Raw genomic sequence first — 71339 nt, forward strand, 5'->3', positions numbered from 1 at the left:
TGCAGTGACCCCAAATCCTCCATGTGCTATATATGCACAACACGTATGCACGTAGCCTCAAAAAAGACAATTTCTTGGGGATTATCTGTTTGTGTGGTGTCTGATTCCACACAGGGGCTAACAGTGTGATTACCCCACACCCCTCCCCCTTGAAAAATACTCAATGTGGACCCCGTGCCAGCTTCCACTCGACTAGGTGGTTATGCAAGGAGGGTCGAGGCAAAACCTGAGAGCCAGAGGTCAAGGCCTGGTGCGATGCGGATAGAGAGGCAAGCTGCAGATATTCCACACAAACTCGATGAAAGCAGGCGAGAGGACTGAAGCGAGTGCTTCAAGTCGGCATTCTTGCAAGAGGAGTGAAGCGAATGCTTCAAGTCAGCAGTCTTGCGGGGCTCGGTGGCAAAACAACGGTGACCAGAGAAGAAAAGAACAAGAAGTCATTTTTAGTCAACGGTCATGGCGTTTGGGAAGGCAACTTCTGCAGTGGCCTTTATTCCACTGACCTCACCCTGACCTTGACAGGGTTCAATCCTGTTTCGAGCCATTCGAGAAACACAAGCAGCTCACATGCAGCCCCGAATCAGACCCGCAGAATCAAAGCCGACGAGTTGGCTGCGGCGCGAGGAGAAGACCTGTGTCATCGTGCATGTCTGTGCGAGCTCATTTGCGTGTTTTGGTGATGTTATGTCGAAAAATAGGGAAGAGGTGACCTTTCATCTGCGCCAACCATCTGTGTGGTTAGCCTACTTGAAAGGTCACCACCACAGAGGAGGCGAGCAACAGCCGGAGGCTTTGGGTCGTCATTGTTGATAAGGCGCAGATTAGCTTAATAGTTTTGGTTGAGCTCATTTGTCTCGGAGTAAGAACAGAAGGTTCAACCAAGAATTTTCTCATGACAAATGACCAATATTCACTTACACACTGCTTGCCACTTGATGTTGTCATGAGAAGAACTCTCCTGTGCTAATGATGGCTTGCTCGCTATTGGACGGACGGACAGATGGATGGATCCATAGCTAGAAAGAAAAAAAGAAAGAAATCCTCTGAACATCAAATTTTAATTTCAAACTGAACAGGATACAGCTGGAACATGTCATGTGCTATGCTCATGATTGACATCCTACTTTAGCGAGAGCTAACTACAATTTATGATGGGTGTTAAGTCTCGCGTGAGTTATATCAGCTTATCGCGATTGTTGCAGCCCGCGCGCAGTGGTAAATTACAGACGGCGGGAGTTAAAGTGGCAGGTATCGACTGAGCGTGTGCGTATTTGCCAAAAATATGGCGGAACCATTAGGCCACGGATGACAAGGAGACACTCACAACACAGGAAGAGGAAGAGCGATCCCGCCGAGGAAGAGTGATCACGTCGAGGAAGAGCGATCACGTCGAAAAGCGATCACGCCGAGGCTTCTTCTTTGTCAGGAAGTCGTCAAGCCAGCAAACGTCGGAGCTTTCCAGCGCCATCGGCTCCGCGGCCGACGTCGGATTTCGCTCCAGCAACGCCAGACCCGCGGCCGCCATTGGGGTTCCTCCAGGCGTCATCAGACTCGCGGCCACATTAGGGTCCCACCTCAGCGTCCCCGGACCCGCGGCCGTCGCCGAACCTCGAGCCAGCAACGCCGGACCCGCGTCTGTCGCCGGACTTCGTCCCAGCAACGCCGGACCTGCGGCCGTCGCCGGACTTTGTGCCAGCAACGCCGAACCCGTGGCCTTCACCGGACCTCTAGCCACCTGCGCCGGACCAGCGATCATCCCCCCAGGAGCCAGCCAACACCAGGTACCAGGAGGCCAGCTACCACCAGGCCCAGTAGGCCAACAACATCAGCCCCACGAGGACAGCCACCACCAGGCCTAGTAGGCTAGCACCACCACCCCCAGGAGGAGAGCTACTATCAGGCCCAGTGTGCTAGCACCACCAGCCCCTGGAAGAGAGCTAACATCAGGCTCAGTAGCCTAGCACCACCAGCCCCAGGAGGACAGCCACCACCAGGCCCAGTAGACTACCATCACCAGGCCCAGGAGGACAGCCACCACCAGGCCCAGTGGGCTAGCACCACTAGCCGACCCAGGAGGAGAGCTGTCACCAGGCTGAGTGGGATAGCACCACCAGCCCCAGGAGGAGAGCTACCATCAGGTCTAGATTGGCAGACCTGATGGCCATGAAAGTGCTTCAGAAGGACATGGAGGAGCTGAAGTTATCAGTGGAAGTGATGTCTTCAAATGTGGAAACCATAATGAAGCAACAGGCAATTATTACAGAGCTGATGGGAGAGGTGAAGCAGCTCAAACAATTAAACATTGAACAAAATAAGAAAATTGTCAGCCTGGAAAATAGATTAGGCAGTTTGGAGCAGTATTCAAGAATGAAGGATGTCATCATCACAGGTTTAAAGATCAAACCACGGACCTACCAGCAGGCTGTGAAAGGCCTTGCTACTGAGGACAATCCTGAACATGAGGAGACAACCGAGGAGCAGGTAAAAACTTTCCTCCAGAGTAAAGACATCGTTATTGACATTGTCAATATTGAGGCATGCCACACTCTGCCAACCAAGAGTCTAAATGGCAAGCCTGTCATACCATCTATAATTGTCCGATTTACAAACAGGAAAAATAAGATAAATCTGCTCAAACAAGGTAGAAAACTACAAGGCACGAATGTATACATAAATGAACACCTCACCAAGAAAAATGGTGAAATAGCTAAGAAAGCAAGAGCTCTTAAGAAAAATGGTAAAATATAGTCCACTTGGACTGCTGGTTGTAAGGTGTTCATCAAAACTGTTGGGGCAGCAGAAAGTTCTCATGGTTTCTGCATCAGTGTCAATGAGCAACTTAAGAGGTACGAAGAAGACCAGTAATCTGTACATCATTCTGTTGAACCTAAGGTTGTGGTACTCTTAGATCACGAAAGGTAAAAACTTGGTGAAATGATCAACCCACCATGAACAGTATTGACAAATGCCTTTCTTCTCCAACTGGTGTGTTTAATAAACAAGCACTGATAACTGAAAATGAAGAATTTGGTTTGAAAACATTTGATTTCACTGAACATAAGGGATATGGTCTGTTATTTATTCATCGCTCGTTTTATTTTATTTATTATTTATGGGTTTGTGCCTTCTTGTTTTTGTTTTGTGTCGCCTACTTGTATGTCTCGTCACCGTGGGATGGAGAAAACGGAATTTCGGTTTCTTTGTGTGTCTTGACATATGAAGGGATTGACAATAAAGCTGACTTTGACTTTGACTTGACTTTGACTTTGATATGACATAGAGAACAATATTGATCCTGTGAATAAGGAATTGTAAATACTATACTGTAGCGCAATTTAACAAGAATGTAACAACAAATAGAGCAATATCAATTACCATATTTTTCGGACTATAAGTCGCGTTTTTTTTCATAGTTTGGGAGGGGGGGCGACTTATATGTGAATTCTTTCATAAATTTAAAAAAAAAAAAAAAAAGAAGTGAAACCGCGATAAACGAACCGCGATGTAGCAAGGGATTAGTGTAATTTGAATTTCAAGTGACGTCAGCAGCACGGCGTGGCGGGGCGGTTGTTTACAAAAAGGACAAAGATTCGATCACGGGATGACGAAGATGGCGAAAGGGCCCCAGGTACTACCGGCATCATTAGCGGCTTTGTTTGTAAGTGACACGGAGGACGAAGAGTTTGAAGGATTTAATGATTTGGAGTGACACAGAAGGTTTAAAAAACTATTATGGCTTTTACGCACGCCCGGTGCTACTCTACGGAGCTCTCTTTCACCTCCGTGGATGAAAGTTGGGGGCCGGCGCTCGGCCGGGTGGCTGTCCGGTGACCGTGGATGGGGCTCGGACATGGCTTTTACGCACGCCCGGTCCGACTCTACGGAGCTCTCTTTCACCTCCGTGGATAGAAGTCGGGGGCCGGTGCTCGGCCGGGTGGCTGTCCGGGGACGGTGGATGGGGCTCGGACTTGGCTTTTACGCATGCCCGGCCCTATTCTATGGAGCTCTCTTCCACCTCCGTGGCTGGAAGTGCCACCTCTGTGGATGGAAGTCCACGCCGCCACACGCCTGGAAGTCGACGCCGGTGCTTGGGGCCGTGTGGTGGTGAACTATTTATGTTATAGTTATTTGATATATTTTATTTCGTGTAGCAACAATATGTTTTTATCGTTACAGTTCAGTAGTTGTTGGCTCGGACGTGCTACCCAGTGCGTTATTTGATATATAATTTATATATCGTTATATGGGCCTGTGGAAAATTTTGAAGTGCAAGTGCTGTTAGCGGCGCGCACCCATTGTTGACATAAAGGACGATCGATGGATTTAATGAATTGGAGTGACACAGATGGTTTTATAAACGTGTTATTTATGTAATAGTTATTTGAATAACTCTGAATGTTACGTCAGGCCCGTTCTCAGCTCTTCGTTTGTGTTTATGTCACGTTAGCATACCTATCGTTTAGCCTGTTGTTGCTCGTTCATGTCTGTTCTTGGTGTTGGATTTTGTCGAATAAATTTCCCCCAAAATGCGACCTATACTCCGGAGCGACTTATATTTGTTTTTTTCACGTTATTGTGCATATTATGGCTCATGCGACCTATATTCCGGAGCGACTTTTAGCCCGAAAAATACGGTACTTTGTTTTACTTAAATTTAGTGTAAGTTTATTCGTGTCAAACCAACGCTGTAATTTTTTCATTTCAATACCCACAGTATCCAGTAGTTGATCCAGGTCATCCCCACTGCAAAGCAGGTTTGTGTCATCTGCAAAAACTCCGGCCTTGAGTAACCTGGAGACCTTGCACATATCATTGACATACAAAATAAATAACAAGGGGCCTAATATTGAGCCCTGAGGGACCCCACACTTTACCTGCTTTAGTTTTGATTTACAGTCCATAAGTTGCACATATTGGTTCCTGTTGGGTAAATAACTGTTTAACCAAGTGAGTGACATACCTCGTATCCCATATCTTTCAAGTTTTGTTAACAATATTTCATAATTTACAGTATCAAAAGCTTTCTTAAGATCCAAAAGAACACCTACAACATATTGTTTATTTTCAATAGCTGGTGTTATTTCAGCTACAAAATCTAACAAAGCTAGTGTGGTGGTCCTATTTTTTCGAAATCCGTACTGTTGGTCACACAGAATATTTAGTTTTGTAATAAAATCATCAAGCCTTTTATAAAATATTTTTTCTAATATTTTGGAGAATTGTGGGAGTGGAGATATTGGCCTGTAATTTGAGAATGTGTGTTTGTCCCCAGCTTTATATATCGGAATAATTTTAGCAGTTTTCATTTCACTCGGAAAAACACCAGTTGTCAAAGATTGGTTGCAGATATGTGTAAGGGGTTTCACCGCACATTCAATAATATTTTTAACAAGTGACATATCTACCCCATTACAGTCAGTTGACTTTTTACCTATAGATTCTCTAACAATTTCTATTATTTCCTTCTCATTCGTTTCCCTTAGAACCATACTTTCGGCTATGGGTACATCCTTAATTAGGTCACTTGTACTACCTCTTTTTGCTACTTCCTCTGCCAAAGTGTACATACTGCAATTGTGTTGGCACTCCCTGCCTTCTGCTGGCGTGTGGGCAACTTTTGTGCCATAATTCCTCAATTTAGAAGTTTTATTTTGAATTTGAATTTTTTTTTAATTTGGAAAATAAATCTGCGATGTAGTGAAACAGCGATAAACGAACCGCGATGTAGCGAGGGATTACTGTATATGGCATTGGCCTTCTCACATATGATCGTTTTAGTGATCGTTTTGCCAGCAATGTCCTTGTCCTCTATCCATACAAGCAAAAGGCATTCCATCTCTTCCAGGGTAGGGCTGCGACGTTTAGAGATGATGGTGTTCCACTTGGATGGCTTGACCACTTTGAGGGCTTCCTTCTGCTTATTGATTGTCGAAATTGTTGATATGTTTTACGACCATATTGTTTCGCAAGATCATTCACGCACGTTTTCTTAAGATTTCGTGTTTTAATTGTAAGGAAATCCTTCTTCCTTTTTTCACCATTTCTACCATTTGCCTTAGCCTTCGTGGGACACTAACTGACGTCATCCCGACGTGCTGCCGTCTAGCGGGCTAACCATGATGACGTCGTATGTTGGGAATTACTTCGGATGTTGAGTCAAATATTTGATCAAATGTTGAAAAATTCGTATGTTTAAGCAATTGTTTGACTATAACGTGAGAGAAGACTGTGGCAGACAGTCTTTACTGCAATTGAAACTAATGAAGAGTGGAACGGGAAGCAGGGTGAGACTACAAAAGATGTGAATAAAACAGTAGACAGGGAACAATCAATGCAACTCGCTCCTTCTGTGTTTTTTGCAGCCCAAATGCACCGACAGCTCGCAACACTCTTTGCTTGGGGAAATAAGTACTGTAGCGCTCATTTGCACCTTTGGCGGGAAAGAATATGCTTTGCCTAAATTGGGGTGATTTCTCCTGGGGCCTACAACCTGCCCCCACTGCTGTTACAGCTGGTCATAGCATAATGACTGGACTCATGATTGAAGCTTTGGCCAGAACCCCATAGTTGTAGCGCTCTGATTATAGAACACAGATTTTGAAGCGGTTTTGTCATACCATGTGGGGTTATAGGTTACTTTGTATTTGATTTTGTCTTTTTTTTAAATCAGTTTCAATGAGTTTTAACAGTGCATTTGTTAGTCCTTGTTAGTTTTTTAATGGTTTTATTTCAGTTGAGGTTTTATCAATTTTACTATAATTTGTATTTTTATTACAAGAGAATCTGTATTTGCAAGATGAAAAAACATGACTCACTACTGCGTATGAGTATTTCACTTTTCTTGTTCTGTACAGCCATACAGAAATAAATACATTTAAAATTTACCATCAACGCTATCTGAAAGAATAGATAAAGGCTACAAGTGTTACGACTCTGTATTTTAGAATATAGAATAGAATAGAATGCCCTTTATTGTCATTTTACAACTTAGTTGTACAACGAAATTGGAGAGCTACTCCCTTTCCAGTGCAAAACATGACAAAAATTTAAAAAAGTATAAAGGAAGTCTAAGAATAAAGTGAAAGATCTTATTTACAGTATGTACAATGTGGGTGTTTATATTAACATGAATGAGGTATGTACAGAAAGTAAATAATAAATAGTTATTGCACGTAGTTTTAACCTATTGCACGTAGTGTTAACAGCAGCAGTGACAGTGTGTGTATAAAGGTGCATTGGTGTTGTATTATAGCTGGTGTTGTTTCCTCTCAGAGTTTAGTGTGGTGATGGCTCTTGGGAAGAAACTGTTTTTCAGTCTGGTAGTCCTTGTATGAATGTATCTGTGGCGCCTCCCAGAAGGAAGCAACTCAAACAGCTGGGAGGCGGGATGTGTGTTGTCTTTGATGATGTGAGCTCTGCTGACGCACCGGGTGTTGTATATGTCCGTTGTGGTAGATTGGATCGAGCACTCAGTGCTCGACTGTGTTTGTCTGTCAGTATTGGAGGTTCAGTGATCGTGTGGTGAGGTCTGTGTGTAGTCGTGACGGAGCACCCAGTAAAGATCGGCTCGTACTGCATCCTTGCCTCCGTGTGTTATTGTTAGAGCAACCAATAAGCAACCCACTATAAGTGACAACACTACAATAGTTCATCAGAGCATAAAGCCACAACATCCGTCAGGGAGGGGAGAGGGCAGCCAACGATCCTCTGCGCTGCTTTGACTGTCCTCTGGAGCCTCCCTCTATCTGCAGCAGTGCAGCTCCCATACCAGGTGGTCAGGCAGTACGTCAGCAGGCTCTCAATGGAGGAGCGGTAGAAGGCCAGCAGAAGCTTCTGATCCATGCTGTTCTTCCTGAGGACTCTTAGGAAGTGTAGACGCTGCTGAGCCTTCTTGATGACAGCTGAGGTGTTGCGTGTCCAGGAGAGGTCATCAGAAATCTGGACTCCCAGGAATCTGATGTCGTGGACCCTCTCCACACTCTCGCTGTTGATGTAGAGGGGAGGGGGATCTCTTTTTTTCCTTCTGAAGTCCACGATGATCTCCTTTGTTTTCTTGGTGTTCAGAGCCAGGTTATTTGCGGAGCACCAGTTCGTGAGCTTCTGGACCTCCTCCCTATAGGCTGTCTTGTCACCATTTGAGATCAGCCCAACCACTGTAGTGTCATCAGCAAATTTAACAATCATGTTGTTGCCGTGGGCCGGACTGCAGTCATGGGTATAGAGACAGTAGAGGGGGCTCAGCACGCAGCCCTGTGGTGAACCAGTGCTCAGTGTGCGTGTAGAGGAAAGGTTGGGGCCAAGTCTCACAGTCTGGGGCCTGTTGGTCAAGAAGTCTTTAAAGGGTACCTTTGGTCAACCTGTATAATGCAGGCACTGATTTAGTATAAAGTAAATGTACAATATCAAAAAAGAAATAACACAACACCTCTTAGGGACAAGAGATATATAGCCTGAAACATTGCCGTTTGACTGGCACTTTTGCTGCCTGGGGAAGAAATATGGCACCCCGGATATGACGTCACCAAGTTGATTCCGTTGTCAATGCATTCCGTTGCTGGCTTGTCAACACTGAAACCTGACTCGTAAAAAAGCATTATGTCGTCCAGTGAGGAAGAGATTGGGGCTAGAGGATATATATACGAGCCAGATAAGGCAACATATTCTTCATTATTACTAAGTGATCAGATAATTACTCTAGTGACAGCTCGGAGGACGATATTTCGTACCAAGTGCGTGATGGGAGATCAAAAATGTCGTCTGCTGCTTGATGCAAATGTGGAAACTGTGTGCAGGAAAAAAACAGATGAAGAGTGTTTTTGTGACCAGAACGTCTGGGATGATCGTATTGAAAGCCGAGCTGTAGTCCACAAAGAGCATTCTCGCATAGCTCTGCTGCTGTTCCAGGTGACTCAACACAGTTTGTTCGTCTACACTTGCATAGTAGGAGCTTGACAGCAAACATCTCTAAGATCGAACAATGTTTAAAAGATGTGAATAACCAGTTTACTGTAATTGCAATATCTGAAACCTGGTTAAAGGATGATCAGTCTGAAAAGATTGACATAGTGGGGTATGAGAGTTATACATTAAATAGGAAGGTAAAAAGATGTGGAGGAGTTGTTCTATTAATAGATAAAAACTATAAGTGTAAGATAGTAAGAAGTATGTCTCAAGCAATATCATGGAATGTATTACTGTTGAAATAGAAATGGAATCATCTAAAAACATTCTGGTAAGCTGTGTATACAGATGTCCAGGTTCAAGTATTGAGACATTTAGTGAACTATTATCAGGAATGTATGAAAGAAAAATCAATCCGAAAATGGTCTTTGTCTGTGGCGATTATAATATAGATCTCTTGAACCCACTTCAGCTGACTCCAGTAACAGAATTTATAAACTTAATGTACAGTATGAGTCTCTACCCCGCAATAACCCGTCTGACTAGAATCACATCTCACAGTGCCACAATAATTGATAGTATATTTACAAATGTAATTGAAAAGAAAGTAAAAACTGGACTGATAAACGATTCAAGCGACCACCTGCCAGTGTTTGCAGTGATCCAGAACTGTACAAAGAAAAAAAAGGATGCTATAACTTTTAAAATGTGTAGAATGAACTCTGGTAATTCAGTTAACTCATTTAAAAATTATCTTTTAAAACAAGACTGGAAAAGGTATATGTGGGTGATGTAAATGAAGCTTATATCACATTCATGGCCATCGTATCCGAACTTTACGATAAAAACTGTCCTCTTGTAAAGAAAGCAGTTAAACAAAGTTCAGTGGAAAAACTATGGTTGGAATCTTAAATGCTTGCAAGAAGAAAAAACTATTTTACAAAGATTTCTTAAAGATAACAACAAAGGAAGCTGAATTAAAATATAAGACTTACAAAAATAAATTGATTAAAATAATGAGAAACAGTAAAAGGAACTATTGTAGCAAAATACTGGAGGAAAACAAGAATAACATAATAATTACATGGAAAGTGTTAAATGAGATTATTAAAAACAGAACTGGAAAGCCAGGATATCCTTCTTATTTTCTAAACAGTAATAACATAACTATAAATGATCTTACTATGATTGCAGAGGAGTTTAATGACTACTATGTTGGTATTGGGCCTCCTTTGGCAGCGGAAGTAGCAAAAAAAGGTAGTACAAGTGACCTAATTAAGGATGTACCCATAGCCGAAAGTATGGTTCTAAGGCAGGGGTGGGCAAACTTTTTGACTCGCGGGCCGAACTGGGTTCTAAATTTGGACCGGAGGGCCGAACCAGGAGCAGATGGACGTAGTGTTTGTGTGAAGTAATATAAGCGACCTGTAAAGGTCATTGCATAAAAGATTTTGGCCTTTAGTAGGTAGTAAAGCATGGATATTCCAAACAAGTTTTTTGAAAACAAATGCATTTATTAACAGCATTAAAAAAAAAAAAAGAATTCACTAAAAAATTGCTATCAGTGATTCTCATAAAATACGACACTGTTATTATGAATAACAGTCTCCATCACTTCAGTGCCTGCAGGTCAGATTAATGAAAGATGTTTATCTTATGAGATCACATCAAACGGCAAACATTCTGACCAAATATATCATCTTGAAGAATCGGTGAAAGCATACATCCAAATAAAGTAATCAAAACGGCAACACGGTGAGGGGTATCTGAAAATCAGAGCAGAGTTTTAACTCACAAACACCTGGTAACAGAGGTGAGGAAACGGGAAACACTTCCTTAAAGTAAGCCTTAAGAACTTTACAGGTTAAGATTAGTCGCAAACAGGTGGTGCATCAATGTCCTTGAGCATCCTGCATTGTTTGAAAATGAGAATGGTCGCTAGTTTCAATCCCTGCTATGTGTACAAATCATATTCAAAATGCATTTTTTTACAACAAACTTGAGAGCCTCCCCTTCATTTTCAGTGGAACAGTGTTGTTGGTCTCCCTTTTTTGCTAGTGCGTCATAGTCTGGAGTAAAATTTGTTGTGGCAATTCTTAGGAGAGATCCGAGGTGTTGGTCCGTTTACCTCGATCTGTGACGGGTTGATGTTGATGTGGCTGAACGTCACGTCGCGTACGTCGAGCCAAATTGGCCACTCTTTTTTAAACACTCGGCACTGTGTCCACCTTGCTTTTCCTTGAACAACTCATTTTAATAGAAGGATTCCAGGGGAAGGTTTGTGGGTGGCTTTAGCGTAAAACTGTATCTGAAAACTCAGCGCGCGAATTACAAGAATGCTGTCGTCACAGCCCACGCTCTAAATTCGGGACTGATACAAATAGAGCGCGAGTGCGCCATGTCCGTACTACTGAGTACGTACACGCACTTGTGAGTGTGCACCGAGCTTTCTGACACAGCTTCCGGTAGTAAATGCGCAGGCGAGCGGTTCCCCATCTACTGGGGAAACGCAGTCATTGCAGGCAAAATGACCCAAAGAAATGTTTAATAATAGAATTTGTTCAGGGTTGGCGGGCCGGATTAAACGGTCCCGTGGGCCGGATGTGGCCCGCGGGCCGTAGTTTGCCCACCCCTGTTCTAAGGGGAACGAATGAGAAGGAAATAATAGAAATTGTTAGAGAATTTAAAGGTAAAAAGTCAACTGACTGTAATGGGATAGATATGTCACTTGTTAAGAATATTATTGAATGTGCGGGGAAACCCCTTACACATATCTGCAACCAATCTTTGACAACAGGTGTTTTTCCGAGTGAAATGAAAACTGCTAAAATTATTCCGATATATAAAACTGGGGACAAACACACATTCTCAAATTACAGGCCAATATCTCCACTCCCACAATTCTCCAAAATATTAGAAAAAATATTTTATAAAAGGCTTGATGATTTTATTACAAAACAAAATATTCTGTGTGACCAACAGTATGGATTTCGAAAAAAAAAGGACCACCATACTAGTTTTGTTAGATTTCGTAGCTGAAATAACAACAGCTATTGAAAATAAACAATATGTTGTAGGTGTTTTTTTGGATCTTAAGAAAGCTTTTGATACTGTAAATTATGAAATATTGTTAACAAAACTTGAAAGATATGGGATACGAGGTATTTCACTCACTTGGTTAAACAGTTATTTACCCAACAGGAACCAATATGTGCAACTTATGGACTGCAAATCAAAACAAAAGCAGGTAAAGTGTGTAGGCCCCTTGTTATTTATTTTGTATGTCAATGATATGTGCAAGGTCTCCAGGTTACTCAAGGCCGGAGTTTTTGCAGATGACACAAACCTGCTTTGCAGTGGGGATGACCTGGATCAACTACTGGATACTGTGAGTATTGAAATGAAAAAATTACAGAGTTGTTACAATTAACTTACACTAAATTTAAGTAAAACAAAGTACCGTATTTTTCGGACTAAAAGTCACTCCGGAATATAGGTCGCATTAGCCATAAAATGCACAATAACGTGAAAAAAAAACATATATAAGTTGCTCCGGAGTATAAGTCGCATTTTGGGGGAAATTTATTCGACAAAATCCAACACCAAGAACAGACATGAATGAGCAACAACAGGCTAAACGATAGGTATGCTAACGTGATATAAACACAAACGAAGAGCTGAGAACGGGCCTGACGTAACATTCAGAGTTATTCAAATAACTATTACATAAATAACATGTTTATAAAACCATCTGTGTCACTCCAATTCATTAAATCCATCGATCGTCCTTTATGTCAACAATGGGTGCGCGCCGCTGACAGCACTTGCATTTCAAAATATTCCACAGGCCCATATAACGATATATAAATTATATATCAAATAACTATTACATAAGCAATAATACTATCAAACCATCTGTGTCACTCCAAATCATTAAATCCATCGATCAAATTCCTCGTCCTTTGTCAACAACGCCGCGCGTGCGCCCTGACGTCAGCCTCGTCGTTATTCCACAGATCTAGTATTTAACTATATTGTAGCTTTAACAAAGTACAAGGAAAGACGTGGGTTTGGTAAACAGCTCTTTATTTAACAAAACAAGAGTTCAACAAGCCAACAACTGCTGAACTGTAACGATAAGAACATATACAAGTTGCTACACAAAATAAAATATATCAAATAACTATAACATAAATAGTTCACCACCACACGGCGTGGACTTCCAGGCGTGTGGCGGCGTGGACTTCCATCCCCGAAGGTGGCACTTCCAGCCACGGAGGTGGAAGAGAGCTCCATAGAATAGGACCGGGCGTGCGTAAATGCCATGTCCGAGCCCCATCCACCGTCCCCGGACAGCCACCCGGCCGAGCACCGGCCCCCGACTTCCATCCACGGAGGTGAAAGAGAGCTCTGTTGAGTAGCACCGGGCGTGCGTAAAAGCCATAATAGTTTTTCAAACCTTCTGTGTCACTCCAAATCATTAAATCCTTCAAACTCTTCGTCCTCCGTGTCACTTACAAACAAAGATGCCGGTAGTACGTGGGGCCCTTCGTCATCTTCGTCATCCCGTGATCGAATCTTTGTCCTTTTTGTAAACAACCGCCACGCCGCGCCGCGCTGCTGACGTCACTTGAAATTCAAATTACAGTAATCCCTTGCTACATCGCGGTTCCACTTTTTTTTTTTTTTTTTGAAAATTTATGAAAAACTTCACATATAAGTCGCTCCTCAGTATAAGTCACCCCCCCACCCAAACTATGAAAAAAAACGCGATTTATAGTCCGAAAAATACGGTATATTTGGAAACCGTCCGACTAACACAGATAAAATTCTTACAATAGATAATATAGAAATAGAAAGAGTAAATGAAATAAAATTTCTTGGAGTGCTTATAGATAATAAATAAAATTGGAAACCACATATAATGTAAATCAAATCAAAAATTTCAAAATCATTAGCAGTATTATATAAAGTAAAAGACCTTATAAATCAGTCATTATATTCCTTGTACTGCTCCTTCATACTCCCATACATTATTTACTGTGTGGAGGTGTGGGGCAATACATATAAAACAAACACAGATCAAATGTTTATTCTTCAAAAAAAAGCAATACGACTTGTAAATAATGCTGATTATAGAGAACCATCTAACCCTCTCTTTATTAAACTGAACTCACTGAAATACAACGACCTGGTCGACTTTAAAACCATCCAACTCATGTATAAAATAAAAAATGATCAATTGCCAAACAGTATCCAGAGGTTGTTTGAGTGGAGGGAAAGTACCTATTATTTAAGAGGAACACTTATGTTTAAAAGAGATTTGGTGAGAACAAACTTAAAGTTACATTGTATAACAGTTAAAGGTGTGGAATTATGGAACACCAGCAGTGAAGAACTAAAGAACGGTAGTACCTTACCTAAGTTTAAAAAAATGTATAAGGACAAAATATTGACGGGATACCGTAATATGCTGTGAAATTGTTTAAGTTGCTTTTGTATTTATTTTAATTTTTTTAAATATATTTGACTATGGTCAAATCTTGACAGAATTAAAGAGAAACATATGTAGTTACAAGGGGTAGAGTCAGATAAGCTTAGGCTTCCTTCTACTCCTTTTTGAACAAATATGAATTTACTATAAAGGGAAAATTATAATGCAATATCATTTTTTTATGCTCTATTGTACTATGGAGTTATAATTTTCTGTATTTTTACTGTTTTCTTGTATTTCTTTTAATGTTCGAAATAAAAAACAAACAAACAAACAAACATGATGGGCGAGTGCTGTAAATTTCTAGTTTGGTACGTTGAAAATAAATTCCTCAATTAATTTCCTGAGCTAGCGAGCAGAGTTGCTGTGAAATCTGTTCACAACTGCATCAGGTTTGCACGTTGCTTGGCAGACTTCATTGGGCACATTTGACAACAAAACACAAAAATAGTTATCATTGGCAACTCAGAACAGAGGCCTCGCGCTTCCCAACAAATCAGAAAAAGTACAGTGATAACTGCCAGGAAGCTCAACAAATGAAACACAATCATTGCCCTGTAAGAGAAGAGCCTGTTTGAAAGTGTCTGGAAACTAAGTTTGTGTGTTTGCGTGTGTATGTATGTGTGTGTGCGTTTCAGGGCCGGTTCTAGGAATGCACATAAGAGGGGGCAGTCAGAAATGTGAAGGGGCATGTTCTTTATTACCGTTTTTTTCCGTGTATAATACGCCCCCATGTATAATACGCACCCTAACAATGGCATGTTGATGCTGGAAAAAAGCCTGTACCCATGTATAATACGCACCCAATTTTTTTTTTTTTTTTTTTTAAGTCCCAATGATCGTCACACACGCAGGGAGGCAATGGGTCCCATTTTTATAGTCTTTGGTATGGTCCTAACTAGGCTGGATGTATTTTTTTTGTTGGCGTTGATTTCTCCGACTGCCCGTAAAGGCACCACCGCGATCAGATGAAAAGAGAGGAAAGTGACGTGCGGACATGTGAAAAAGGCGGCTCTGTATGGGAGAGACGTTGAAGAGGAATAAAAACACCCTTGGAAACCAAAACTTGCCCCTCGTCGTGACTCGGAGCCGCAACAAATGTTTCGGATTTGTGTAGGGTACATTGTGACAGCAAACGAGCAGGTGATCGAGCAAGCGTCTGATACAAGAGCATTGCGTTCGTATGGAGCGTGTTTGAAGTGAACAGCAGAGACGAAAGGAACAAGGCAAAGTGTTGTGAAATAAAATATTACCTGTAATACGCATTTTGTTATTTGCTGATTGTATTAAACTATCACATTCATTGTCAGTCAAGAAGAGAAGAGGACTATTATCCCTTCTTTGACGAAATGACCAGAGCACAGTACAAACACACTATTGTTCTTTCGGTATTTATTCAACCCACATTCTTTCACAACATGACAAGAAGAGAACAATACATAAATCAATACTCGTACCAGTACCATGATTTTCTTAAAAAAAAAAAAAAAAAAATTAAATTAAAAAAAAGAAATTAAAAAAAAATTGTACCCATGTATAATGCGCACCCCAGATTTTAGGACAATAAATTAGTTAAATTTTGCGTATTATACACGGAAAAAAACGGTATTTTATTTTTTTACACATTTTTAACACTTAGTGTTTTCTTCACGGCAATTGTTAGCTGTGTGTCCAGATCTCAACCTGGAGAAGTGGATTGCACTCTGTCAGGCCTCTACACTAAGACCTGTCCAGCTTGGGTGTCCCACCTGAAGATTAAAGTTCTGCTGGTATTGCTCTTAGGGTCACTGAGGCACGCAAACCCCCTGACCACAATAAGGTGGCAATCTTAAGTTGCTTTTGTATTTATCTAAAGAAAATATATAGTATATATACTATATATAAAATATATATATATATATATTTCTCTTTAATATATTGACTATGGTCAAATTCTTGACAGAATCAAACAGAAACATGTAGTTACATGGGGTAGAGTCAAATAAGCTTAGGCTTCCTTCTACTCCCTTTTGAACAAATATGATTTTACGATAAAGGAAAAATTATAATGCAATATCTTTTTCTCTTTCTTTTATGTTCTATTGTACTATGGAGTTATCATTTTTCTTTATTTTTGGTTTTTTTCTTGTATTTCTTTAATGTTCGAAATAAACAAAACAAACAAAACAAATCTCTCAGGGGGGGGAACATATAATATGAATGTTATATTAACTATTATTTGAGTTGTCGTTAATCATTAGTTATATCACGGGTCATCACGACGGGTTTGGTGGAGTTTTTACTGCTTCTTCCAACTCCTACCACGCTGACTGTAACTTGACACTATCTGGCTGCGTCTTGCCTCATTTGCATACTCACAGTGATTGGATGTTTACGGAGGGGCGCGGAGTCCTGACAGCAGGCTGTGTGAGGACACACACTGCACCGACATGAGAGAAGAGAGGGGGCTGATTAACGTGTGTTTCTATCAGCGGATTTTTCACTTCTAAAAGTTTGATTCGAGGGGGCAGGACATCTGCTTGAGGGGTTGCCCCCTCTTGCCCCTGCGTAGAGCCGGCACTGGTGCGTTTAGAATTACACTCTCGTCCTGCTAATTTTGGACACCTGCGTCCTGTCATAGTGAAAACATCCTGGCTTGGAAACCCAAACTATTGTTACTAAGATCCTAAATCGGCTTCACAGTCAACAGCTGAGTGGGTCACATGAGTGCAGAATGGAGCCCAAGTCTCTCACTGGGTTGTCGTAGGTGGCCCTCAATTAAAGATGGAAAGCGCAGATATCAATGCCTGAGGTACTTGCTAACTATTTCAGGAAACATCAACCAATGAAAAGCCTTCAGCTGTGTCGCCAAAATGCTCCCTCCATATGAGCGACATTTTCGAGGCCTTCTGATGTCCCTCCAAGCGTGAGAGTCACTACACAGGCCGCGTCATCAAACACACTATCGGCAGTCATGAGCACGGCTTCGCATTTTACAGCTAATCGACAATGCAACGTCCGGGCGTCCCCCAAGTGATGATATATTGAGCAAGTTGACAAATGGAGACTGCCTTAATCCGTGCACCTCATTTTGTCATGCAGCACGTGTCACGTTGGCCTCGAGTTACCAGCTGCCACTCCACATGAGACGCCCCCCGTCTGCCTGTAACGCAGCAAAATCCTAAAGAACGCCCTCAAGCACACGCGCGTGCGTACGTGCGTGTGTGTGTGCGTGTGTTGGGGGGGTGCAAGCAAAGATGGACGCGGGTGTTCATGCACAAAAAAATCATCTTAAAAAACCTCCCTGGCCTTTTTTATGCAATCCCATAAAATGAGGCGGATGGAGAGCTGCGATTATTGTTAGTCAGCTGTTCAGACGGCGATTCATTTACAAGAGCGCGGAGTGGATTTGTGTTCTGTGCGTGGACGCGCGTGTGAACATGCGCAGAGGCGAAGAGGGGGAGGCGCCGGTGGAGGGAGGGGTGCGCTGGCTATGGTTAATCTGTACGCGCGTTATGCAGAGCGCAATTTTTTAGTGAACAGCAGCGAGCGTCAAACTGGACTTTAGCGGATCGGTACTGATCGGCTACCGTCTGCGGTGGGCTTTTTATTTCGCAAGATGCTCAAACAAAGGATTTAAGTGGTGGGGGGAGCGAGGGGGGGAAATCACGCTTTTCTCTGTCGGACCTGTCGAAAACACATCCGCGGGTGGAGGGGTCAGCTGATCCGCTCTTCGTATGCCATTTGGGTTCTGCGACCAGCGTCTGTTCCGAAAGCGAGTCATTCGAAAGCAATTGGGCCGGCGACGCGAGTGTGGATGCGGAGAGTTGAGGACGACGACGCGGCTCTTTTCGAAATGTGATATGTGAAGCACGCAGTCTGGTCGACGCTGCCCACCGCACCTCCATACCAGCAAGCGGATCTATTTGCATCGATTCAAAAAAGGTCGGTCGTGTTTATCATGCCACCATAAATAGCTAATTTCGGATGCAGTAGGGTAGAGGGGGCGGGGTGGAAGTATGTGTGTGTGTGTGTGTGTGTGTGTGGGGGGGGGGGGGGGGGGGGGGGTCATGAAATTTGTTTTGTTTTGTTTGTTTACTAGTTATGGACTGAGCATCATTTCACCCCCCCATGCTGCTGGTGAAACTCTAGCGTCCTCCATTTTCATCCCCCCCAATACCCTCATGCTCACGCGGGCACGCAAGCGCTCACTGGGATATTTTGGGGAGTGCCAAGAAGTAAGGTGTAAGGTGTCATTCATTCTTCCAGGCACACACGCATTTGTAACAATGTCGCCTCAATCAAACACTCTTCTGGAATGCCCTGCATGGAGAGCCTGCCTTACATGCATGTGCCCAACATTGTCAAGAGGAGGATGGGGCTGCTGAGCCACGGCAAAAAGAGCATGTGTATGTTTCGATTCACCTGCTCCTTAGGTCAGCTAAAAGCAAGAGTGCCCCCCCACCCTGCTTTTTTTGGTGGTGGGAACACCAGCGGCACAGCACTGCCTGTGATTCAGCTGGAAATGGAGCCCAAATAGTCATTTGGGTGCCATTAGAGGGAGAGAAGGGACGTTTGAGTGGAATGGGTGCCTGTGGATGTGTCGGCGTTTGGGTTGCTCAATAGACGACTCTCAATTTGAGCCTCGTTGGTGGAACTTCATTGTCAGTTAGAATGCGTCATCCCATACATGTGTTTTTTGGGATAGGAACGGTCCCTTCAGCCGATTACAAATCTGCGACACAAGCACGAGAGGTTGGCAGTGAACTCACTTTGGCGCTCCCACTTGATCAAAGTAAACATACTGTCAGTGTCTATTTGGAATATCGTAACGCTTACAATGCAAAAGGCCATTGACAGCGACGGAAGAGTATCGCAGTGCCAGTTTTAGAACACAACAGCTACTTGAACACAAAAAGTGAAGCAACCCATGTAGACATAAAATATCATAACACTCACATATATTCTTAGTCCTTTGTGAAGAATGACTAATATGAGTACAGTCGTCAAACTCTTCTGGATTTAGAATGTCATTTTCACCATTGGAAATGACGAAAATCGGATTCATGGCTTGGCAGTGCAATAGGCGAGATAAGAAAGAGAATGTCCCTGCTTCCCCTTTTCATTTATGTCCATGCCTCAACCCCTCCTCCACACATGCACGCACATGCAGATCACCCCCACGCACACACACATGCACACACACGCACACACGGTACGTACGCAGAGAACACAGAGACACAAACAAACATGCACATCTCACACATTTGCAGATGCCTCACACACGTACATGTGCACGCGCCCACACACACACTTTTGGTCTTTGCAAATAATTGCTGTGACTTGTGTGTGCAAGTTGTGTCTTTCTACCTCGTAAAAAATTAAAAATGAGCAGATGACATGTAGGCCAAAAACATGATTGAGTCTATTTTGATGAGTTTGGGATGCCCCACCCCTGCACACACATCCCCAGACCCTGTCTGACCAGCCACATTGTGTGTTTATGTTGAATCACTACTACTGTTAATTGCCAAGTCAATTAGCATATGGTCCTGCCGTAAGCCCAGTCCCATGCTAATGAGACCTAATTAAGGCGATAGGGGACGCCAGCAAACCTGCATGCTGCCTCTCGGCAGTCACGCAGACTCCGGTTCATTTTCCCCAGCCCGAAAATTTCATCACTGACTTTGGACTCGTTTACTGACGTCCATCATTGTTGAAGATGAAAAGGCTCGCTGACATCATTGAGACAGATGGATGCATGATATTGTTGAACTAGGAAGTGAATTGTTCCCCCAGGGAGACAGTACTCCGGCTTGCATTTTGACCCCTCCCCCCACCCAACATAAGCGTCTGCCTGCTCACTAGCTGCCCAAGAGGGGACCGCAAAATATTAGCACAACGACAAGCCTAACAACAGTGCCGTTGTGCGCAAAAGTCCCTCACAACAAGCATGTGTCCTGTCAGCAGCTCCGTGACTAAGTGGACTTTATGTCATTCGCTCAAAGTTATTCTTGCTCAAGTAGGAGAAGAAGCAATAAACTCTATCTTTGGCACCAAAGATTACAGACATTTTACTTCATAAAACATTGGAGCCTCCAAGGTCAACTGCAAAGCCCCCCCCCCTTCCGTTTCAATGAATTGACACGCCATTCTACATTGCTATACACTGGAACAAGTCAGCCAGATATAGCTACTTTGGTGACTGCGTCTGGCTCGCGAACAAATCTGACATTTACACAATTGAAGTCATAAATAATTTTGTTATATTATCAAAGTAGAAAATAGACGTACTGAAATCAAAATGTTAAATTAGCTTTCAAAATATAAATTATGATCACATTTGCAATCCATCCCATCTGTTTTCTACCGCTGAAATCCACGGTTGCGTCATATCAGCCAATCCCAGTTGCCCTTCGGTGTACAGAAGGGTGATGCCAGGTCGGACAAAAAAAGCACGATTTTTAGTGGACAATACAGGGCCTATGGGGTCGTGAGAGGTAAAATTCCATCCGCTTTATTTAAAATTTCAGCTAGCTAGCTGGTGTGTGCCAGGCAAGCAAGAAAGATGACAATTACCGAACATTTCAGAGTGAGTGGACCGAAGAATTCGCATTTGTGGAGAGAGGAGGCTCTGCTACTTGCCTCATAGGCAATGAAAAAATTGCATCAATGAAATGCTCCAATATCAAGCGCCACCTTGAGCCATGACATGCTACATTTGCAATCAAATTAAAGATTAAAGATTAAAGTCCCAATGATCGTCACACACACACCTGGGTGTGGTGAAATTTGTCCTCTGCATTTAACCCATCCCCGTGTGATTTTAATCCATCCCCTGGGGGAGAGGGGAGCAGTGAGCAGCAGCGGTGCCGCGCTCGGGAATCAGTTGGTGATCTGAAATACCCAGCTGGGGACAGCAGAAAGTTAGCGTGTGAAGAGTTCCAGAGGAAGGTCCAAGCTAGTCAACAGCAACTCCGTGTATGGACCAGACAAGGTGACTTTAATTCAGCTCGTTTTGCTGGTGCATTAGCAATTGTGAGGAACGGAAAGCCATTCACTGATGGCGAGTATTTCAACATTTATGCTTGATGTGGCTAATGAACTTTTTGACGACTTCACGGATAAAGAAAAGATACTCAAACGGATAAAAGACATGCCTCTGTCAGCAAGAACCGGTCACAATCGGGCCATTATGACTGATGAGAGCCTCAACGCCTGCATGAAGCTCAACCTCACCGCATATCAACCGGTCTACAAAGCCATCAGCAAAATGATGCAGCCCCAGAAGTCTCATTAATGGTGAGGTTTTTTTTCTAGGCTTCAATATAAAAACCTTATTAGAAAGAATACATTAGTACACTCAAAAAATCATTGGTCTTAATTAAAATACATGCATTTAATTGTATTTAGCCTATCGGTTTTTTTTTTAAATGGTATGGCTCTCACGGGAATTTTTTTTTAAAAAAGGGCATTTATGGCTCTGTCCGTCAAAAAGGTTCCCGACCCCTGCGTTACAGGGTCAAACTATCAACATCAAACCTTTTCAAGTCACACTGGAAAATTCTTAATAGCCGCAAACAAGAAATGTTGTATTAAGCAAGTATAAAGTAAAATGACGGACGCGACATGACATCAAGGTTTGAACTGTCTCGCAAGTGTCAAAGACGTGAAAGGGAGGATAACAAAAAGGCGACTCATTTCTTATGACAGGCCAAACGTGCTGCTTGGGTTGTGGAAGATGTGTCGCTTCCATTCATGATGGCTTCCTCTCAACTGTCACACAGGCGTCAAAAGAAGTCAGTGTCAAGACCGGCAAGTTAAAAGAAAGAAAAATGACTCAACCTTACCTAGCCTGTTTGCAAGGTGTTTACACACAGAAATAATCCATCCTTCAATTTCCTGAAGTCCATCCCAGCAGTGTTTGGGCCGGAGGCAGACAACCCCCAACCCGTTGGCAGCCAATTGCAGGGCGCTGAGGGGATCCATCCCGGCCTCCCAGCAAAACAAACAAAACGAAAGTTACGAATGTAACTGCAATTCTATGAATCACGAATGCTTACAGCACTGAATGATTCCTGAGCGCATGCGCAGTCCGAGTAGGCATACCAAATTAGTCACCTGTGACCCCTGGATGACCCTAGACTGGTATAAAGTCCGGTGTCACTGGAGGCTTGTTCCCTACGGAATCTTCTTGCATGAACACGAGGATTCCGAGTGACAGGATGTCCTGGCGGCGTCTTCTATCCAGGAGAGACTGCAGGAACTGAACAAGACATGGGGTCAGCCCCGCGGGTCTCGCACCATGCCGCAAACATCCCCCACCGGTTGGCGTACAGCCAACGGGTGAATGGCGCCCTGGATTTTCCGCCTGACAGGCGAGGTACAGTGACTCAGCAGCAGGTCGGGCCCTTCAGCAGCCAAACACACAAGCGTAGGCTGGTTCGGATGCCAAATCGCCCTGTTGGGACAAAAGGTCCACCCTGACGAGGAGATGCCATGGCTCGCCGGAACACAGTCTGCCCAGCAGCGGGAACCATGTCCGGGCCAGCCAGAAGGGGGCCACCAGCAGCAGCACATGACTCTCCTGAAGAACCAGCTGAAGTGTCAGCCAATGGCCAGGAAGCAGCATCCAGGCATAAAGGCATAAAGAAGATGTGGCGGCCACGGGTACGCCAGCGCATCCAGACCCAGAGGGCTGGAGGCCTCCCCCAGGGAAAATCAAAGGGGACAGTGGGTCAACTCCCAGGAGGCCAAGAGATTGACCTCCGCCTCGCCGAAATGACACCATATCGCGTGCACCACGTCAGGGTGGAGGCGCCACTCTCCAGGAGAAGGACCCTGACAAGATAGGGTGTCTGCAACACTGTTTAGTTGGCCCGGCAGATACACAGCCCGCAGGCTGGCCAGACGGAGGACAGCCCAGAGGAGAAGGTGTCGGGACCGACTGTCCCTCTGGTAGTTTATGTGGAACACGGTCGAGGTGTTGTCTGACAGCACGAGCACATGCCTCCCCCACAGGTATGGCAAAAAATTGCATGAAAGCCAGGTGCACTGCACGTAGCTCCAGCACATTGATGTGGCAAGCGTGATCCCGCGCGGACCACTGACCCAGAGCCGTGCTGCCAGATGGCGCCCCCCCCCCCCGTGCGACTGGCATCCGGGACACCCCGCGTCAGAATAGCCTGGTCTCTCCAGGGCGCCAAGACGAGAAGGCACCTGTAGGACAACTTGAGTCTGGTGACGGTGCCATTTGGGGTCCAAATGAAAGCTGTTCAGCCACCTCTGCAGGGGGCGCAACAACAGCAGGCCCAGCAGGACCATCGCTGTTAGGGAGGTCAATTTGCCCAGAAACCACAAGGCAGCAGCTTGCCCTTCCGGAAGTGCATGAGAAGGCGAAGAACATCATGCACCTGGCGAGAGGCTGGACAGCCTCTCATAGTCACGGGCTCCAATGACACCCCAATAAAATCCGTCCTCTGAGTGAGGGTCAGAGAAGACTTGGGCAGATTGACCCGGATGCCCAGCCGGGCAACATGGGCAAGTTGGGCGGACGTGTCTTAACCCACCTGAGCTCTCGACAGCGCGCAAATGAGCCACTCATCTAGGTACGGCAACACCGTCATGCGGCGCAGCCTTCACAAAATGCTTGGGGCGAGGGAGCACACGGAACAGCCTACTACAGCCTCTGTAGGCGAAGCAGAGGAAGCATCTGTGCTGAGGCGCTACCGGGACGTGGAAGGAGGCATCTTCCAGGTCGACAGACGTGAACCAATCCTCCCGGGCGACTGTCCATAAGACGTCAGCCGTGGTCAGCATGTGGAAAGGCAGGACCTTGAAACAAATGTTGAGCCCACAAAGGTCCAGGATCGATTGGTAACCGCCGGTCTATTTTGGCACCAGGAAGTCGACCGAATAAAAACCGCCTGGATGCGCCAGAGGATGGATCTCCTCGATAGCGCCCCTGGCCAGGAGTGTGGACAGCTCCCGGTCCAGTATTAAGGCCCTCGACGTGTCGGTGATAGTGGTCACCTTGACCCGAGAGGGAATGGGGGGACGGCGTTGGGACAAGATGAAAACCACCCAGGGGTCCCAGGCACACGCAGCCCAGTAACTGAGCTGCTCGTGGGAAAAGCAACCGACAGCCAGCCCCGAGGCCTCAGTCCCTAGACCGCTGGGATCGGGGGACGGAAGCAGAGAGTGCGAGCATGAGGTGAGCCAGGGAGTTACCGTTGTAGAACCTCACGAGAAGGTCATTGGGCACCCGACACTGGGGTCGAGGGCCCCGAACAGGCGGCCGAAGGGTCTTCTCCGGGGACACAATCAAAGAAGCAATGGTAGGTTCCACCGCAGGCATGCGATCCAGGCCGGCAACGGCAGCACCATGCATAGCCGCCTAGTCACGGCCGTCAGCCGAAAGCCGGTATCCCTCCAGCAAGCATGGAGCTCCCTCAAATAGTCCTCAGCTGGAGCTCCCTCAAATAGTCCTCAGATGCTGGGACTGAGAAGGCAGAAGAGAGATGCCTGTGCCAGAAGAAAGGACTCTCAGGCGCCGACAGCGCCAACAGAGACATGTCTAAATGCAGATGCTCCAAGGTGCGACGCAAGACTGCCTGCATCGAGCCATCCCCTGCTTTGCTGCAGGAGCTCGGGGCAGAAGACTGGGAGCCCAACTCCAAAACCACAGACGTGGGCCATCACCGGCGTCATTAAAAAGAGACGCCGAGGCTGCCACCGAAATGGTGCCATCCTCCTGAGCAAGCACTGGCATTGAAGGAGTGGACGGGCCACCCACAGAGAGTGGCACCCGTGCGAAAGCGACCTCATCTCCAACTAAGCCTGCAAGCGCCCCACCTCAGAAGCAAGGTGCTGATCTGGAGGGACGGATCACAGCAGCTGGTGAAGCACAACGCATAGAGCGTCTGGACAGCCGATCCCAGGGGCGGGTACCCACCATGTCCACACCGTCAGCTTCAAGGCACCTCGGACAGCGCTCAGCACTTACGTCCGAGGCCACAAAGAGGGCACCACAGTCCACACAACAATGGGAGTCCTCCATTGCGGAAAAAAAGGACAATACCAAAGAAGGCGGCATGGATGTTGCCTGCGACAAGCTCAAGCAGGAGAGTCGAGGGAAGATGGAGCGAACGCCACCTGCACAGCAAACGCACGTCGCAAATGCACAATGCAGGACGACAGCCCAAGTAGCGACAAACCGAGGGAAGGCGGCGCGAACGCTCACTGAACAGCAAGCACGTCACAGGCGAAAGCCCGAGCAGCGACAAGCTGAGGAAAGGTGGCGCAAACACTACCAACACACAGCAAGCGCAAAATGTACAAAACAAGAGAAAAATCCACAACGTGGACGCTAGCACGCGACCACGCCGGGACACAAGAACGGACGCAACAACTCCGCCGAAACACCATAAAGTCAACCACAGCTGCAGCCTGGGAGGGCAAAAATACGCTGCTCCAACCAAAGGTCACAAGGCTCCACAGCGGCGGAGAAAAGACGTCAAAAGACGAATCCAACCTTTCTTCAGGACAGAAAACACGCAGTGGTATGCAAGCTACGCGAGAAGAAAAGAAGGAACGAGCCTCTGGTGACACTGGACTTTATACCAGTCTAGGGTCATCCAGGGGTCAAAGGTGACTAATTTGGTATGCATACTCTGACTGCGCATGCGCTCAGGAATCATTCAGTGCTTTAAGCACTGCCTCCTGGGGGTTAGCAGAGATTAAATAGAAACACTTGTCATGTTTGTAACTCATTCACTGCCAGAGGCCCTCCATTGATGCCGGCGCAGCCATCAAACGCTCATCCTCTTGATGCCACTTAACCTTCACATCCACAAGATTGTTTCGAATGTCAATGATTTGCTTTGGCTCAAAGGTTGGGGAACGCTGAGATGGCGTCGTTGCTTCTTGACATCCAAACAGCACAACAAAATGGCAACGTTGCTGTGAAGGGCACAATGCGGCGACGAGAGTAACTCCCAACAACTGGAGCAGGAGCTGCACAACCGACTCGAGCGTTACATAAGATGCACGGAATGGAGGCAAGGAAGAGCAGGGGCTGGGTGGGGGGCAAAATGGAAGGGGGGAGGGGAGGGATGTAATTGGGAAGGACAAGTGTTGTTGAGAGACGAAAGCGGAGGCTTTAAAATGGCGGAGTGAAAAGAAGCAGGATGAAACGCTATCCTTCTTGAACTCAAATTCAATTCAGCAGTTTTGTGACTTTCAAGGACATATTCCCAAAGAAAGCATCCATCCATTCAGCTGTCCATTTTCTACATTTGAACCGAGAACTCTTGGGGCCAAAGTCCCAAAATGTTCAACCAAACCAGATCATGTCCTTTAGCATAATACTAACCTAGCATGTGAAAAGCCATTGGCAGGCTGAAGAATCTTGGCCTCAATGCAAGTGTCACACAGTGCTGTCATTTCCACTGTTGTGGAACACTGTGGTACTACGCTGAAGTTCAGACTGTCAAAACCTGTCAAATACCACACTTACAAACTAGGGTGCAAACAACAAAGCACAATATTGTTCTTGCTGTGGTACATTGTTCATCAATTTTGTGGCTCGCCTCTGACAAAAAAAAAAAAAGGATTCGTGTGATGTCCGTTAGCTTGTGCTTGCATGTAAAGGTCGACTTTGTCATTTTGCATGTGACTGATGTATGTGAATGTGTGTATGTGTGTATGTATGTGTGTGCGTGTGTGCGTGCGTGTGTTTTGCCACTGGCTCTTCAATGTGTGCGTGTGTCCTGTAGCCAGAGCAACCATCTGTGTAAGGGGGAGTGACAGCGTGACAGAGGGGTGGTGGTGGGAGGGTCGAGGGTCTTCCTGCCTCATGTTGCGAGTATGCCTACGATGTTCTCCATGCTCGCTCATTAAGAGCTGACAAATAGCAGTAGCAAATTCAAATGGAAAATGAGACAAGAGCAGAAGCTGTCCACCCTGCTTAGTACGGACGAGCTTGTCTCCGTCAAGATGGGGGAGGTAACCATGGGGGCTGGAGCTCAAGTGCGTCTTGAATGTGAAGGTGGTGTGCACGTCACAAAGCTATACTAAGCCATACTACGGCCGGCTTTTGGCGACTCATCAGCAGGTGATGTAAGTGAGGGGGTTGGGGGGGCAGGAGTAAAACATGAAACTACAGTGGTGGGCAAGAATTCCAGTGGGTGCAAATCTCTGCGGGTTACACAAAAGAGCTGAAAACAACATGGCAACACTCACTGTGAGATGAAGTCATCGTCATCATCAACTTGCATCGTTGTTCTTCTTACAGGAACAGTACTTGTTTGGTATTTGTTCAAATTGTGTCCCACGCTTCTCTCCACGGTCATCATGGACATCATCTTTAGAGAGCGCGAGGTCATTTGAAAGCTGTGTAATACGGAGTACGTGTCGTCTACAACTGTTTTTAAATGGCCACTCAAAACGATTCCTTTTCAGTCCAAGAACAAAAGCAAAATGTTTGATGTTGTCATAAATGGGGAATTAAACCGCATATCGTTAGGACTTTGGCAATGTCAATACCGATACTCCTTATCGATGCCGATATTTATCATTACGCGTCCGTGTTTGTATCTAATTTGATTGAAGATATGAACAAGAAGATAAAAATATCATTCATCTTTAACAACTATTTTATTGCTGCAAAGGGGATAACACAAGCAACATCATGTACCTTCAATGTAAGCTTTCAACAAGTCAACTAGCTCTGCAGTGTAACTGGAAAACAAACGAACAGCACCCTATCCTCAGTGACAGAGATACTGAACCTTTATAATGAATGGTTCATGTACTGGTTCAACTGTACATGTAATGCTTCAACAGACGCACAACTACCGTATTTTTCGCCCCATAAGGCACACTGGATTATAAGGCGCACCCTCATTGAATTCTTTATTTTAGAAATTATTTCATATATAGGGCGCACCGGATTAAAAGGCACATAAAATAGAAGCTATACTGCATCAAACTGAGGTTGACTAGGGTTGCGGTATGCATCCACTAGCCAATAACCAATGAGCCCTCAGTAAACAATCGCGTTTCTCAGACTATCTCCTATAAAAGTGATCGGAACCGATTAAAGTTCGATCTACCACATTGGTACTGTTTACTTATGTTTCCCTTCCATATCGATCCGTAAATTTACATGAAACATTAACGGAGCAGCCTATTTTGAAATGAAATAGCCTCGTGCGTATAGCAGCTATCATTATAGCGTTAGCCACCCGCAAACTCCCATGAGCCTCAGCTCGCAGACTCCCATGAGCCTCAGCAAAGTGTCGTGGCAGCCCCCTGTTAACCATCGCGTTTCTCAAACTATCTCCTATAAAATGATTGGAACTGACTAAAGTTCAATCTAACACATTGGTACTGCTTACTTATGTTTCCCTTCCATATCAATCCGTAAATTTACTCGAAACATTAACGGAGCAGCCTATTTTGAAATGAAATAGTCTCGCGCGTACAACAGCTATTCAGTGATGCCCCCTGACCACGGTTGCCGTAATGCTGGGAAGCGATGCGACCTTGTAATTTACTAGTCGTACTAAAACGTACTAAAACATTTTGGCAGAACGCTGTGTACAACCAGTATGGATCAACAAATTCATCAATTGACCCATATATAAGGCGCTCTGCATTATAAGGCGCGTTGTGTTTTTTGGAGTAAATTTTAAGTTTTTATGTGCGCCTAATAGTGCGGAAGATACGGTAGTCGTCTCTATTTTCCCTCTTTTAGCGAGAGTGAATGGGGATTCTTGCGTGCAGACTTCTGCGGTGGCTTTACCGAAAAACAATACAACATAACATTAACGGCCAGCTATATTAGCGGAGTTAACAACGTCAAACATACCAAGCCTACTTACCGAGTTTGCGTTAGCCGCTCCACGTAAAACAGTCACATTTATAAAGTTAAGCCAAACCTTTGAACGCTTCGCTCTCACAGCTGACATGTTTGTTGTTAGACGCGTTAGAAGTAGCGTTTCCGGCAGCAGCGTCATGATTAATTAACGGTTGCTGGATAAACACACTACCATTAGTGGTATCGTTTGTACAGAATCTTTACGGTGCTACGGTACCGACCCAATTTGGTACAGGTACCAAAAAGTATTGATCCACGGTATGCATCCCTAATCGTTAATGACGAGAACAAAATAACGTGGCCTTGTACGTATTTTGCCAGCATGGCAACAAGTGAGGTCAACATGACGAGTGCCTTCTATATTTTGTCAAACGCAAATGTTGGCCTTTTAAAGGGTTCTAAAAATTCTGAGCTGAAAACGAGTGGTCGCCGCAAATTCTGCTGCCCTCTTTCCGCCTGCACGCCTTTGAACTTTTTTCCCTCCCTCACGTAGACATCTGGTCTTGACTGCTTTCCCAGAGGAGATGGCGTTCGCCAGGGTCCTGTTCCTGCTGCTGCTGACCGCTGCGGCAGAGGGCCAAGAAGGCGAGGACTCGCCGGCGGCAGCGCTCCCTGCGGGTTGCAGCTGGGGCCTGGGGCGGCCCTACACCCTCCTGTGCGACCTGGACACTGCCTGGGGCGTGGTGGTGGCGAGTGTGGCGGCGTGCGGAACTCTGGTGACCGTCTTGTTGACCTCGGTCCTGCTGTGCCGCCTGCGGCGCATCGGCGAGGCAGAGAAGCGCAGTGGCGTGGGGCCCATCCTGCTACTGCTCCTGGGCGTGGCGGGCTTGTTCGGCCTGAGCTTTGCCTACCTGATCGAGCGTGACGAGTTGCTGTGCGTGCTGCGACGGGCCCTGTGGGGGCTCCTGTTCGCCCTTTGCTTCTCCTGCCTGCTGGTGCAGGGGGTGCGCCTGCGCCGCGTGGGGCGCGAGCACCGCGGCCCGGGCAGCTGCGCCCTGACGGGCCTGGCCTTGGGCCTGAGCGCCGTGCAGGGCATCATCGCTGCCGAGTGGCTCCTCCTGACCGTGCTGAGGGAGGGCCGGGCCGCCTGTGAGTACCTGCCCATGGACTTCTCGTTGGCCTGCAGCTACGTGCTAGCGCTGCTGCTGGCCGCCGCTGCCGCCGCTGCGCTGGCCCTGTGCGGCAAGATGCGGCGCTGGCGCTGCAACGCTGTCTGGCTGCTGGTCACCTGCCTCCTGTCCCTGCTGCTGTGGGCGGCCTGGGTGGGCTTCTACCTCTACGGCAACGCCTGGCTGAGCAAGTCGCCGGAATGGGACGAGCCAGCGCTGGCCGTGGCCCTGGTGGCCCAGGGTTGGCTGCTGCTGGTCTTCCACGCCATTCCCGAGGCGCACGTGTGCCTGAAGCCGCCGCCGCAGCCCACCGTGCCAGATTACTTTGACACGTCGCAGAACTCAACCCGGATGAGGGAGACCAGCTTCGACGATGACATCCCGCTTTCGCACAGGCAGTTTGTGGAGAACCAAGGCTTCGGATACAACGACGACAACGCTGCAGGTACGCTCGCGTCAGGTCGAGACCAAAGCGAAAGGCACGGCCTGCACACCACCCAACAATTCACCAATGAGTGAGCTAACACACTTACTTGCTCACGTTCTTGGCAATTTTTGAGGACGGCAAACCAGCTTTTATGGCGGCGGCCATCTTGGAATTCCTATGGCGATGGACTGCCTCCTACATGTCAGAATTGCAAAGAAAGCATTTTGCCCATTAGTGCACTTTCTCTCTTGGTTTCTGCAAATTGTAGCGATGACAAAACGTACGGTAATGCCCTCGCATGTGGAAAAGGAGAGTCACAAGCGCCACAGACGGTGAAAAAGAGAAATGACTGCTGTCGGCAAAACTCATGCCGAGGCGCTCACACAGAAGCATACCGGCTCGCAAAACTCCGGCCACGCAATCAACACAGCATAGAATATTATGGACCCGACCGTGACACTGTTTTTTGTTGTTGTTTTTTTTAAGGCAGATTCAGATATCCGGCAGGATAGAATTCTGTTCACCGACTAATTTGAAAATATAGATAATGTATCTGCAAATTCATCTTTTTGGATCCTTTAGAGTTTACAGCAACAAAGATGAATTGCAGGAAGAACATTTGCCAGTTTCACCACCAATTTTATGATCTTATTTTGTAATGTGGGAAAAAAAATGTTTGATCATTTGAAAAGGGGCAAATAACAGCTGATTAAATCTGCCAAAATATTAATTGTAATAAATAGTCATGACTTTTTCTTGAACCGGTTAATTTGTTGTTTTAAAGCATGGCGCTATTGTTATAAACAACACATTTCAAGAAAACGGCCGTTTGCGCACGTTGGGCTCACGGTGCTCGCTGACTTTGACTCGTGCTTGCATGCAGGCCTGAGAAGTGGTGGCGGGCAGCACAACAGCAACACGGGCGCCAGCAGGCCCAGCGCGCCCTTCCGCAGCAACGTCTACCAGCCCACCGAGATGACCATGATCCTCAACGGGGGGGCGGTGAGTACGTTCTCCCTCCCTTCCCAGGCACAATCACGCCTACGGAAACTGTTGCAGCAATTTGTCATTCAAAACCGTTTCCCGTTTTAACATTATGCTGCTTGTCAGACTCAATGTTCTTTTTTTGCCCGATCGCGTAGGTACCCTCGGCCCCTCCCACCTACACGGGGAGGCAGCTGTGGTGAGCGGATCGTACGGACGAGGGGGCGGCGCAGTTTCCCAGGGGAGGCGAGCGTACTTCAAAAAAATAAATACACAGATGCCGCTTTTACTTTATACAGATGGCGTGCCAATCAAATAAGGAGGCCATGGAGGACAGAGCTATATGTCTCATAAAGCGAGGCTTTTTCTTTGGCGTGACTGCAGCACTGTAAGCATCCTTCAAACTGTGAACATCCTTCATTTGGCTCTGTCCTCCATCACTGTGTCAACGACAACAACTCCCCCCTGTTTTTTTTTTTTTGCATGAACATGAAATATGACAATGAAAAAGCACAACCTGCATACAAGCACTGGAAGCAAGCATCCCAACTGGCGCATCACTGAATGGAGGCCAAACACCAGGCCACTTTGAAACAGGGGAGGAAAAGAGCGTTTCTGCAAGAAAACAAGACAAGGTTTCGAGCCATTTGCAGTGCAGGTTGGAAAACGGAAGGAGGGAGAGTACAACAGTGAAATCATCCTTCCTCTGAGTGGGAGCTGCTTCCTCTTGCTCTCTTCCTCCTGGTCCTGGCGTCTGGATGTTGCACCACGCTGCTTCTTCATTCTGTCCTCCTCCAAACTGTGGCACTGATGCAGTACATATACAGACGACACAAAAACGCCAGGCTGCTTGTTGACTTTTCTCTGTCACGAATGAACGGACCGGTGTTTCCCAACCTTTAGCGAGGCAAATAGGCGTTAGAAAAAGCTCTCGAGACAACACCAAATGGAAAAAAGAGGCGAGAGTGCAAAAGACAAGCCGCAGTTTGGGGTCATCCGACGTGCGGCTTGCCTATTGCGACATCCAACTGGCTGGAGAACGTTTGTCAGCTAACGTACTCGAGCCAACTGCAAAGTGTGTACGGAAATTGAAGATAGAGCGAGCGATGCCATCCAGACCGTGGATTGAAGAAGAGGAGACAGTACGTTAGCCGGCCGGCTCGCGGCCAGTCATCTCTACAGTTTCATTAGCTAACGTCCTCGTGGCATCAAAGGAGTACACATTCAAGGTCACAGATGCAACGACGTACAACGGGCAACCGTATCTATGGCTCAATCGCAGGCAGGGCTTTCGTTTTCAAACCCATTTACTACGTACAGTCTGCTCGCTACTTGTGCGTTTCATTTGGAACACAACCCGTTGTAGCTTCAGCCATCTTGCCCGAAAACACTCAACTGTCCTACATTCATTCTATACAATTGCTAGCAAACATCTTGGATTCAATCGATCACGTTTGGGGATCACTGGCTTCAGTGCACACGTTGTCGACTGCTATTTTTAGTTGAAGTCTATTTTTACATGGTTGCTTTGCATACACAAACGTTTTCTTTGGACATTTTTGTAAGGTAAAATAATTTTAGGTCGCGGCAGTGGTATTTTACATTTTTTGTGCATCTGAGGTAAATAAATAGCTATGAATAAAAATGAGCACAACTTTATGCAGTAAGCTAGACAAGATTTCAATACTGATCAGTGTTTATCCAAAAAAAAAACAGGCGCAGTGGAGCCTTCTCAGCAACACAACCGCCTCCGCCGTGCATTTGTCTGTGCCAAAACAGGAACCGTCACACGACAGGCCCAGACTCAGCTTGTCCTGCCACGTCGCTTGACAGGAACTAATGTGCGACAGGAACATGAGTAAACATTCCGGAACAGGGTCCAACATGGCTACAGAAGTTAGGTTCACGGCACAGCATGTAGGAAACAGATTAATCTCGTGAACGGCAGAAACGAGGCTTGACACAGGCAACGTGTGCATGGGATGTCACACAGGAGGGAGCAAGGTTGCCGACACAGCAACAAGAAAAAGGAGAAAGTTCACGCGGTTGGGTCAACCACTGTATTAAATGGGACTGTGGGCAACAGGAACAATGACTAACATGGAATACTTATACTGTACAGCAGTGGTCCCCAACCTTTTTTGCGCCACGGACCGGTTACGTGTCAGAAATATTTTCACGGACCGGCCTTTATATAAATAGTACATTTATAATAAATATATAAATACGATGAAATAAAATGATACGACTGGCATAAAAACAAGTATAAACGACATTTTTAAAAATTATTTATTATTAATTATTTATTTTTTATTAAATTTTATTAATAAAACTCACCATTACGTTGAATTAGTGGGAGCACTGAGCTTGTTTCTCAGAAACGAGCCGGTCCCATCTAGGCGTAATCGGAGACAATGACACCGGAAGTGGTTAAAGGTTTATCTTTTAATGCAGGATGCTTGGTCTCCATGTGCCGAAGCAGTTTTGAAGGCTTCATTGCCTTGTTAGCTAGCCTGTCGCCACATATTATGCAGAGTGGGCTTAGCGCGTCAGAGTCACCTGTGGCGATAAATCCATATTTTAAGTAGGACTCCAGAAATGTTCTTTTAAATGCAGCTTTCCTTTTCTTAGAAGTCGTAGCCTCTTCTTCCGTCTCCTCATTGGGCTTTTTTCCCTTTCCGAAGAAGCTTTCCAAATATCTCTGTTTCTTGCTTATTTTTGCTTGCTTTGCGGGCTCGACTGAGGTGACATGTCACGTGACTGAGACGAGCGTCTTGACCTGAACCGACGGATGTAATTGGGAGAGAATTGCCAATTTTTTAAATATTTCTCAAAATAAATTACTCATTTTTGCTACCTTTGCGGGCTCGACTGGGGAAACATGTCACGTGACCGGGACGAGCGTCTTGACCTGAATTAATTGATCGTCGATAAAAATGTGGTTTTTTTTTTTTTACTGTGTGGCTTGGCGACCCGGTACCAAGTGACCCACGGACCGGTGGTTGGGGATCTCTGCTGTAGAGTATTCACGGCGAGCTTTACCAACCCAAAGGAGAGCTTCTTCCGTGCTTCCACGGGAGTGTCAAACAACATGGACACCGGGGACAGGGTCAATCATGGGATATAGGAACAAGGCGACACAGGAACACGGCGAGCGAGGATCAACTTGAAGAGTCAAAGTGGGACGTTTTCAACACTTTTCACTCAGTGTGAAGTATTTCAAACAAAAGTGACTGTAGCGTTTGCACTGTTGACTACCTGCAATACGTGCATGCTCATCAGCACCGTGTAAGACCTCCTTTTCAATACTTGTTCTTTAGGTGACATAAATCTTCATTTTCATAGTTGTCAGTGGGTTCTTTGGCGGGTTCTTTTGCTCCACATCGGAAGGGAAAATAAAAAATTCCTTTATCGCTGGACCCAATCAAGAGGGGAGGGGGTACCTGAGGTCTCATCTCTGTGTTGTGATTGTGGTGAATTTGCACAACATTTCTGTGTTCAATGGAGGTGGGTGGCCAAGTTTGAATGGCGTTTTTTTTTTTTGGGGGGTGGGGGGGGAGTCAATGTCAGTTCTACTCCCCCAGTCCTTGCCTGTCCTGTCCTAATGTGTGTTCTGCCTTCAGACCGACAGGCCGAGGTGATCTTGCTTTTCACAGCTGAACTCTGAAATCATGCAGCATGCAAATGTACAGTTTCATTTGTTCATCCCCTCCCCCCCACTACTAGCAAGAGACAATGACTAAAAAATAAATGAATTAAAAAAAAAAGGAAAGCAACCGGCTCTTTATTTCACAAAACAAGAGTTCAACAACATACGAGCACAGTGTGTGTAGCCTCACTCTCACAAAGCGCCCCGGATCGCTCTTCCAGTCTCCTCCCCCCTGCTGCCTTCACGGCCTCCTTAAGCAATCGGAAACTACTGAACTCTAACAATATACAAGTTGCTACACTAAATAAACTATATATCAAGTAACTATAACATAGTTTATCGAACCATCTGTGTCACTCCAAATCATTAAATCCATCGAAATCTTCGTCCTCTGTGTCAATCTCTGTCCTCTGTTATAAACAACTCCTGACTCCGGAAGTCAGTGAATGGAGTCAGACTTATTGTCAGTTGCGGTTCCAATTATTCCACAGGCCTAGTGCGACCTCATGCGGTTTAAAGTGGAAATAACATGTGAAGTGATCAACTATACTAGTAAGTAAGTAATGTGTTAATGATCAAGTAATAATGTGTTCATAATTTCACATATAAGTCACTCCTGATTATAAGTCACACCCCGGGCCAAACTATGAAAAAAACTGCGACTTATAGTCTGGAACATATGGTATGTGAAGCAGTTTCTGTCAAGATGTGTCAGAAAAGGTCCTGCTTTTTGTGACACCGCGTCTTTTAAATTGGCGACGGTGTGGCCGAGGACCTGGGCACAGAGTCCATGTACCTGCGGTCCTGCTCGTCCAGGCCGGGTGGGCTGCCCGTTGCGCGCTCACCGCCGCCGTCCGGGGTGATCAGGGGCGTGGGGAAAGACGTGCTCAGCGGGAGGCGAGAGAGCATGTTGACACACAAGTCGGAGTTGTCAGACTCTGTGCTTTCCGTCGTCTCTCTGATGCTTGCGCCCACTGTGGACACATCAAAAGGTAGCCTGTGGGTGGTGTACAATGAGCACTTGAATCAAACTGATTTGACTGGCATGCTGATGCATCTGTTGCTGGGCTTTGGAAAGGGGGGTGTGGGATTGTGGGGGAGGGGGCCAGCAGACAGTCGCCCCCCAATCAGATAGAATGTCAGGTCAGCAGCCTTGCTGTGGTGTGGAATGCGTGTGTGCTGAAAGCGGCAGCACATTCAGGCAGGCGGGGACGTGTGTCCAGTTGCCACGCACGCTGCTGAGTCAGCATCTCAAGGCGCACACGAGGGAATTTGGCGAGCGAAGGCCGAGAGGCAACCAGGTTCCGAGACGCTCGTCTGGGTCGGCTAACGCCAGTTAGCATGCCAGTTGTCATTCAGTCTCACCTCGCTTCTCCAGCCGAGCCCAGAATTCATTGACGGCCTTGGGAATGTTTCGGGTTAGCCTCAGGTTCTTCTGCCACTGGCGCAGCTCCTGCACATGAGGCTGCGCCCTGACCTGCACACAAAGCACAAGCGCATACCATCGTCATGGTTCCAATGTTGCACAGGTGCAACTTTTGGCCCTTCTGTCAAGCAAAATCAGCGCTCGCTCACACCAGCCTGACAAAGGCACACAGACGAGTTGGCTCACCTGACAAAAGTGGACGTTGCTCGTATCCCTGTAACGTGCTATTCAAAATGCCTTCAAATTTGGACACACCGGAAAGATGGCATTCAATGAGACGCCTGTTTCTTGCACAGCGACAACTCAGGCTCAGCTGATAGCCCCCAAAGAGTCTTAGCCATCAACTGTATGTGTGTGTGTGCGTGTGTGTGCGTGCGCGTGAGACAGGCATGGATGGATGGATTAGCGAGCAGTGCTGAGGCACACAATGTAAAGACGATTACATAATAACGTTGAGACCCTGCAGCCTTCGGTAGAGCTTGACAGGAGCAGGAACAACAGACATGTATTAAACGTTAGCTTGTTTCCCACTCGTCTCCACTGTGTGCAATGTTTTGTTGCGGATGCAAAATAACAAACACACACACACACGCTCTTTTTCCAATTTCTGTTACACTGCAGTCAAAGATGCATCACGCAGGTTATATAACAGATGATAGTGTAAGCGTGTGTGAGCGCGTGTTGCGAAGAGCAGCAGCGAAGGGCTGACAAGAGCAGAACATTTGGATGTCTAGAAACGGAATCCATCCAAAAATATTTGCTGTTGAAAATAGAGGACTGGCTCAAGGAGGGATTTGTTTTCCTAGTTTGTCTTTGTAGTCATAGTCACACTCTTGTGCAATGGGATGGGATGCAATGCAAGAGCTGGCGTTCCAGACAAACAATTTGCAACAACGCATTGGCCATAGTGGAGCTCCTTCTGGCCATCAAGGAGCAGTATAAAACAGCCCAATATCTACTATCGAGGGAGGTGGTCAGGAGTTGTTCTTCTGCAAACCGCAGTAACTTTGGGGCATGGGTTTTTGGGAGCGGCCCTTAGCCACTTGGCAGCGGGAAAAATGCTTTGTGATTAACAAAACCGAGTGAACTCGTATCTCCAGGTGCAGTGACATGTTTAGTAGTGCAACCAATCCAATCCTTTGCGCCCCTTGGTAAGCACAAGCTTGGGAATGGCTCTCGACGATAAATGCCTCCTCGCCGGTGTCGCTCAAAACTCAGTAAACCTAATTTTGTGAGCACAAGACCGATTGAGCTCGTCAGTGAATAATCGCTTCCACCCAGAAACCATTATGCGGCTTTTGCATAGGCACAACGTGACTGCCAAAATGATGACACGCACACAAACAGGCACAGAGTCGCCGCATGCCCAAAATATCCTGGGCAGCTTCAATAAGTAATGAGGCTCTTGTGTCCTCCAAGATGCCCCAAGTGCTACGTTTGGAGGGAATTAGGGTGATTGGTTGTTGCTTGTTCCTCAACACGCAGCACTTTGGGAGGAAGACGGTTGCTCTGCTCGTGCCTTAGCTTTGAGCATCTGAGTGGATACGCAGTTTCAACTTGCTGGTCGTGTATATGTGTGAGCTCGTGCCCTCACTGGGACCGTCACATGCAGAAAAGTCAGAGCATAGTGTTAGTGCTGAGACATTCGTCCTTCTACTAGTGTGCCCAACTGTCTTATCGGGAGGGCGGAGAGCATAGCAGGACTTGCACCTTGAACGAGGTCTCACCATGGTCAAAGAAATGCTCAAACAACAGTTGAACGAGAAATAGAACAATAGCCAGCGTGGCTCAGCTGACTGCTTTGAGCACGTGACATCCAGGCGAGGAGAGGAAAGAGAAGAAACAGACGCCAAGATGCTAGCGCCACATTAGCGCGTGTGCAGATGGCAATGTCTACCTTGGGACTGTGGCCGTGTGCTCAACTAGCTTAGTGCAGCCAAGCGTCGACCAGAAGCCAGGAGATGCTGAATTTGACCCTCCCCCCCTCCCCGTCCCAGACTCATTGCGCCCTCTACTGGTCAGCCACGGGTACCGCACATGTGGTTTCCAATCTCGGCTGTGTGATGTGTTTTAGTCAAGCGCACCTTGTAGCCCCTCCAGAAGGACTGGATGATCAACGCAGCCTGCCCGTCACTCAGCTGCAGGAAGAGCGGGATGGGCGGCCTTGGACTGGCAACGTGGGGAAAAAAAACAAAAACAAGCGTGTCATATGACTTGCCACTAGACGCACAATGTGCTTCAGACAGGAGCAATCGTCTTAATGTTTTGCATATGCCTTCATTATAAATTGCACTCACTGCATGCTGAGCCAGGCTCTGACAAATGGGATGTTGTTGAACTGACGGGGGGGCTGTCCTTGTCGGCGGGGATTGTGACTGAGTGAGAGAGCAAGGACAGAAAGGCATCACCTCTGGCTTCCTCCCCCAAAAATATAGCAAACGAGAAGACATGAGACTCACTTATACAGCCACTCCACCAGGAAGTCAATGGGGTTAAACGTGATGACTTTCTTCTGAAACGCAACAGAGATACAGGACGGCGCTATGCTGCCCAAGCACTACAACTATTTGCAAAACAGATTTCAAGATGACTTTCAAGCTTGTAAGCTTAGAGAGGCAATGGAGAGAAACAAGTTGGTGATGTCATTGGCAAGTGGCTGATTCGAAAGAGTTGCAAACAGGAAGAGGAGTGGCAAAATCAAAAGTAAGACCAAATCAATGGTGTCTGTTTGGTGTGACTTTTGGTGTCGGAAAAGCAAAGTGCGCACCTGCAGACAGCCTTGCTTCTCTGCTTCTTTCAGCACAGCCGCAAGTGCGGGCACCAGCACAGGGAACACTTTCTCTTCCATGTACTGCGTGACGGGATCTGACGCATGCCGCCACCGCCGCCGTGGCCATCAGCACCTCAATCATTCCATTCAAGCAAACAAATGATGCGGCGGTCTTACGTTGGAACGATTGCGCGCAAAACGAAGGGTGGGCTCGCTTTTTGTGGCTCAGAGGAGGATCCACTCCAAACACGGAGAAACCGGCGTGGGCGGGGTGGTGCAGAAGCGGGTCCAAATCGAGCAGTAGCGCGTTCTCCTCCTCCTTGTCATCGTCCATCAATATCTACGCTTAAGAAAGTTCAAGTTCAGGGAAAGCAGGAGCTGCCAGTTTTAAACAGGGCATCACAAGTCTGCTATGTGTTCCATGAAACTGAATGAAGTTCTTCCAATGTTAAATTTTCTTTATTTTGTCCAATCAAATTTGAGCCTCTAGCTGTTGTAGTAAGTAGCACTTGTGGTACGCGGGCTTCCTCTTTTAGGTAATCAATATACAAATGATGTCTGTTTGGTGCTTGCTATGCATACAACCCGTTCACAAGCTTACGGTGATCCCCCAGAGTAAGATGTTGACTCATATTTAACTATTTGAAAAAATGCAGAAAAATGGCTTTGGTCTGGCTTACATTGGCAGAGGTGTGTGAGGTGCTGCTGTCTTTGGGTTCTGAACCGGTCCCAACAGGACAAAGAGGACATGGCAGTGCGGCTTCAAAGTCTGGGAAGAAACACATGAAGACAAAAACGAAATTTCGAAAACTCCTTTTGTGGCTTCCTGATTAAAATAGTCTTAGCTTAGCGCTCTAAACATTGCCTCGAATCATCCACTTCATTTGAAAAGGAAGAAAAAATCCAGACACTTTGATTTGTTCTGTTTTATAGCTTACACCACATAACGCAACTGTGCACACACACATTGTACATGTGTGACAATGATAATAAAGATCTATTCTATTCTATTCCAGGATACGAACATTAAGATCAAAGGGAGAAAGTTTTTTTTTAAATCTCATCACGTAATCGCACTATCATGCAAAAGGCAGGCACCTCAATATTATAAAAGGCATATAAAAATGTTCACGCCATTTGAATGCTCCACAACTCATACATTTGCGCGGTTACGTTTTCAACGCTCACTCGAGTAGAGTCGTTGCTGAGTGTAAACAAGAGCAACGTTTCAACCTGAAGGTTATGCACGCAAGCCACAATCATGACTCCGTTATTAATGAATTGAAAGAGATCTTACCGGCACAAACCTCTTCCCAAAGGGACCTTTTGGCACCGGCTGGGTTTGGAATTCGTGGGGACTCGTCGGGTTGGTGGCTGAACATGATTTCGTTGCAAATTGCTCAGTTGCAACAGAAGACTGGCATATATTAGCCTTCAAACTCACTCCTCAAGTATCCATGAGCATTGTTAATTGGGAACACGAACTCAACCCTGCCCGTCATCGCTTTAATCGCAGCCTGTTGTGAATTAATGTTGGCTCGTGAGTGAACGATCCGTTCAAAAGAACGGATCTTTTCAGTGAACGAGAGTGAACGATTCACTTCCTAAAGTCGTGAATTGCATTTCCTGTTCACCAACGAACGAATCAGTGAGTGAGTGATTCGCATTTCCAGTTCATCGCGAGAAGGGATCAATCAGTACGGAAGAGGATTAGGGCCAGTGAAGAAGAAAAAAACGAGGGGTGACAGGGTTCTGACTTTCTTTCTCAGAATTCTGACTTTATTCTCAGAATTCTGACTTTAAAGTTGGAATTCTGACTTTAAAGTCAGAATTCTGAGAATTACGTTTTTTTTCTTCACTGGCCCTAATCCTCTTCCGTGGGTGAACTGCCTTCCCGTGCATCAACGGATCAGTCAGTGAACGTGTTGCGTCTCCTAGCGTGAAGCCAGAATGTAGATTTACGATTTACTTATAGTAGGTTTTAAATAACGTGTATGCATATATAATAATAATAATTCATTAAATTTGTATAGCGCTTTTCAAAAACCCAAAGACGCTTACAGGGAACAAGGCAAAGACATACATGAGGGGAGGGGGAGGGGGACGGGGAAGAGACAATGGGATAAAATTAAGAAGAGGAAACCAGTTCTGGGTAGGGGAGGTCATAGGCTTGAGAGAAGAGGTAAGTTTTTAGACGGAACTTAAATATGGGGAGTGTGGGTGAGTCACAGACAGACTGAGGGAGAGAGTTCCAGAGGGGTGATGTGCAGGAGAAGGCTCTGTCACCGAAGGATTTGAGTTTAGATTTTGGGACTGTCAGACGTGAAGTATTGGAGGATCGGAGGGGACGGTTGGGGCAGTAGGGGACAAGGAGGTCGGATAGGTAAGTGGGAGCCAGGTGGTGAAGGGCTTTGAAGGTAAGGAGTATCTTGAAGATGATACGCTCCTTAATGGGGAGCCAGTGAAGAGAGTGGAGAAGAGGAGTGATGTGTTCACAGGACCGGGTGTGGGTAAGGAGGCGGGCAGCAGAGTTTTGGACTAGTTGAAGTCTATGGAGTGAGTGAGCAGTGATTCCAGTGAGAAGGGAGTTGCAGTAGTCAAGCCGGGATGAGATGAAGGCGTGGATGAGGGATTCAGCGGCAGGGAGAGAGAGGCAGTGCCGGATTTTGGCGATGCGTCGGAGGTGGAAGTAGGAGGTCTTAACAACTGAGATAACATGAGGGTGGAAGGACAGTGTGGGGTCAAAAATAACGCCAAGGTTGCGTGCCAGAGGGAAGGGAGTGATGTTTGAGGAGTCAATGGTGAGTCAAAGTCAAAGTCAAAGTCAAAGTCAGCTTTATTGTCAATCCCTTCATATGTCAAGACACACAAAGAAACCGAAATTCCGTTTCCTCCATCCCACGGTGACGAGACATACAAGTAGGCGACACAAAACAAAAACAAGAAGGCACAAACCATAAATAATAAATAATAAATAAAATAAAATGAGCGATGAATAAATAACAGACCAATAACCCATTAAATAAGAGGGGCAAAACCGAGCCAGTGCGCATACAGCAAGAACAGGACGCTACGCTGAAAGGGGGAGCGAGTTCAGGATCCTAACAGCCTGGAGTACGAAGCTGTTGGAAAGTCTGGTGGTGCGGGAGCGCAGGCTCCTGTACCGCCTCCCAGAGGGCAGAAGTTCAAACAAAGAGTGAGCGGGGTGACTCACATCACTCACAATCTTGGTCGCCTTGCGGGTGAGATGGGAGGTGTAAATGTCCTTCAAGGAGGGGAGAGAAGCACCAATAGTCTTACTAGCCGTTTTCACTATGCGCTGCAGGGCCTTCAAGTCGTGGTCAGTGCAGCTGCCACCCCAGACAGCAATACAGCTGGAGAGGACGCTCTCAATGGTGCCGCGGTAAAAAGTAGTCATGACGGCCGGAGGAGCCCCCGCTCGCCTGAGTTTCCGAAGGAAGTACAGGCGGCGCTGGGCCTTCTTCGCCAGCGACGCGGTGTTGGTGGACCAGGAGAGATCCTCACTGATGTGCACCCCCAGGAACCTGGCGCTGCTCACTCTCTCCACCACAGCACCGTCGATGGTCAGCGGCAGGTGTTGGGCGTGACCCTTCCGGAAGTCAACAACAATCTCCTTGGTCTTGTCGACGTTCAGCAGGAGGTTGTTGTCCCTGCACCACGCGGTCAGAAGGTCAACCTCCAGCCTGTATTGAGTCTCGTCTCCCTTGGTGATGAGACCCACCAGAGTCGTGTCGTCAGCAAACTTCACTATGCGGTTGCCGCTGCAGGTGGCAGCGCAGTCATGCGTCAGGAGGGTGAAGAGCAGCGGACTGAGCACGCAGCCTTGGGGGGCCCCTGTGCTCAGCGTGATGCTGGCGGAGATCTTGTCGCCAACACGTACCACCTGTGGCCTCTGACAGAGGAAGTCCAGTAGCCAGTTGCAGAGGCAGGTACTGAGGCCCAGCTTGTCAAGTTTGCCGATGAGACGCTGCGGCACAATGGTGTTGAAGGCAGAACTGAAGTCCACAAACAGCAACCTCACATACGAGTCCTTCCCCTCCAGGTGGGTGAGGGCCGAGTGGAGGGCAGAGCAGATGGCATCCTCAGAGGACCGTTTGGCCCGGTACGCAAACTGGAAGGGGTCAATGGTGGGGGGGAGAACTGACCGGATGTGCTCCAAGACAAGCCGCTCAAAGCACTTCATGATGATGGGCGTAAGTGCCACGGGGCGGTAGTCATTGAAGCAGGACGGAGCAGGCTTCTTCGGCACAGGTACGATGGTGGCAGCTTTGAAACACGACGGGACGATGGCCTGCTGCAGGGAAGTGTTAAAGATGTCCGTGAAGACACCCGTCAGCTCACCAGCGCAGTCCTTCAGCGCTCGACCCAGGATGTTGTCCGGGCCCGCCGCCTTACGGATGTCGATAGCGGCAAGCGTCCTCCTCACGCTGTCGGCGGAGAGGCACAGGAGGGGCAGCTCGTGGGAAGGGGGAGTGGCCTTCAGCGGGCAAGTGCTGTTCTGAGCGTCGAAGCGAGCAAAGAAGCGGTTGAGGTCATTGAGCAGACGGACGTCGCCATCACAGCTCTGCGGCGCGGGCTTGTAGTCCGTGATGGTCTGAATGCCCTGCCAAAGGCGCCGTGCGTCCCTGCTGTCTGCTGTGAGTGTGATGTATCCAGTTTTATTAAGGGAGGATTTAGTGCCTATGAGGAGGAGCTCTGTTTTGTCACTGTTGAGTTTGAGAAAGTTGTGGGTCAGCCAATGTTTTATTGTAGAGATGCAGGTTTCAAAGTGGGTGAGGGAAGGGTTACGGGTTGGTGCGGTACGTATATACATAGATCTGGGTGTCATCAGCGTAGCAGTGGAAGTCCAGATTGAGTTTGCGGATGACATGACCAAGGGGAAAGAGGTAACAGATGAATAGGAGTGGGCCAAGAACTGAGCCTTGGGGGACCCCTTGTGTAACTGGGGAGAGGATGGATGTGTGACCGGAGAGAGAGATGAACTGGTTTCTGTTGGCGAGATAGGAGGTGAGCCAATCGAGTGCAGTGCCCTCAACACCTAGTTGGCGCAGCCTTTGGAGGAGGATGGAATGGTTCACAGTGTCAAAGGCTGCGCTAAGGTCAAGTAGTAGTAGGATGTTGAGGGCACCAGAGTCTGCAGAAATGAGGAGATCGGTGGTGACTTTAACAAGAGCTGTTTCGGTGCTGTGAAGTGGGCGGAATCCGGACTGGAAGGGTTCATAGAGGTTGTTGGACTGGAGATGGGTGTGGAGTTGGGCGGAGACAATGCGTTCAAGGGTTTTGGAAAGGAATGACAGGTTGGAGATGGGACGGTAGTTGGAGAGGTTGAGTGGGTCCAAGGTGGGCTTTTTGAGGACGGGGGTGATGGCTGCAAATTTATAGACAGTGGGAAAGTGGCCAAGGGATAGAGACTGATTAAAAAGGGTGGTGAGGTGAGGGAGGAGGACAGGGAGGCAGGCCTTAGTTAAGGTCGTTGGAAGGGGGTCGAGAGAGCAGGTGGTTGTCTTGGATGCGGTGATGATGTCTAGGATGGTGGAGGAGTCGACAAGGGAGAAGGCAGTGAGAGAGGGGAAGGGCGGGAGGTCAGGACGGTGGGGCAGGAGAGCAGGGGAGGTGGGGGAGGAGGAGTTATTGATGGTGTCGGTCAGAGAACTGTTGATTTGGGCGATTTTGTTGTTAAAGTTGACAAGGAAGGAGTTACAGAGGGCGGGTGAGGAGGCTGTCTTGGTGGCCGGTGGGTGGAGCAATTTGTTGATGGTGGAGAACAGTATGCGGGGGTTCCGGTTGGTGTTATTAATGAGAGATGAGAAGTAAGCAGATTTGGCAGCAAGAAGAGCATCACAATAGGAGGAGATGTGTTGTTTGAAGGTTTCAGCATGGACGGTGAGGCGGGTTCTTTTGTAGAGGTATTCGAGTTGACGGCCAGTTTGTTTCATGGAGCGGAGTTCCAGGGTGTACCAAGGGGCAGAGCTAGTGAATGTAACAGAGGAGGTTTTCCAGGGGGCTAGGGAATCAAGGGAGTCAGGAAGGATGTTGTTGAGCACGGTGGCAAGGTCATCAGGGGAGGAAGAAGTGGGGTCGGAGGGAAGGGCAGAGGATAAGAGCTGGCAAAGCGTGATTGGGTTTACAGTCTTGATGTTGCGGTAGGAGATGGTGCGTTTTGTGGAATTATGAGGCGAGGGTAGAGGGGCGGAGAAGAGGATGCAGAGATGATCTGACAGTGGAAAGGTGAGAGGACGGGGGTTGGATGTGAGTGGAAAGGAGGAGCATACTATATCCAGGGTGTGGCCTTTGGTGTGGGTGGGGAAGTTGATGTGCTGGGTGAGATGAAAGCAGTCCAGAAGGGAGATGAAGTCAGACGTCAGTGGAGCAGTTGGCTGTAAATGCATATATGTATATGCCTAAATATTGTTATCCAATATATCGACTGCAGTTTGAGATGTACTTTTATTATTATTAAATATTATTATTATTATTATTATTTTAATAAACATTTATGTTATAACTTGTCTGGTGTTTTAGTCCTTGTTTTTATATTCGCCAATTAAAACATAAAAATCAGATATTTGGTTCACTGCTTTATATGACAATATGTATATGTGTTTTACGTTGTTATATGAGTTGGTGCCCCCCAAAATAACAAATGTCGGCATAACGGTTTTTTTCAACCTTTTATTCAAACACAAACACATTCGATATAATAACACCATCAACTACAAGCCAACAAATACAAAATTAAAACATCAATGTCGGCATAGCGTGTGTCGGCTGGCAATGGCTTAGCGGCATTGCTGTCTGTCACTCTTTCGTGAATCTTCGCGAACGACCAATCAGCAGCGAGTGATAGATGGAGGAGGGACTTTACGAGTCAGTGACGTAGTTTCCCGTTCACGAACGAGTCAATGACGCAACTTCCCGTTCACGACCGGGTGAGAGAACGTTGAACGATTCGTTTGAACGAATGTTTTGAGTGAACTGATTCTAAAGATTCAGTCCACTTAAAAGAACTGGAATGCACACCACTATTGTGAATGTTGTCGGCTCGCGGTTGGTAAGCAGCCGCCGGTCGCTAAGGTTTTAAGTTTTTGTAAAGATGCTCGCTCGTGTATGGGCACGTCTCAAGTCTTAATACGTGCCTTGTAACGAGGAAATGAGCGAACGAAGGGGACCCCTTGTTCATGTGACCACTAGGAGGCTCCCAAGGACGATTGATAGTTTGGAGTGCAATATTTGGGAAGGACAACGGCAGGAAAAAATGAAGTGATACAAAAGCTTTTTACTTCAAAAGACACGTGATCCCACTTGATTTTGTGACTGTTTTAATCACCTTATTTCAGGCACCGGGTGGCACAGTGCTGCACTGGTTAGCACTTCCGTCTCACAAATACGAGTGCGCGGATTCGATTCCACTTCCGGCCCTCCCTGTGTGGACTTTGCATGTTATCCTCATGCCCGCGTCTCACTGAGCGTTTTCCGGTCTAAAAGCGGTCTATTAGACTGCTATATGGCAGAGAGGGGACCAAGTCACACTTGTGCAGTGCTTCTCAAATAGTGGGGCGCGCCCCCCTTGGGGGGCGCGGTGCAATACCTGGGGGGGCGCGTGTGACCCTGGGGAACAGGCATTTTTTTTTTTTAATTTTTTTTTTTTTTTGGCAGTACTAGAATAAAGTGTAATTGCGCATTTACTACAGTAGGCGGCAGTGGCGCTCTCATTGTTACTTCTGTCACGTTTGCGACAGTGCAACATTTTACGACTTACAAGACAACAGGTTTGCCTTGGTTAGCACAAATTGTTTAATTCACCTTGTTTTGTAGGTTCAAGTGTTTTATATATTGTGCTCCTGAGTTAATGTTGCTGAACTGAATATAAATAAGTTGTTATTTTTTTAGTTTTTGTAGTTTATTAGTTATTATAATTATTAAATATTATTTATTGATTTGATTTAATTTTGCAATGGTGCAATTAGTTGGTCAAACATGTTTACAGTTTAAACAAGGATTTATTTATTCTTAATTTCAGGCATTGATGCACTTAAAATCTTTTCTGTTGCAGACTTAAAACACGATTTGATAAAGTTATTCTTTGTAAGTTTGACCATATGTCTTTCTTTTTTTCTTTAATGTTAATAAGGATAAAATGTTATGCAGAGATGGATAGTCACGGTGGGGAGTGGGGGGCGCGAATAGTTTTCTTCTTGCTAGGGGGGGCGTAACAGAAAATAATTGAGAAGCACTGCACTTGTGCAAGTCTCAAGTACGTCTCACGTCTTAACCTTCAAGTCTCAAGTAAGTCCCAAGTCATTTTTTTCTTGGGCAAGTCAAGTCAAGTCCTTAAATAGGTCAAGTCCAAGTCAAGTCCTTAAATAGGTCAAGTCCAAGTCAAGTCCTTAAATAGGTCAAGTCCAAGTCAAGTTAACTGTAGTTTTTATTTATTAACTTGCTCCATATTAAATCATATTTACTTAATTCAGTTTCATCATCATATTCATTGCATTAAAGCTATATATACACACCTATTTAGATAAATGAAAAGCACTTACTTGGCAGAATGGCTCTTCAAATGACGGACAAAGTTTGAAGTTGTCGTCTGGCTGTCCGAAATGTTTTTGTTGCATATCTCGCACTGTGCTGTCCGTCTTTTGCCGTCATAAAAGTAATTGCGATAGCCGGAGGTGATGATGACTCGCGGTACCGCTCCCGCTGACATGTTTGCGCATGTCTGATATAAAGGGGCGTGATTCTCCAATAAACACGTTCGGTAGGTAGAGAGGGCACGACTGATTGATTGACAGGGTAGTGATCCAATCATGACAACGCCATTCTCAGTCTGCGCTCCTACCGTGTTATCTATATTATTTTTTTAAATGTATTATTAATTTTATATTCACACTGAAAACATAAACTAAATAACACTGAAGTCATTCAAGTCATCGTGTCTCAAGTCAAGTCAAGTACCGAGTCTTTAACTTCCAAGTCCAAGTCGAGTCTCAAGTTTTTTCATTTTTTGTCAAGTCAAGTCACAAGTCATCAAAACAGCGACTCGAGTCGACTCGAGTCCAAGTCACAGTGACTCGAGTCCCCATCTCTGCTATATGGTACCTAGAAGTTGAAGAGGGAGCAACAACAACGTGTACATACTCTTATTAGTTCATACATAAGTAACTATCATTTTAATCAATGTGTAAATATTCCTAGTACCGTTTTTCCCATGTATAATGCGCACCCTAAAAATGGCATGTTGCTGCTGTAAAAAAGCCTGTACCCATGTATAATACGCACCCAAATTTTGACTCCTACTTAAGTCCGTAAACGTAAAATTATTTCAGAAAAAAGATAATCTTTGGGAACAACCGGATGTTATTCTGCCGGTCAGTATCACTGCGCATGCGCTAGCAAACTCGATAGCGGAGAAATGTTTCGGATTTGTGTAGCAAACGAGCAGGTGATCGAGAGCATTGTGTTCGTATGGAGCGCGTTTGAAGTGAACAGCAGAGAGGAAAGGAACAAGGCAAAGTGTTGTGAAATAAAATATTACCTGTAATACGCATTTTGTTGTTTGCTGATTGAAACTGCTAATTAAACTGTGAATTGAAACTAATAGGTAGAGAACTGAAGTCTCGCTCTTTATATAGCTGACGTGTCTTGCGCATCCGTTCTGCGCATACTGTCATGGCGGCCTCCGTATGATATCCGGTCTGCGATGGAGATTAAAAAACAAACAATATTTGACAATAACACACCATCAAGGATTGCATCATCGCATCAAACGATGTGTCGTCAATTATGAATTTTACTGACTAAGTGTGTTGGGCAGGATGGCTGAATGCGATGCGCGATTGACAACAAACAAGAAGAAAGGTGATTTCAAGTTTTATTTCGAGGGAGATTTTCTTCAAAAATTGTTGTACCCATGTATAATACGCACCCAAGATTTTAGGACAATAAATTAGTTAAATTTTGCGCATTATACATGGAAAAAAACGGTAATTTTTATACTTTTTATGTCAATCAATGTGTAAATACTCTTATTAATTTATATAAACATAGTTGCTCAATCAGAACACTGACACAGCACACAGAGCTCAGTTAACTTTCCATGACACATAGTCACAAAATATTCAGTAGATAACAGGACATTCAGGTGATAACAGAACAGATGTCTACCTCATAAGGACATCCTTCTTCTTTCCTTCTTTCCCCCTCCCTCCCTAGTTCCTGCTTTTGGTCAGTATAAAGCCTTCTGATCTGGAGTGTGACGTTGATGTTTCATCTGCTGAAGTGCCTTGTGCACTGACCGCCATTAAACAACCCAAGATCTTGCAAATAAAGAACCAACTGTTACTCCAAATCTTTGTTTTCCTTGCTCTTCTTCTTCTTTCGTGTAACGTCAGATGTCCAACTCGGTGTCGCGTAGCCATGCCCGCATCTCTGGCCCTAGGTCAGGGGTGGGCAAACTTTTTGACTCGCGGGCCGAACTGGGTTCTAAATTTGGACCGGAGGGCCGAACCAGGAGCAGATGGACGTAGTGTTTGTGTGAAGTAATATAAGCGACCTGTAAAGGTCATTGCATAAAAGATTTTGGCCTTTAGTAGGTAGTAAAGCATGGATATTCCAAACAAGTTTTTTGAAAACAAATTTATTTATTAACAGCATTAAAAAAAAAAAAAAATTCACTAAAAAACTGCTATCAGTGATTCTCATAAAATACGACACTGTTATTATGAATAACAGTCTCCATCACTTCAGTGCCTGCAGGTCAGATTAATGAAAGATGTTTATCTTATGAGATCACATCAAACATTCTGACCAAATATATCATCTTGAAGAATCGGTGAAAGCATACATCCAAATAAAGTAATCAAAACGGCAACACGGTGAGGGGTATCTGAAAATCAGAGCAGAGTTTTAACTCACAAACACCTGGTAACAGAGGTGAGGAAACGGGAAACACTTCCTTAAAGTAAGCCTTAAGAACTTTACAGGTTAAGATTAGTCGCAAACAGGTGGTGCATCAATGTCCTTGAGCATCCTGCATTGTTTGAAAATGAGAATGGTCGCTAGTTTCAATCCCTGCTATGTGTACAAATCATATTCAAAATGCATTTTTTTACAACAAACTTGAGAGCCTCCCCTTCATTTTCAGTGGGAACAGTGTTGTTGGTCTCCCTTTTTTGCTAGTGCGTCATAGTCTGGAGTAAAATTTGTTGTGGCAATTCTTAGGAGAGATCCGAGGTGTTGGTCCGTTTACCTCGATCTGTGACGGGTTGATGTTGATGTGGCTGAACGTCACGTCGCGTACGTCGAGCCAAATTGGCCACTCTTTTTTAAACACTCGGCACTGTGTCCACCTTGCTTTTCCTTGGACGACTCATTTTAATAGAAGGATTCCAGGGGAAGGTTTGTGGGTGGCTTTAGCGTAAAACTGTATCGGAAAGCTCAGCGCGCGAATTACAAGAATGCTGTCGTCACAGCCCACGCTCTAAATTCGGGACTGATACAAATAGAGCGCGAGTGCGCCATGTCCGTACTACTGAGTACGTACACGCACTTGTGAGTGTGCACCGAGCTTTCTGACAAGGCTTCCGGTAGTAAATGCGCAGGCGAGCGGTTCCCCATCTACTGGGGAAACGCAGTCATTGCAGGCAAAATGACCAAAAAAAATGTTTAATAATACAATTTGTTCAGGGTTGGCGGGCCGGATTAAACGGTCCCGTGGGCCGGATGTGGCCCGCGGGCCGTAGTTTGCCCACCCCTGCCCTAGGTCGAAGAGGCTGGCTTCCGAGGGTGGTCCATATAAGGGGCAGATGTTGATTATATGGTCGGCGGTCTGCTCAGGGTCACCACACTCGCATGCCGCACTGTCCGCCAAGCCCCACGTCTTCATTGATGACCCAAAGCGACCGACCCCAGTCCGTAGGCGGTTCAGCGTGGTCCATTGCCGGCGTGGTAGGTCGTCTCCTCCGATGGCGCCATCTCCTGGGTCCCAAATGTAGCGGTGGACTCGGGAGGGTCCGGCCGACTCCCACTCCTGCTTCCAAGCTGCTGCCAACCATGCATCTCTGGAGATATCCTCAGAGGTGGAGTTGAGCATCTCTTGTGCTGCCTTGTTGTAAGGGTGGCGGGACTTGAGTCTGCTTGGAGGTGCTGGTGTTATTGTGGTGTTGTGCAAGATGTGCCAGTCATATTTTTGTGCCTTCCTGGCCAGGGCGAGGGTGGCAGCCTCCCGTCGGAGGCCGGCCGGTGCTATTCCCGCGAGGACCGGCAAGAGGGACACAGGAGTAGGTTTCAAGCATCCAGTTATTATCCGGAGGGAGGTACTAATAGCCACGTCGACCTTTCTCGCATGCGGGCTTCTGCTCCAGACTGGGCTGCAGTATTCTGCTGCAGAGAAGACCAGGGCTTGAGTGGATATTCGCAGCGTCTTAGCGGAGGCTCCCCAGGTTGTTCCAGCGAGGCGGCGGATCAGCGCGGCTCTGGATGTCACCTTGGCCTTGACTTCTTCCAGGTGTTGTTTGAAGGATAATGACCGATCCAGACGCACTCCAAGGTACTTCGGGGCTTGCTGGACCTCCAGACATTTGTTGTCAACGCGCACCTCAAGTTCCCTCCTGGCTTCTCTGGTGCTAAGGTGGTATGCCGCTGCGACTGTCTTTCCGACGCTGAGCTGTAGACGCCACCTCCGAAGGTATGCTACCAGTGTGCCCATGTCTTCATTAAGACCCTCTTCCATCGCCTTCCACGTTGGTCGGCTCAGCATGATGGCAAGGTCGTCTGCGTAGCCATACTTTCTCGATGCTGTATCAGGTAGGTCGTGGATGTAAACATTGAACAGCATCGGCGAGAGGACAGACCCCTGCGGTACCCCGTTCCTCAGTCTTCTGAGCCTACTGCACTGGCCACTGCTGGTCTGGAGGATGAAGCTGCGGTTGGAAATTGTCTCCATGATGAACTTCACCATGTGCCGGTCTGGTATTGTCCTCAGCAGCTTCAGGTGGAGTCCCCGGTGCCACACGGTGTCATATGCAGCCGTCAGATCCAGGTACACTACCCCAGCTTTCTCACTGTCCTGGAAGCTGTCCTCGATGTCCTGACAGAGTAGTGTTACCTGGTCTGCTGTTGATCTTCCATGACGGAAACCAGCTTGTTCCCGTGGGAGCTGTGAGTCCACCACTGACTCGATGCGGCTATGGATCATCTTCTCCAAGATCTTAAATGGGACACAGAGCAGCGAGATTGGTCTGTATGACTTAGGATCTTCTGCAGGTTTATTTGGCTTCGGCAGAGCTATGACAGAGGCACGGCGCCAAGTCTTTGGGAGCTTTAATCTCCGGTAGCATGATGTAAAGAAAGCACAGAGCCAACCAGATGTTGTTGTGCTCTGGTGGATGACAAACTCTGGGTGGATGTTGTCACGGCCAGGGGATTTGCCTGGCTTGAGCTTGCTCAAGGCCTCACTGAGTTCCTCTGCTGTGAATTCTCCCGAGAGGTTGGAATCGACACTGGCCGTCCCGAGAGGCCAGACACCTCACACGATATCAGTCGGGCAAAAACTTTGTCAGCATCCGGGAAGCGGCCGTTCTTCAGGAGATGGGATGCAATGGCATTTGCTGTGACTGGGCAGCTGTGGGGTGTTGTATTTCTGCCTGTGAGCTGGTTGATGGTCTGCCACGCCTTGCGACTAGAATGGGTGAAGTCGATTGATTCGATGACTTCTGTCCATCTAGCCCTACGGGTGATATCCAGCTTCTGGAGCAGTGCTGCTGCAGTCATGTCCACCTCTTCTCTGGAGCTAGCCCTCTGGTGATCACACAGAAGGCGGCTGCATTCCTTGTCCCAACCCGGGATGTAGTTCCTGTTATAGCCCCGTGGGATGGTCTTCTTTGCCGCACCCAGGAGGACCTGGCAGTAGGCTGCATAGGCCGCATCCAGATCGGCTGTGTCTGGGTCTGGCAGGCCAGCTGACCTTCTTTCAGTCTCCTCAGCATACGACTCCCAGTTGGCCTTTCGCACTGGTGGAACCGGTACCAGGGAAACCCGTCAAGCGATGGAACTTTAATGATGGATGGCCGGTGATGTGATCGGGGAAACCTATCCAGGATGCGTCTCTCCGGTTTCGGGTCGTTACTGTGGCAGATGGCGAAGGCCAGGTCTGGGTTGGTGGAGGTGTTCCAGCGTGCAGAGAAGAACGTTGGAGGCTCCTTGGGGTCGTACAGCAGCAGAGCATCAGTGTTGGAGGCCCATTCACTCAGCGCCACTCCATTAGGTGTTGTGTGGTTGTAACCCCAGTCTGTGTGCTGACAGTTGAAGTCACCTGCATAGATGGCAGGTGCAGTTATTGATGGGAGTGATGTCACGGACAGCTCCGATGGTGGGGGTTTGTATACGTTGACGACTGATGTTTCCTGGATTTTTGTAGCCAGCCACTCGATGTTAGAGCCTGGTGGGGATTGTCTGCTGGCTGACCAGCTTAATTCAGTCCTGACGAACGTTGCCACACCGTGTTGCTTGCTGTAGATCAGTGGTTCCCAAACTTTTGCAGGCTGGCGCCCCCTTTGGCTCCCCAGTGAATTCCTAGCGCCCCCCCCCCCCAAGGACCGCCATTTATATAAATAAATAATACATTTATATAAATAAATAATACATTTATAATATCATTACCATTACGTTGAATTAGTGGGAGCACTGAGTTTGTTTCTCAGAAACGAGCCGGTCCCATCTAGACGTAATCGGAGACAATGACACCCGAAGTGATTTAAGGTTTGTCTTTTATTGCAGGATGCTTGGTCTCCATGTGTTGAAGCAGTTTTGAATGCTTCACTGCCTGGTTAGTTAGCCTGTCGCCACATATTAGCTTTGCGGGCTCGACTGGGGAAACGTCACGTGACCGGGACGAGTGTCTTGACCTGAATTAATTGATCGTCGATAAAAAAAAATTCTGTGCGGCTTGGCGGCCCGGTACCAAGTGACCCACGGACCGGTACCGGTCCGCGGCCCGGTGGTTGGGGACCACTGCCCTAACCAGCTTAACACAACACGGCGCGTTCTGGCGAGTCCCCAATTTCATGTTGACTTGAACTCAAGATGATGTTGACCGCCAGAATGCGGTTTTTATTATAAGATAAAATTCAGAACATTACAAGCTTGAAATTACAAACCTGAGCTTTTGCTTTTGTAGTCTATGCTGTCGGATCTGACTGGGCCAGAGCGGCGTGTTGTGTACAAATCGACTGCCGCCCCCCTACCGCCCCCCTACCGCCCCTTTCTTCCTCACCGCCCCCCCAGATCTTTCCACCGCCCCCAGGGGGGCGGTACCGCCCACTTTGGGAACCACTGCTGTAGATGGACCCAGCAAGATGGAACCCAGGAATCTTGAGGATGTTGTCGGATGTGCAGTGTGTCTCCTGCAGGAGCAGAACCGCTGCCTCGTTGGAATCAGCCAGGTGACGCAGGACTTCGAGTTTGGCGGTTGTTAGGCCCTCGACATTGAGTTGAAGCACTGACAGGCCTCGGTTTTCGACGGTCGGGATGACTGCCCGTCCGCCGGTCCTAAGCCTGCCAGCTCGAGCTCGACGAGCTCGACGTTTGGTTGACGACATTCGTTTCACAAGTTGGTCTTGCACCATTACTTGCTACTTGCAGAGGAGGCCACGTGGAGGCTGTCGTCTTCTCCTTGCTCAATGACGGACATCTTGAACAAAATGCAATTGGTGACCCCTGACGCGATGTTCAGTTGAGCGATTTTTGGACAAAGAGGGGGAGAGCTTCTTCTGCGATCTGGAGGCCTGGGGCCCACCCTTTCAGGTCAGAAATCTTTTTCATTCATAAACGGTGGCCTCCGCACCGTAGTGGTATTGTCTTTCACGACCCCAAATTTAATAATTTATGTGGAGATGGTTGTTTCTTTGTTGAAGAGAGTTAAAACTTCTGAGGTGGAGTCCGGAGTTTTCTTTTATGTTGTGTTAAAACTTCGAGGTGGAATCCGGAGTTTTCTTTTATGTTGTGTTGAAACTTCCGACGTGGAATCCGGAGTTTTCTTTTATGTTGTGTTAAAACCTCCTAGCTGGAATCCGGAGTTTTCTTTTAAATTGTGTTATGTTGAATAGTGTTGTCTGTGCTGTTGAATACGTGGTCTGTGCTGGTGTTGTTTGGAGTCCGTTGAATTGATATTGAAATTGTCTGTGGAGAGAAACATAGTGTTCCGGCTCTTGTATTGTCTGTATTGTGGACGGCCGGTGGCAGGGCGTTGGCTCTGTTGCTTATATGTTTGTGCATAATGTTTGTGTAATTCGAATACCATCCCGGAGTCCCCCCAAGTCATCAGTGAACGGCTCATGACCTGGCGTATCCCCCTGGTGAAATGCCGGTTTGCTACGCTACTCAGTGGATATGCCCCCAACCTGGATGCTGATGGCAACATCAAATATGCCTTTTACAAGTCTCTTGCAGCTGCCCTATCCTGATTTCAACGCCCGAGTTGGCACCGATGCCAAGCTGTGGACTAAGGTAATCAGAACCCATGGTTCTGGAAAGATAACATCTTGGATGCACCCGCGATCCAAACATCAGCACTTGCTGGACTATATTATAACATGGCAACAAGACCAACAAGACATCTGCATAACCCGGGCCTTGCGTGGGGCTGAATCCTGGTGGTCGATGGTCACATCAACTGATCAGATCGAAGCTGAGGATGAAAACCCCCACTGTCAGGGTTTTCCAGATTATCTTGAACGTATGATTATGTTGGAATGTAACCTGTAATAAATAACCTAGCTATATTAGTTTTATGCTTATGTTGGAATGTAACCTGTAATAAATAACCTAGTTTGTCCCATCCTACACAACGTCGTAAAACACCCCCTGCTATGTTTTGACGAGAGGTCAAGGGCTTTCTCTCCATCCAGTCCACTCTCACCCCCACCCTGTTTCTCTTAATAAAAATGCTCTTGCAAGAGGCCAGAGTCAGACCTCATTCGATCATCGCTGTACGCACAGCGAGGAATGACTCTCCACCTGCAGGTGTCTAAAAGGACTTACTTGTCTCCCGTGTGGTTCTTGCAAAATAAGTTAGAGTGAGCACCACTCTAACATTTTGGTGCCGTGACCCGGATCCCTCATACCCACCATCTGGCTGATGGAGGAGGACGTGCTGCATTGTCGACAAGCCAGTGTCCATTAGGAGGACCTGGAAAAGAAAGTCCTGGGAAGAGAATTCTTCGCTGGGCCAGCATCTTAGGTCTGCCGTCGTCTGACAGAGGTGGATTGACGGGATCCGGCAGTGCAACGAACCAGGGGACAAGTAAGTTAAAGCTCTAAAGTTGTGTGATTGTGTTGTTGTGATTGTGTTGTTGTGAAACGCGTAAAAAGTTAAAGGTGCACGAGATATACGGCTTTGGTTTGTCCGAGCTATGAGATATACGGCTTTGGTTTGTCTGAGCTATGAGATATACGGCTTTGGTTTGTCCGAGCTATGAGAAATACGCCTTTGGTTTTTCCAAGCTAAGAAACAGCTGGGATTCTAGTCCCAGTGGAAGGAACGGGCTAAGAAAAAACAGAGCTTCTTTTTCTTAATTGAAGAAGGGCATAGATTCTTTTTTTGTCCGTTTTTCCAAGCTGTTTGCATGAAAGTTGTGTGGTTGAGAGTGTGACTGGTAGGATAAATTGACTAGATAGCAGTTCTAGCATTGATCCACGGCAATAACACAGGCTAGTAATTTGTTGAAAGGTCAATTTAAACCTGCATTGAGGATCCTCAAAGAAAAGAAAAAAAATTGGAAAAACTAAAACTACTAGAATTAATATGGGAAAAAGGAACGATAAATCTCTAGCTCTTGAAGGAGATGAGAAGTTCATGGCGAGTAGATTTCTAATTGTATGCAATACATGCCGAAGTGGAAGAAAAAGTATGGAGTACAAGGAAAGTTGAAAGTTCAAATGTGGAACGTTGTGGTAGAACTTTTGGAGGAGAGTGTGGCTAGGAAGCCAAAGGGACTGAGAAAGGAAAGAAAAGAGAGAGAATTGAGTTGTGCTAGAGTGTGGTTGAAAGCTTCACAAGAGAGGAGAAAACAAATTCAAAAAACAAAAAATAGAAAGGTGAAAAGTGATGAGGCTGCGAGTATCAAAAAAGGCGAAAGTTCCGATGTATTTCATGATGAAGATAGATGAAGATGCAACGGTCTTCTTCCAAATTTCCCAAAGGGGCAGAGGAAGAGTTAGAGACCAACAAGGCCGCAGGCCGCCATTCAATTCAAACTCCACATTAAATTTGGACTGTTGGAACTGTGGGAAACGGGGACACTTGGCAAGAGTGTGTCGTCATGTAAAACAAAACCAATCAAAGGGCGGAGGAAGAGGCAGAGGAAAAGTCACATTTTCAGCATGACAAGCTTCCTCCCCTTTGACCGCTCATGCTAATACAGAGAAAGAAAGAATAGATGCCCATATGACAGCAAAACATGTCATTGTCAGATTATTAGAATTTTTTTTTAGATTATTAGAGCTCCTGTCCATACAAGAAGTATGACAATGCTGTTTGTATGCCCAATGACAAATTACCAGAGATCAAATTGTGTGCACACTAAAGTTAAAATTTGCAAATCAAGTGGTCAAGAAATGCAACTTTCTTCTAGAAGATAAATAAAAAATTAGAATGTGCTGTCCTCGTGTGCGTGGGAGGGACCAGCTCATGATCGACTGCAGGAAATGGCCAGCCTGTGACGAATCATTGGTGCTGGGACCTAACTTTCGCGCGCGAGAGCTGTGCATGTGTGTGCGTATGTGTTAAAATGATGAAAATTGGCTAAACCTTTAGTGTAAAGACATTTGCTAGACTGTGCTCTTTTGCACCGAGAGAAATCTGTTTGCGAGCAGAAACTGATCCACACCAGTGCATGTTAGTGTCGAGCCTTCATGAGAAATTCGAAGAAAAAAAACGACAGAACATGCTTTCAGGAATTGGAAGAAGCAAAATTGTGAATTTAGGACATTGCAATGCTACATTTAATAGGAATAATTGATTAGTTGTGTTATAAGATTATAGAAACCTCTATATGCGAGCTAAATCTGAGAGATTGAGTTCTTTAAATTTAAAAACATAGAAAAACTTCTGATTAATTTGCCAGCAGTTTTTTTGTGTGTGTTGAGTTTTTTTTGGATTGGTGGAGTGTTCTATCAGGAACCTTGAGTTGAAGATGGTGTATGAATGTTGTGTGGGGGGCTTGGATAAATTGGGACCAATGTGATGGAAAGACTCCTTTTTGGAGACTGTGTGTGAGATGCAAATGAGCATTGATGAATGATTGCCCGAATGAAAGGAAAATACTGGTTGAATGGTTGAAGTTGTTGGCGACTACTATGGAAAATTAGTAGAGCGACTTTGATGAAAGAGTGATTTTGAGTAAGTTAAATGCTAAGAAAAAAAAAAAAGAAAAACATTGCTTTTGGATTGATAATTAACTAGAGAAAAAACTGGAGAACCAGTAACACATGCAGAAGATGTGTGAACTGGGAAATTGAGAAGCGTTTTGGAAAGAAAGTCAAATTAAATGATGATGGAATCATATGTAGTAAAGAACACATTCTCCCAAAAAAGTTTGTCAAGGTGTGAGGCATGGGTGTTGCCAAGCCTCAGAAGGATGGAGTGAGTAGGACAGATAGTGGAAGATAGTAATAATACAACACTTTACAACATATGGATTTTCTAATACATTTGGTGTTATACTGTGGTAAATTTTTATTCTGGTATCATACAATGTATATCTCACTAGTAAGCCTAAGTGTGACCGGGTCATGTTGCGGGTCAGGTTCGTGCGGGATTGTTTGGGCCTTGGTCCATGAACGTAGACTCATTGGCATGAGACACATATGGTTTCCATTAACAACTGACACAACACAACACACAACTTTGGCCTATGTGTCCTCTGCATCCATTGCAGCCTGGTCATCCTGGATAAGGGACCTTCCCATCTGTGGTCTCTTCTCAATGTTTCTCATTTCCCCGAGCTGGAGTTTTGAGTTTTTCCTTGCCCTCTTGGGAGTTTAAGATCAGGGGATGTTTGAGAATATTTGCCATTTTTCACGTCCTGAGTGTTGTTAGTCACCTAAATGTTGAACAGAGGGTGTGATTTACCGAAGTCAAATTCCTTGTTTGGCACGCTCAAACATGGCGAATAAAAACCCTTGAATCTTGAAGATATGCACCGTGTAGAGTTGGGGAGGCTGACTGTGGGGTCATAGATCATCCAACAGCCCTGTGTGCGCGCACCCAAGTGAAGGGAAGCGCAAGGGGGCGAGACACTTCTCTCTGACATCGGTTGAACAAAATCTTTCCCCAATCAGCCGTGTGTGACTGAAGTTTTCCTTCCCCAAGCCAGCCACTTTTTCACCGTTTGTTTGGAAGACCAGCTCTTTGGTTAGGAGGAATCATTAGGAAGTGCTCAAACTCTTCCCGCAAACACTCCTATCTGCCCAGTTCAAAAGGGCAATAAAATTGACTGCAAGAGTTGCAAAAAGCAGACGAAGAACATTCCTTGGCAGGTAGCATGATCAGGGCCCTCAAACTGAAAGATGTGTCAAATGCAAATTTACTGCCGCCTGATCTTTCTTCCCCACAGGTCAACAACCGCTCCAAGCCAGGAGACTGAGACGACATAAAGGTCGTCAAAAAGGACAAACTGGGCCAGCCATGGTGGGAGGGACCATTCCAAGTCTTGCTGACTACCCCCACTGCACTGAACATTGCTGGAAGGCCCAGCGAAGTTTCACCTCAGCCACTGGACGTTACAGAGAGTGCTGTACCCCATTTTCGGAGTAAGGGGAAGGCTAACATCAAAGGGGCCTCATCGTTTAGGGTGGGGCGTCTCAATGTTGGTGAAGAATGGAATCCATAAGATCCCCACTCTGACTAGGCAATGGGAAATATCGGTGTCTCTGCCATCCGAGTAGCAACGGGGCTCCATATGCCAGGTGGATCCTCTGCTGCGTTGTGGTTGGAGCATGCTATGGTCTATGGCAGGGGTGCCCAATACGTCGATCGCGATCGACCGGTCGATCGCCAAGCCACTATTGGTCGATCGCGTGATATTAAAATGTTTTTATTTTTTTTAGCACTTGACGCGTGTACAAACAACAGCGCTAACAACACAACACAAACATGCTAGCTCGCGAGTTCCCTCCAATTGTCAGAACCCTGTTTTTTCTCTTAAACTTAAGAAAGGGTATAAAAATGAGTGGGGCAGCTGGCCATAGTAAGAAGTATCACTTTCACAGGGAATGGGAGTAGGACTTTTTTTTCACGATGACATATATATATATATATATAATTATATATAAAAAAGTAATTATAGGCCAGTTTCACACCTCCCATTCATAGCAAAACTTCTTGAAAAAGTAGTAGCACAGCAGCTTATTGATTACATGGTCGCCAATAATCGATATGACTCTTTTCAGTCTGGTTTTAGAGCTAATCATTCCACTGAGACAGCACTTGCTAAAGTGACTAACGATCTCCTCATAGCTATGGATTCAAACACTTCATCAGTACTGTTACTACTCGATCTTAGTGCCGCCTTCGACACTGTAGACTTTGATATTTTATTAGGGCGTCTTAAAAGTTGTGTTGGTATTTCAGGGTCAGCACTAGGCTGGTTCCATTCCTATCTATCAAATAGGACGCACCGAGTGGTCCATGGCAATGCGTCCTCTGAGCTCTATAATGTTACGTGTGGTGTCCCACAGGGATCGGTTCTCGGACCAATTCTATTTAATATTTATATGATTCCGCTTGGGGACATACCGTTTTTTTCCGTGTATAATACGCCCCCATGTATAATACGCACCCTAACAATGGCATGTTGATGCTGGAAAAAAGCCTGTACCCATGTATAATACGCACCCAATTTTTTTTTTTTTCTATTTTTTTTAAGTCCCAATGATCGTCACACACGCAGGGAGGCAATGGGTCCCATTTTTATAGTCTTTGGTATGGTCTTAAATGTATTTGCTGGATGTATTTTTTTTGTTGGCGTTGATTTCTCCGACTGCCCGTAAAGCCACCACCGCGATCAGATGAAAAGAGAGGAAAGTGACGTGCGGACATGTGAAAAAGGCGGCTCTGTATGGGAGAGACGTTGAAGAGGAATAAAAACACCCTTGGAAACCAAAACTTGCCCCTCGTCGTGACTCGGAGCCGCAACAAATGTTTCGGATTTGTGTAGGGTACATTGTGACAGCAAACGAGCAGGTGATCGAGCAAGCGTCTGATACGAGAGCATTGCGTTCGTATGGAGCGTGTTTGAAGTGAACAGCAGAGACGAAAGGAACAAGGCAAAGTGTTGTGAAATAAAATATTACCTGTAATACGCATTTTGTTATTTGCTGATTGTATTAAACTATCACATTCATTGTCAGTCAAGAAGAGAAGAGGACTATTATCCCTTCTTTGATGAAATGACCAGAGCACAGTACAAACACACTATTGTTCTTTCGGTATTTATTCAACCCACATTCTTTCACAACATGACAAGAAGAGAACAATACATAAATCAATACTCGTACCAGTACCATGATTTTCTTAAAAAAAAAATAATAATAATTTTATTAAAAAAAATTTTTTTAAAAAATTGTACCCATGTATAATGCGCACCCCAGATTTTAGGACAATAAATTAGTTAAATTTTGCGTATTATACACGGAAAAAAACGGTAATACGTAAATATAATATTAGTTTTCAATGCTACGCGGATGACACCCAATTATATATGCCGTTATCGATGACAGATCCGCGGGATTGTTGTAATCTTGAGGCATGCCTTGCGGAGATCAAGCAATGGATGTCTCTCAACTTCCTTCGTCTTAACCCAGATAAAACTGAGATGTTGATAATTGGTCCAACTCGTTTTCAACACTTGTTCAAGGAAACCGCTATAACTATAGATAACCGTACTATCACTCAGAGCGATACTGTAACTAATCTCGGGGTAATGTTTGACCAAACTCTCTCCTTTCAAAAGCACATTAAGAATATAACCAGAATTGCGTTCTTTCACCTTCGTAATATTGCAAAGATTCGTCCGATCCTCTCGACCGGTGATGCGGAAACTATTATACATGCGTTCGTTACGTCGCGCCTGGACTACTGTAATGTACTATTCTCTGGTCTTCCTGAGTCCCGCATCAAAAGTCTACAGTTAGTACAAAATGCTGCTGCAAGGCTGCTCTCACGGACAAGAAAATTTGATCACATTACCCCAATATTAGCCAACTTACATTGGCTCCCGGTCCATTTAAGATGTGACTTCAAGGTTCTTCTATTAACCTATAAATCACTGCATGGCTTAGCGCCTTCGTATCTCGTCGACCTAGTGGTTCCTTATGTTCCGTCTCGTAACCTTCGTTCGCAAAACGCTACCCTTTTAGCGACACCGAGGGCCAAGAAAGTGTCTGCAGGGTCTAGAGCATTTTCTATCCGGGCTCCAGAGCTTTGGAATGCCCTCCCAATGGATATTAGGACTGCTACCTCAGTAGAAACATTTAAGACACGTTTAAAGACACATTTCTATGACATGGCCTTTAACTAACCTGTAGTGGCCGATTCGGCCGGAGTTTGTTTTGTTTTCTCCCCCCCCCCACCCCCCACCCCCCCCTCCCCCTGGTTAGGTGGCACCCAAGCTGACAGCGGCTATCTGGATTCTCGTGGGCCAATTCAGGTTGGGGGAACTGCAGCTCAACCTCCACTGCCAGGATAGTAGAGGGCTCCTCCGGCAGCCCTTCGCTCTGTCTTGGACATCCACTTTTTTGATTTTCATATTATGTATTATTTGTGCCCTCTCTGCATCCATTACAACCTGGTGATCCTGAAAGGGGGATCCTTCCATCTCATTTTCCCCTAGCAGGGGTTTTTGAGTTTTTCCTTGCCCTTTTGGGAGCTTAAGATCAGGGGATGCTTTGAGAATAATTGTCAATTTTTGTCTATGTGAAGCCCTTTGAGACTGCTTGTGATTTAGGGTTATACAAATAAACTTGACTTGACTTGACTTGATATATATACATATATATATATTAGGGGTGTAAATCGCGGGTTTTGTCACGATACGATATCATATCGATACAAAGAACCACGATACGATATTTGCCGATATCTTAAAGCCTGCTGTGATTCATTCACGATACATCACGATATAGTGCTCCACGATCGATATTTTTATTTTTTTAAATAAAAAATATAGAACAATATCCTGATTTATAACAATTCATACGCAAAATCAACAAGGTACTGCAAACTCTTTATTTAGGAAATTACAAGAGTATTGTAGTATACAAAGTGCTTATTTTAACACTGAACTTTATCAAATTCCTATATTTTTTCTCATATAAGTAAAGAAAAATGAATATTCTTTCTTTTTTTGTAATACCATTAACTTTAAAGTGCATTACTGAACTATTTATTTACAATAATTTTAATTGTCCGTTGAGCCATCTTTTCTTTGGAATCCAAAGTGCTTCCAAACGAATGACTTGAAGCCCAAAGGGGAGCGAATTTCCTCGTCTTCTTGGACACTAGCCATAGCACCAGCCCAGGAGCCGCGTAGTTGTCGGCTCCCCTTTCACGTGCCTGCTCTGCTCACAACACAACACGCCGCGTACTGCTCCCGAAAAGAGGAAGCAAGCAACAATGAACTGGATTTCAAAATAAAGTCGCGTCTAATGTCCGAGGTCAAACACGGCGATATAAATCGATGTTTACGTTTAGCATCGATGCCAATAAATCGTAGAGCATTATATCGATTAATCGATGTGTATCGATGAATCGTTACACCCCTAATATATATATACACGTATATAGTGCAAGGAATAGAAAGGAAAACACAATAGGTATTTTTCTGGACTTATCTAAGGCGTTTCACATGGTCAATCACCATATTCTATTGCAAAAAGCTGTCTCATATTGGAGTAAAAAATAATGCGCTTCTCTGGTTCAAGAGTTATCTACAAGACAGACAACAGTTTGTATCCTACAATGGAACCAATTCTGCCTTACTTTATATGCAATCCGGAGTGCCTCAAGGATCAATTCTTGGGCCTTTGTTATTTTTGATATACATTAATGACCTATCAAATGTCTCAGATAAACTGTCCAAAATTTATTTGCAGACGACACAAGTGTCCTGTACTCTCACAAAGATCCCAACACCATTATAAGGGTCTTAAATGAAGAACTTGGTAAACTGTCTATTTGGTTTCGGTGCAACAAATTATCACTTAATATTAAAAATACAAACTTCATATGTTTTGGTCTCAAATCTCATGTATTTAACAAATCACCAGCAATATATATTGATAACATCCCTATAACTAACGTGTGTTCTCCACGATTCCTTGGCAGTATGATTGATGGATCATTGTCCTGGAAATCTCATATCATGACTATTTCCACAAAAATGGCCAAGAGCATTGGTATTGTACGTAAAACCCGTCATCTAATCAGCTCCGAGGTAGCCACTATGCTATACTACTCAATGATCTATCCGTATATTTACTCGGGGTGTAAATCGCGGGTTTTGTCACGATACGATATCATATCGATACAAAGAACCACGATACGATATTTGCCGATATCTTAAAGCCTGCTGTGATTCATTCACGATACATCACGATATAGTGCTCCACGATCGATATTTTTATTTTTATTTTTTTAAATAAAAAATATAGAACAATATCCTGATTTATAACAATTCATACGCAAAATCAACAAGGTACTGCAAACTCTTTATTTAGGAAATTACAAGAGTATTGTAGTATACAAAGTGCTTATTTTAACACTGAACTTTATCAAATTCCTATATTTTTTCTCATATAAGTAAAGAAAAATGAATATTCTTTCTTTTTTTGTAATACCATTAACTTTAAAGTGCATTACTGAACTATTTATTTACAATAATTTTAATTGTCCGTTGAGCCATCTTTTCTTTGGAATCCAAAGTGCTTCCAAACGAATGTCTTGAAGCCCAAAGGGGAGCGAATTTCCTTGTCTTCTTGGACACTAGCCATAGCACCAGCCCAGGAGCCGCGTAGTTGTCGGCTCCCCTTTCACGTGCCTGCTCTGCTCACAACACAACACGCCGCGTACTGCTCCCGGAAAGAGGAAGCAAGCAACAATGAACTGGATTTCAAAATAAAGTCGCGTCTAATGTCCGAGGTCAAACACGGCGATATAAATCGATGTTTACGTTTAGCATCGATGCCAATAAATCGTAGAGCATTATATCGATTAATCGATGTGTATCGATGAATCGTTACACCCCTAATATTTACCATTGTAATATCGCTTGGGCTAGTACTCACCAGACCAAACTTGAGCCTAGTCTGCAGAAACTAGCTCTAAGACTAATATGTTGTGTACATCCGAAACATTCATCTCAGCCTCTTTTTACTCAGCTAGGCATCCTCACTGTTTTTCAAGTCAATCATCTTCAAATTGGTCTCTTTCTTCATGGCTCATTGGGGAGAACCCTTCCCCTATTTTTTCATAACTTATTTAGACATAATTCTCAGGTCCATAATTACCCCACACGCAGCTCAAATGACCTCAGACCACCAATAGCCCGTACAGCCCATACTCAATTTAGCATAGGCTACAGAGGGTCAAAGATTTACAATTCACTGCTACTATTTTTATGGGACTTGTCTTCTCACCAATTTAAGAAGGCTCTGAAATCACTTAGACACTAAATACTTTCCATATGGTATGCTAAATGAACCTGGATCTATTCATTATTCTCTTTAGTTATAGTTTTGGTGTGTTTTTTCCCTACTGTTGTATGTTGTATACCTTATCCCTGTTATAAATGTTTCTTTTTTTTTCATCTATATGACATGTATTAGGATGCTTTTTTTTTTTATCCATTGAAATTTTATCTTAAATGTACCGTAAATTCCGGACTATAAGCCACACGTGCACACGCGTTTTTTACAAAGAAAGACCGTTCACAGAAAGCCTTTTTAAAGTTTTAATAACATACTTTAACATGTCTTTCTAAACATTGCCTGTGACGCAGCAGTAGTACCGCAGCAACACGGAAGTGTGCACGCGAGTTATTAACAAAGAAAGACTGGACACAGAAAGCTTTTTTAAAGTTTTAATAACATACCTTAACATTTCTTTCCAAACACTGCCCGTGACGCGGCAGTAATACCGCAGCAACACGGAAGTAACACAAGACTAATAGGGCTGGATTAAAAAAAACATACCCGGTAAAAGTCACTGAGACGCGGCGGTAACACAGCAGCAACACGGTAGTACAGCACCAACAGGGCTCATTAAAAAACATACCAGTAAAAGTAAAAAAAGAGCTTCATCGTCTTCATCTTCCTCCTGTGCACTGAAACCATCGAAGTCTTCCTCCTCAGCGTCCGATTGGAATAGCGTTAGATATCCTTCGCCTCACACTTTCTCAGTCTCTCTTTCGTCGTCGCTTTTATGCATTTCTTCGAGTGTGATGAGGGTCTGTTCATGCTAATTTTATTAATGCACGAAGCGCTAAATTACATTAAACTACCGAGCGACACGTATAGCTCCAGAGTAGACGGGACCACGAAATAAAGGGGTTCAAAGTAACCTTCTGAATAAAATGCATTAAAAGTTCATGTTCATTACAACTTGTTTTTGGTGAGCAAAATGTCAGAAGAATTGAATTTAAATGCTGATTGATTGGGTTTTAATACAATGCAGATGGTCCAAACAGCGCCACTGCTTTGTGTAATCTCTGAGTCACATGGCAGAGTAAGAGAAAGGGTTTAGAGCCGTTTGACGCAGGTCACCTAGCGTGCATTCCTACTAAAGCTCATAATAGTCACAAGCAACACAGCCAGAATAAGCAGCAGCCATAGTAGTGTTTCAAAATAGTATTTTTGTTGTTGTTTTTTTCTTCAAGATACCGCAGTGTATAAAAGTGATCAAGTCATCACAAAAATCACGAAGAAAATCCTTATATAAGCCGCACCTGACTATAAGCCGCAGGGTTCAAAATTTTGGAAAAAAGTCGCGGCTTATAGTCCGGAATTTACGGTATTCATATTTCTGGAGAATGCCACTTCATAAGCCCTGGAGGGTTTTTTAGACATTCTCCATCATTTATTTAATCTATGTACATTTTAAATTGTTTTTGTATGTGAAAACAAACAAACAAACAAACAAACAAACCCAAGCCCCTCTCACTCTGCTCCACTGGCTCAGACGGTGGCTTTAACTGCTCCACTCTCCGAGCCCACCTCCCACTCCGACGAGCTCGAGGTTAACGTCGCCGGTTGATGGGGCGCCATGTCACGTCAGCACTGTGGGAATTGCGGCTCTTCGTCACACCCTACATGCGCGCCTGCAGAGATGGTTCAGAGGTCCCAGTGGTGTGGACTTCTCCAGAGTCTGCTGCTCTGCACCCACCCCTGCCAGCCTCAGGTCTCGCTCATCCACTGCTTCTAGCCACACCACCATCCACTCTGTGGGTTCCAGTACGAAGCCGTTTAAGTGGTGCACAATGGAGCTGGATAATGTGTGCCTGCCACTGCTGCTGGACACTGCAGCCTCCAGGTCCCTTCTGAATGTATCCACGGTCCGTCGGCTCTTTCCGCGACTGAAAATTGAGCCGGGTGCAGAGGACCTGTACAGCTATGTGCAGGTTAAAATTGGCATGGTTGGGACTGCCACCTTTGCGGTGTGCTACGGCTCCAGAACTCTCCCTGCATTCACCTTTCAGGTGTCTCGCCATGGGAGCAACCTCCTTGGATCTTCATTCTTGTGGGATTCTGTTTTGTGCCCTGGGCTTCTCCATCACGGACATCTTTGGCGCCACCATACTGGGTATGTACCCGCTGCCCACAACAGAGGAGCTCTCGGCCAAGTTTCACGGCTCAGTGGTCTTTTCGAAGCTTGATCTCCGCCAGGGCTACCTGCAGGTTCCCCTGCACCCAGAAAGTCGCGACCTCACCTCTTTCATTACGCACATGGGGGTCTTCAGGTACATGCGCATGCCTTTTGGACTTAGCTCCGTCCCCAGCTGTTTCCCAAAGATCATGACCACTATCTTCGCTGGCATCCCGGGCGTGGTCGTGTACCTGGATGCGTCCTCCATCAAGTTCGTGGGCATCCGTCTGACCGCCAATGGCCTCAGCCCGCTACACCAACATTGATGCAATCCTGCCTGAGCCCACCTGCCCGGCGCAACTGTCCTCATTCCTGGGAATGACTGCATTCTACCTGCGTTCCGTCCCCCACTACTCCGAAACCACCGCACCACTGGACGCCCTCCTCAAACAGGATGCGTTGTGGTCTTGGACTCCTGCCTGCTCCGCCGCAGTCTGAAGGCCCAGCTCACCTCTCCTCCTGTGCTTGCCCACTTTGATCTGCAGAGTGACCTGTGACGCGTCCTGTCCCAGCTCCACGGGGGATGGAACATCCTGTGGCGTTTGCCTCCAGGTCATTCACCCTGACTGAACAGAAATACTCAGTCGGAGAGAGAGAAGCGCTGGCATGTGTTTGGGCATGCGAGAGGTGGCACATAAACACAATACTACTACAGAAGTTGTGTAAAATATTACAGAACTCTCTGCCGATCACAAAAGGCTCCGCACAAAAAAAGATTTTAACAGTTTTATTAGTGAAATTGAAAATTTTAGAATATGAGCTTCTGGAAAAACCACTTGTTCTTGCCTGTCTTGTACCTGCAAAAGAGCAGTGGACCCAATCAAGATGACACTAAGGTGAACTTAACAGGTTAGAACTTTCCATAAAAGGAAGCTCGGCTCTCTTCAAATTTCATTTTTGGACCTCTTAGCCAGCTTCTTATTACCCATGGTGGCGGTCACCTTGTGGGAGTAGCGGCCGATACCGGCCACCAGGGCATGGCTCAAAGGCCGGTCAGTCGTGCCGTCGGCGATATTCTGATTCACACAAAATCGAAGAACCGCTTCATGTAAAAAACTATTCAAATGGAATTACATTTGGTGCCTTGCGATAAACATTCAATATGTTTTGGTGTGTGCACCTCAGCCAATCGATTTGTCAGGTGGTTCGATGGTAAAGCGGCGGAGGGCAAACAGGCAGACCGGAGAGCCAGGGGTCGTGGCGTAGGCGAGCAGCGTAGAATCAATACGCAATTTCACAGCCGTAGAGGTGACCAATTCGGGTGTAAATCGCGGGTTTTGTCACGATACGATATCATATCGATACAAAGAACCACGATACGATATTTGCCGATATCTTAAAGCCTGCTGTGATTCATTCACGATACATCACGATATAGTGCTCCACGATCGATATTTTTATTTTTATTTTTTTAAATAAAAAATATAGAACAATATCCTGATTTATAACAATTCATACGCAAAATCAACAAGGTACTGCAAACTCTTTATTTAGGAAATTACAAGAGTATTGTAGTATACAAAGTGCTTATTTTAACACTGAACTTTATCAAATTCCTATATTTTTTCTCATATAAGTAAAGAAAAATGAATATTCTTTCTTTTTTTGTAATACCATTAACTTTAAAGTGCATTACTGAACTATTTATTTACAATAATTTTAATTGTCCGTTGAGCCATCTTTTCTTTGGAATCCAAAGTGCTTCCAAACGAATGACTTGAAGCCCAAAGGGGAGCGAATTTCCTCGTCTTCTTGGACACTAGCCATAGCACCAGCCCAGGAGCCGCGTAGTTGTCGGCTCCCCTTTCACGTGCCTGCTCTGCTCACAACACAACACGCCGCGTACTGCTCCCGAAAAGAGGAAGCAAGCAACAATGAACTGGATTTCAAAATAAAGTCGCGTCTAATGTCCGAGGTCAAACACGGCGATATAAATCGATGTTTACGTTTAGCATTGATGCCAATAAATCGTAGAGCATTATATCGATTAATCGATGTGTATCGATGAATCGTTACACCCCTACTGACCAACATTGTCAAGCACTCAGGCTTGCTGACAGCAAGCTCCTTAAGAGCCTCCCCTTAACGAGCTTGATCAGCAGCACCTGTGGATCCTCAGCCACCCTGCTCACGGATGCCACCTGTGGACAGAAGAGAAAAACTCCCAGACCCTGACACTTTCCCAGGTTTCATGAACATGCCCATTTCTGCACGGTTGACAAGAAGTAGGGGTGTAACGATTCATCGATATACATCGATTAATCGATATAATGCTCTACGATTTGTTGGCATCGATGCTAAACGTAAACATCGATCTATATCGCCCGTTTTTGACCTCGGACATTAGACGCGACTTTATTTTGAAATCCAGTTCATTGTTGCTTGCTTCCTCTTTCCGGGAGCAGTGCGCGGCGTGTTGTGTTGTGAGCAGAGCAGGCACGTGAAAGGGGAGGCGACAACTACGCGGCTCCTGGGCTGGTGCTATGGCTAGTGTCCAAGAAGACGAGGAAATTCGCTCCCCTTTGGGCTTCAAGTCATTCGTTTGGAAGCACTTTTTTTTTGCATTTGGATTAGAACATATGGTCAAGGTGTAATGTTTACTACATTCATTATAAAGAACTTATTTTTGTTTTGTCATTAAATAGTTCAGTAATGCACTTTAAAGTTAATGGTATTACAATAAAAGAAAGAATATTCATTTTTCTTTACTTACTTATATGAGAAGAAATATAGGAATTTGATAAAGTTCCGTGTTAAAATAAGCACTTTGTATACTACAATAC

At 45.7% G+C, this 71339-nt stretch overlaps 2 protein-coding genes and 3 long non-coding RNA genes across 9 annotated transcripts; 2 read left to right on the top strand and 3 right to left on the bottom strand.

The window, feature by feature from the left end:
- Positions 1 to 18215: 18215 nt before the first annotated feature.
- Positions 18216 to 33511, top strand: gprc5ba (G protein-coupled receptor, class C, group 5, member Ba). 4 transcript variants are annotated; one of them, XR_005098581.1, is made up of 6 exons: positions 18216 to 18319; positions 29749 to 30809; positions 31675 to 31793; positions 31934 to 31974; positions 32075 to 32163; positions 32287 to 33511. XR_005098581.1 is itself a non-coding variant. In XM_037257260.1 (5 exons), coding segments are annotated over exons 2-5 (1191 nt in total). In that variant the 5' UTR covers positions 18216 to 18319; positions 29749 to 29779; the 3' UTR covers positions 32076 to 33510. The 4 variants fall into 4 exon arrangements, 2 of the variants coding, with proteins under 2 accessions (XP_037113155.1, XP_037113154.1); XR_005098580.1 differs by having other exon boundaries at positions 31934 to 32163; XM_037257260.1 differs by having other exon boundaries at positions 32075 to 33510.
- Positions 33512 to 35240: 1729 nt separating this feature from the next.
- LOC119126184 lies at positions 35241 to 47407 on the bottom strand. Its single transcript, XR_005098613.1, has 2 exons — positions 47172 to 47407; positions 35241 to 35813 (listed from the first exon to the last, which is right to left on the bottom strand). It is a non-coding gene; the product is annotated as an uncharacterized LOC119126184 (long non-coding RNA).
- Positions 35358 to 41153, bottom strand: iqck (IQ motif containing K). 2 transcript variants are annotated; one of them, XM_037257269.1, is made up of 10 exons: positions 40918 to 41153; positions 40301 to 40389; positions 39798 to 39960; positions 39618 to 39715; positions 39310 to 39362; positions 39148 to 39225; positions 38935 to 39019; positions 36790 to 36901; positions 36314 to 36398; positions 35358 to 36283 (listed from the first exon to the last, which is right to left on the bottom strand). In XM_037257269.1, the coding sequence occupies exons 1-10, from the start codon at positions 41000 to 41002 to the stop codon at positions 36172 to 36174; spliced, it is 960 nt and encodes a 319-aa protein (XP_037113164.1). In that variant the 5' UTR covers positions 41003 to 41153; the 3' UTR covers positions 35358 to 36171. The 2 variants fall into 2 exon arrangements, with proteins under 2 accessions (XP_037113164.1, XP_037113163.1); XM_037257268.1 differs by having other exon boundaries at positions 35358 to 36398.
- Positions 47408 to 47780: 373 nt separating the features above from the next.
- LOC119126186 lies at positions 47781 to 50247 on the top strand. The gene is made up of 3 exons (XR_005098615.1): positions 47781 to 47882; positions 50158 to 50163; positions 50238 to 50247. It is a non-coding gene; the product is annotated as an uncharacterized LOC119126186 (long non-coding RNA).
- Positions 48093 to 59375, bottom strand: LOC119126180. Its single transcript, XR_005098609.1, has 3 exons — positions 59216 to 59375; positions 58462 to 58466; positions 48093 to 48102 (listed from the first exon to the last, which is right to left on the bottom strand). It is a non-coding gene; the product is annotated as an uncharacterized LOC119126180 (long non-coding RNA).
- Positions 59376 to 71339: the final 11964 nt, after the last annotated feature.

This window comes from Syngnathus acus, chromosome 8 (assembly GCF_901709675.1).
Source record: "Syngnathus acus chromosome 8, fSynAcu1.2, whole genome shotgun sequence".
In the NCBI taxonomy this organism is placed as follows: domain Eukaryota; kingdom Metazoa; phylum Chordata; class Actinopteri; order Syngnathiformes; family Syngnathidae; genus Syngnathus; species Syngnathus acus.

Bases quoted from the DNA above. Each gene is read 5' to 3' on its own strand.
- gprc5ba (XM_037257259.1), top strand. From the start codon at position 29,780: ATGGCGTTCGCCAGGGTCCTGTTCCTGCTGCTGCTGACCGCTGCGGCA. The intron at 30,810-31,674 runs GTACGCTCGCGT...GCTTGCATGCAG, and splicing joins CAACGACGACAACGCTGCAG to GCCTGAGAAGTGGTGGCGGG. The intron at 31,794-31,933 runs GTGAGTACGTTC...CCGATCGCGTAG, and splicing joins TGATCCTCAACGGGGGGGCG to GTACCCTCGGCCCCTCCCAC.
- iqck (XM_037257268.1), bottom strand. From the start codon at position 41,002: ATGTTCAGCCACCAACCCGACGAGTCCCCACGAATTCCAAACCCAGCC. The intron at 39,226-39,309 runs GTGAGTCTCATG...TCTCTCACTCAG, and splicing joins CTGGTGGAGTGGCTGTATAA to TCACAATCCCCGCCGACAAG. The intron at 36,399-36,789 runs GTGAGACTGAAT...ATGTGTCCACAG, and splicing joins GGCTCGGCTGGAGAAGCGAG to TGGGCGCAAGCATCAGAGAG.